Here is a 71,830-nt window from a genome sequence, read left to right on the forward strand (position 1 = left end):
GAGCTCTTTCATTTGATATGTAACACGATATAGTTTGACAAACTTTATTTTTTAATTTTCTCATTTACCCCCAAAAGTGGCTCCCGTGTTTAAAATTAATTTGTTTACGTTACATGTCCATCTTTGGGTCACAAACTTACATATGTGTACCAAATTTCAACTTAATTGGTCCAGTAGTTTCGGAGAAAATAGGCTGTGACAGACGGACAGACAGACAGAGACGCACGAGTGATCCTATAAGGGTTCCGTTTTTTCCTTTTGAGGTACGGAACCCTAAAAATCTATTAAGTGTTATAAACTAAAATAAATGTCATATATTAAAGAAAAATCGGCCAAGTGCGAGTCGGACTCGCGCACGAAGGGAGAGGCACGACAGACAGACAGCGGAGTCTTAGTAATAGGGTCCCGTTTTTACCCTTTGGGTGCGGAACCCTAAAAAAGTGGCCGAATCACTACAAAACAAAGTCGCTTCCTGCTGTCTGTCTGTCCCTATGTACGCTTAGATCTTTAAAACTACGCAACGGATTTTGATGCGGTTTTTTTTAATAGATAGTGATTCAAGAGGAAGGTTTATATGCATAATACATTAGCATTGCACCAGTGCGAAGTCGGGGCAGGTAGCTAGTATTGAATAAAATAATTTGATTAGTTCCCAAAGTTGTGTCTATTGAGTGTCATTCTATATATTTCTTTTAAAGGTTTTTGAATAAGATTTCAACTAGGAAACCCGCGGTGTGGCACCGTCCGTGCCGATCACTGGTTATTAATATTACTCATAATTTCCAATTTATATATTTGAGAATCCTCTCTTCCTTTTCTTATTTGTCCTGGTTCGTATTTGTCGGGGTCCACACAAAGAACATTACAACCCCACCGCCGGCACTGCCCGCTGGCCGTGAGCGGCTGCACACGTGTACATGAATACACCACTTCATACTCAACACATAAAGTTCCCTGTTCTAACTTTCATATCTTTAAAAAAAACTGACAGAAATGTTGGTTTGTCGGGTAAGTATAAATTAACAGTTTTGAATGATTCACTTTTAGTTTCACTAGGCTTGTATTGACCGGGATATGGACCCTAAACAAGATACATGTAACTGTGTCGAAAAATCGGGAGCTCAAAAACAATACAAAAGGTAATCACGGTCCATATCCTGGTCAATATACTTAAGTCTAAGGATAAATTAATTTGAGATTTTACAGACATTAATGAATAACGTATGTCGATGACAATCTTATGTAATTGTTGTAGAAGGAAACTGTGTGTTTAATATAGGTTAGTATTTTTTGCGGGGTAAATCAACTTTGTACTCGTAGGCATGGTTATGTTAGTATAACGTAGTACAATTTTATTAAAACAAACTCTCCTACTACAACTTTTACTATGACACCAACCACGAAATCGCGAAAAATAATTTTACCCTCCCATAGAAAATGGACCAGCCAAAATGTATGAAAGAGCCAAATTTTTTTTGCGATGCGATTTCGGGGTTGGTCCCATAGTAAACGTTGTTGCTCAGTATAATCCCAAAACTTCCTTGGCAACGGGAATGCACTTATATTTTAGCCACCGTGTATATTTTTCTAAAGGCCACTTGGACCTACCTACACTATTGATTAATAATTTTATTCAAACATTAAAAAGCCGTGTTAATTTTTTCCTTCCTTAATGAAATCCTTAACTCAACTAACCCTGAGCGACGTGATCGAATTAGCGGCGTTACAGTCCGAGCGAACATTTACAAAATAAAGATTCTCAGTGTGAAAAGAGAAAACTTATGAAAAGATATAATAATGATGTGTCCTCGTGGACGTGGGTGTAGAGAGTTTCAGCGCGGACACTTCACTACATAAGTAGTATAAAACAGTCTCTTGCCGCTGTCTGACCGTTTGTCCCTATGTATGCATCTTTAAAACTACGCAACGGATTTTGATGCGGTTTTTTTAATAGATAGCCGCCGGGCCGGGTCGCTAGTAAGGTAATAAATGTCAGTATGCATATAATTTGTAATTTCTTTCCCTTTTTATATCTGAACTTCCATTTTGACTTTTCGAGACAGGTCATTGGGTATATTTATTTATTTAAGCAAAGATAGATATAACTCCGTAATAGATGGATACAGTCTAAGGAAAAAACGTGCCTCGAAAATCACGAAAATTTGATTCTCGATCAGATGGCGCCACTAGTTTTGGCCTACTCTCGTATAGAGGGCGTTGACGGTTTCGTTGGTTTTTATAATTTTAACGCATATCAGTGCAAGAACATGGGTCAAAATCATATAAAAATAATGTATGCAAATAAAAAAATCATTTATCCATATTTAAATACATGTTAACGTATTTTTATGAATCTTCATTTTTAGTTTTAAAGTATGTCGATAGATGGCAGTGAATTTTCAGTGGTTACAAAATTTACTATGGCAGTACCGCTCTATCTTATTATATCCTTTTTGATTTAAGCTTTATTGCACTAAACATAAAAATAATGGCATTCTCTACCAGTCAACCTGGTACCGGTACACGACATAACATACATGTCTTAGGATAAAGTAAAAATGAAGTACCTAGTTATATATTTGTATTTAGGTAGCTTAACGTTAAAATGAATTTTGAATTAATTTCATTCATTTCCATTTTTCTTTGAGAACTGGTATGCCTGCTTCTTTTCTAAGATATGCCTTTCTGATAAACTTTACATACAAAATAAATTTAATTTAAATATAAAACAGATACTAATGCGACTAAAATGCAGATTAAACAACAAGCTCAATAATCACAAAATAGATAAAAGGTATTACAAGATTTCTATGAATTTAATTTTCTCTTTTTTGCCCAAGTTTTTCTCTCGCCCCACTAAAATTGCCTAATGTTCCGCTAAATATACTTACTACGCTGTGGCGCGACGACCCGAAGTGGATCTTGGCCCCCGACACCAAAGACCGCCATGCTACTCTGTCCAAAGCCGTTTCTGTCTAGTCGACGGCGCCGAGTTCGCTGAGGTCTTCTGCACTTCGTCTCTCCAGCTTCGTCTTCGCTAAATATAGGGCATAACACTGTTTTGCGGTCAGTAAACCACAGTGACTACTCTTTTCCTACTTTATCTATTACCCGGGGCCGTTGACAAATAGTGACCATTTGCGCGCATTGTACACGTAGTCACGTACAGAACCTTATTAAATATAAAAAAAATATATTATTAAATCAAACGACTCCCCAATCTACGTTTATTATTACAAGCTTTTATTTAACTTGCCCTGTTAGTATGTATGTTAGTGTGGGTCAAATTTTGGAAGCTAAATTTAATCCACTGCCCGATTACCGATTGAGTTAAAATTTTGCATACATATGTAAATCGGATGACCATGCAATGTTATGATGATATGGAGCTAATCTGATGATGGAGACAGGAGGTGGCCATGGGAACTCTGTGATAAAGCAACGGAAACTAATTGTGTTTGGGGTTGTTAGAATTGTCTCGATGAGTATTAGTAGTCTGTAGAAAAAAGTTAAGTCAGCGATAAAAGCTTGTACCAAGAATGATTTTTTTGCCATAAACATATTTATTTACAATTATTAATTATAATAAATAAATAAAATAAAATATAAATAAATGTGATGTTTTAAAATATGATAGGACTTAATGTCCAAACCGGTTACCGATCTTGACAACATTCTTCACTACCGTAAAGTTTTCAGTTTTCATGATAAAAAAAAAACTAATAAAATAACCGAAGTGAAGTGAGTGAAACGATGAGAAGTATTAAACTATGAAGTGTGTTTTTTTTTGTAAAATATGAGTTTGAGCCGAAATAACAAACACGTGTCCATTTTTTCATGTTCTCCAACATATAATCAAACCAGTAATTAACTAGCAATTTGCTTGAACTTCTATTTATATTTAATACAGGCCCTAATTTTGTTTTTAAATTACGTCTTTGAATGGCTGAGTCCTTGACGACATCCCTAGATCCCTACCTATTTTGTCGTGTAACCACTACCCCAACAAATATTTAAAACGAAAACCTGCATGTTTAATATTTTCTTCGTTCCAAGATAAATTCGGCTATTCATTAGCGATTCTCCGATCGGCGACCTATAATAAGTCCATTCAAGTGTGCTCATAACAAAAACATCCATCTGATTGCAAGGCCTTCTGAACTTAAAAGGGCGTAATGTCATTGTTTGTTTCGTTTCAGATAAGTATTGGTATCAATAGGTAACGTTAGCAATAAGCTTGAATAAGGTGATGTTTAAAAATTCATTTTAGATGAAGGCTGAATGTAAAAAAATATTGTATATCTATTTCTAGAATCAACGTGATGTTGAACTTTGCAATAATGATCGGAGTGTTTCATGGTCCCTCCCGAAAGAATGTAATCTAGAACATCATCCGGAACTAGAGAGGCTTGAATTTTATGATATTAACGTCTTTTAATTTAACACAAATATTATTTCAAAGGATATTTTTTCAAACTCCCGTCAGTTTACTCCTTCTGATTCTGGATAGGTACAGGTAACTACACAAAACCTTTACAAATTATACATATAAATCTTCCTCTTGAATCACTCTATCTATTTAAAAAAACCACGTCAAAATCCGTTGCGTAGTTTTAAAGATACATAGGGACAGACGGACAGACAGCGGAAAGCGACTTTGTTTTATACTATTTAGTGATGTGCATTTCACATAGTTTCGCTGACCTGATATCGACTCAGTCCAAAGGCGCGCTGTACGAATTGTCGACGATCCCAAACTCACAAGCGGTAACCTTTAAGTCTAAGGAGAGACTTCGCCTCCTTGTGTGTGTTCTACCGCTTGTAAAATGGGCTGTGCTCTGAAGAATTGTTTGACATGATGCCGCTTTCTATCACCGCACCGCTCGCCATCGGCAGGGTGTTCATCCTCACACCCTAGCACCTAAATGGTCGCGTACTGTGCGGTTTAAGAGGAATTTCCTCCCGCGTACGCTTCGGCTGTGAAATGAGCTCCCTGCCGAGGTTTTCCCGAGGGGCTACAGTATGGGGTTCTTCAAAAAAGGAGTGTACGGGTTTTTAAAGGGTCGGCGATGCGCGTGTAATATCTCCGGTGTTGCAGGCGTCCATAGGCTACGGTAACTGCTTACCATCAGGCGGACCGTATGTTTGATTGCCACCGACGTGGTATATTTTTTTAAATTATGATTTAAATAAATGAGAAATAACGCTCGTATTGCATGCAGGCAATAAGCGGCAACATTAGTACCAAAACAACGCCACATAGCAAAAGTAACACACGGAAAGTTAATACCTGCAATCAGTTGATTGCGTACGGCTTTATTGGCCCTTCCTTCCGAATTACCGCAGTTAGGAGCTTATGATAATGCCTCATTTGACAATACGTAAGCTGGCACAATGCGATGGACAGGATGAGACACACTCTCCTAAATGCACTGTATTGTTGGTTAAAATAGCTGTAAATAAAATAGAAAATACACATTCCACCATAAGAAGCTAAGAATCATATCGACAGACAACAAAAGAACATAAATAAACAAAACCGCATTGAAATCGGTTCGTCTGTTTGGGAGCTGCGATGACACAAATAAAAACATGTTTCTTTGTTTTATAGCAAACTTAAAACAACCCTATTTTTTAAGTAAACACACACAAAACAAAAAGGTCTAACAGAAAAGTAGGTTAGGTTAAGTTGGAACTGCGACCCTTTGTGAAAAAAAAAAATATTTTCTATGAAATATTGCCCAAGACACAATACCGCTGCATTTCGTGGCAGTTTTCGTTATGCTGCCACGAAATGCTGGAACAACCTTCCACCTCCTATTTGGGAGAGCATGACTGTTAGTAGGTTCAAGTCTAAACTGAAAACACACCTAATAGCTCAACAAGGTATTGCTGCCCTAAGGGCATCATTCTACATAGCTCCAGTTCCTAAATATTATTAACCCCCAAGTCGATTTCTAGTTACCGCAATATAATGAATTTATATGTATAATACCTTTGCTGTAATATACAAGTATTTATATTTCATATTTACTATTGACAAATGTTTATTTATTTATTATTACCTGACACACAAGTCGCGCAGTATGCCGTTCCGCACACCTCCACCTCCTCCTGGCTCCACAGAAAACCAGCGCCGTTGACAACGCTTAGTCGTGCCAACTGCATTGCTGAGTGGAGACCATTATCACATCCTTATCTGTTAGTTTTGTATTTTTCACTTTTGTTTTTTTTCTTTCTTGTTGTTGTTAATGTATCTTTGTAATGTAATAATGATGTGTTGCCTGAATAAATATTATTCTATTCTATTCTATAAATCAAAATTCTGCGAAACATTACATTCTATGAAACAATTTTCTGCAAAACAAGGTACTCATATGCGCGTTCGGGGGCCGTCCACATCGCATTGTCATAGATTATATAATGTGCATGGTGGTATCGTTTGCAACGTTTTTGCTCAATAAATAAAAATCATTTCTTTTAGAAATTTCCATAGATAAGAAGAAGATATTAGGAGCAATATAACATATTGCTCCAAATAGCACCTATTATGACCTAATCTCTCCGTATATAATATTGAAATAACAAGTGTTTTGATTGCACATTGTTTTCGAGAGTGCTGCCGACAAGATTGCTCCGATAACGCTGATATGATGAAATTATATGAAGCGTATGTAAACAACTACTGTTTAATAATAAATTATTGCACCCTTAATATTAAGTTTTTGGATTTTTATAATTGCATAAATTATCGTCATTGACAGTGCCAACTGCCAACTTAGGAGGATATAACCAAACGGAGCCGCCACGTCTGTTATTTGCTGTACAAAAAAGTCTGCCAATTTTTGCGGGGGAGGGGAACGTCAAATGTATACGTAACGTAAAAATAGCCATGTCAGATAAACGTCAGTTTATACATTGTGTATGAGTTGTATGACTATTGGCCGCCTATTTTCGACAGAGGGCAATGCCTGTTAATGGCTACTCCGTTTGTTTATATACTCTAAGTCATTGACAGTGCCAACATTTAATATTTATTTTAATTAAGCAGTTTTTCGGATAGGTATACATACTGTTTGATCCAGAAGTTAGTCTGATTAGCTACTTAGTCTCAATTTTGGGACTAACTCACTAAATTAAAATGGATGGGAAGCATTAAAATGGGTTATACACATTTTAATGTATGCTTGTCTCGTTCGCGTCTTTTCTGTAGAAATCGCAAACTTAAGTGAATCGAAAGCTAATTTTTGGACTGTACGCTTACAGGCGGGATACATTTTTGTACTTGAGACTCAAATAAGTAAAACGTGATATAGTATAGCCGGTCAAACAAGTTTGTCAGTAGAAAAAGGCCGAAATTCAAATTTTCTATGGGAAGATATCCCTTCGCGCCTACATTTTTTAAATTTGCCGCCTTTTTCTACTGACAATATTTGCTTGACCAACTATAAAATACTTTTTATTGCGTGTTATTTAAGCGCAAGTGTTTTTTTTTTTCTTTTATAATAGCGTACAGTCGCCATCAGATATATCGGAGCGGCCGAGGTGCTCACAAATATCTGAACACGCCTCTATTGTCAAGGCGTTAAGTGCGTGCTGAGATATTTTTGAGAACCTCGGCCGCTCCGATATATCTGATGGCGACTGTACAAACAACTTGGAAATTTAAAATTGTATATTTTATCTTGTCATTACACTACGTCTTGGCGAAACTGAAATTTTGCATACAACCGCCCAACAGAGAACACCTCAAGTATTCCTCCAACAAAGTTAAAGTAAACTTCGAAAACTTTTAAAGTTCAGCGAGAAAGAGACAGTTGGGCGGCGCTATAGCCGTCCCAGTCTAAGCGGCAATCCGTGCCGCCACTGGCCTGCGAGCGTAGGGCGGGAACGTAGACTTATGAATGGGTAGATTTGTCATGAATAATGTATTGATGTTATAGACTTTGTAATGTAATTCTGGGTCCATTGATGAATTGCTGTTTTAAAAATTGGAATTTTTTAGACAGTATTAACCAAATTATTTTCCATAACGTGTGGCAGTCTGAGGAATACTCTCAACTCTTTAATAACAGTACCATAGCTAGCACGAATGTCATTATTGTTTTTATTACAAGCTTTTTATTAACTTGTAATAAATAGTTGCGATATTTATTTTTAGATTTAGTTTTTTAGTTTTAATAAGGTTAGTTATTTAATTCTGTTTTATTTATAGGTATATTAAGTTTGGAAGTAATTTTGTGTCTGAATATTAAATAATTTCAGTATTCTTGCAAATAAATGATTGCTTAAACTTAAAAAAAAAAACGCAATGTACTTACTATGTATGTATGTTTGTACGGTACGGGTCAAATCTTGCAAGTTAAATTTGACCCATTTCCAGACTTCCAATGAAGCTGAAAATTTGCATACATACGTAAGCCGGGTGACAATGAAATATTATGGTACCAGCGAGCTGATCTGATGATGGAGACAGGAGGTGGCCATAGGAACTCTGTGACAAAACAACGAAACCCAATTGTGTTTGGGGTTTCTAGAATTGTCTTGATGAGTATTAGTTGCCTGTGGAAAGAAAAATACAAGCCATAAAAGCTTGTACCAAAAATGAAATTATTGCCAAACACTTTTAATTCTTCACTACTCTTTTCTAATATTAACACATGTGTAATAATTAAACAGTAAAAATAATTTGTTTCAAATACACGTGGATCGACTTTATAGATTCCTAGAATGCTAATTGTTTGCCCGAAAAGCGTAAAACTGTTGATACTCATCAAAAATTTACCTAGTTATACTTCTTGTACCTATACAGTTTACACAATAAATATTTCTGATTTCTGATTTCTGAAAGGTAGATATTTGATAATTTCAGTCCTGAACAAAATGTATCCCTCAGTTTCAAACTTTCTGTTATTTTAAAGTGTGAAGGGATAGTTTATGCGTAGTACGATTGGAACTATCGGAGTTATCAGTGATATTAAATCAATATTTACCTTGTTAGTAAAGTTTATTGTCAAAAGCTTTCTTCAGATATCCAAAGTTTAGATTTATTTGGTCATATAACCTCTTTGTTACTATCGGGGTTTGGAAGAGTTGTAATGTGAGTTCCACAATTATTGTTTATTGTCTACAAATAGGGTAATACACTGTATTTAATAGTTATTTACGATACAAGTGCGGAAAAGAGGAAATTCGAAACGAGTGGCGATAAATTAAAACACGACCGCAGGGAGTGTTTTAAATCGACACGAGTTGTGAATAACCTATTCGCATGTGTATCGTACAACGTTTTACAGTACATATGGCCCTTTAAACTTTCGACATATGCACGAAAAGTGCTATTTGACGCACTAGTGCGAGAAAGTAGCACCATATGTACTGTAAAATAAATTATTTCACACCATGCATGAAATAAAGCACCAGATAATTAGAGAATATTTAGCATAGCAGTTATTTTTAAACACATTTTCTATTTAATCAATCACATTGAAATATCAAAAGTAGGTGAGTTGATAAGGATGAAAAGTCACTTGATTATTACCGTAAATTAGGTACTTTTTTATTTATACTACGTCGGTGGCAAACAAGCATACGGCCCGCTTAATGTTAAGCAGTCTCCGTAGCCTATGTACGCCTGCAACTCCAGAGGAGTTACATGCGCGTTGCCGACCCTAACACTCCGCACCCTCGTTGAGCTCTTACTTAAGTTGCGATTGGCGTTTTCTATCGACATCATAAACAACTATGTATCTCTAATTTTCTAATATTGTTTAAATTGCTGTATGTGAATGACTAAATAAGTAAAAAAAACTATTTACTTACCTAACACAAATGTTTTCAAATTATGCAAATTTCTAACCTAACTAGCTAAACAGAGAAACCTATGCACAAAAAGCAAGTAAATATTAAGTCTATAACACAACACAACACAAGACATTTTAACATTATATATACTTATGCTAATTCTCAATCATCCTAACCTCCCTATATATGTATGTTTAGGTAGGTATTTATAATTTATTTGATCGCTCATCAACATCAACTTTAATGTATGTATTCATTTTGAACACGCACCTGTTGTCAATACGTCAATCGCAGGCACTTAGGAAAAGTTATCACACGATGGCCATGTCACTGAATCATCAAAACAAGTCAAACCCACCCTATATACAAGTAGGCAACGTCACGCGCCCACGCGGCTGCTCTGCGCCGCCCCAACTCTATGGCGCGCTTAAAAGCGCGCCGTCCGCCCGCCTAAGCGCATTCGACATTTGCAAGGCCTAGTAACATGTGCTGAGATCACTGCACTTACTGACGTGAATATAACGAATCGGACTTTCAGTAAGTATATCTTGTGTTTCTATTTTAAACTGGGGATTGTTATTCAGTGAGTTATTTTTGTTTTTGTGATTTTAGCGACGATTTAAAAAAGTTTTAAGTTCTTAAGTAATTTGGTCTAAAATCGTAAATGAAACGGTTAAAAACAATATAAAATTTTAAATAAATCTTAAAAATGTTTTTAGTAAAAAACAATAGTTCAGTTTTACATTATATTTATTTAAAATAACTTTTACAAGGTGCTTAAACAACTATGAAGTTTCATAACTTCATAGTCAAGTTTCTCGCAACCCGCCACAAAGTGCGATTTAAGTAGGCAAAGGATGAAAGACCGCGAAACTATTTTTCAAAGTTTGTATCGCGGACGCATGGGTTGCTGTTGTTTCGTATGTTTAATTATTGTGGAAAAATATACATAGGTAACGGATAAAAACAGTTCTAGGATATAAATTCGTGGTTTGATTACTATTTGCAGGCTGGCTCAATAATACGTTTAATACAATTTTTTTTGATGTTTCTCTTAGATAATATTATTGAAAAGAAGGCGCTGTCTGTATTATTAGTTATTTGCTACAATTAAAATGTAAAATTGCCCTTTTGTTTGGAAACTTTTCAAATCAATTAAATTTAAGAGTTTTACGAATACCTGTTTTAAATGGGCTTATCAGTAGGTATCAGTTAACGCATTGGTATTACATTTAACTTTTGTCAATGAATTATTATTAAAAAAAAGATAATTCTAGCAACTGGTAATAAGTTTTTTAGTAGACTTATATTGACCGGGATTACCTTTCGTGTTGTTTATTAGCTCCCGATATTTCGACGCAGTTACATGCATCTTGTTCACGGGTGAATATAAGTCTAGTGAAACTAACCGTGAATCATTCAAAACTCTTTTTTTAAGTGTATTTCAAGGATTTTTAAAATGCCATTATTAACCTTCATGGGCTACTTGTACACATTTAACAAGATTAACTTAATGCAAAAATGTGAATTCCGCAACTTTTTGTAACAGTTCTGTAAAAACAGGCAATATATAGGCATTTATTGCGCCGCTTCGGTTTTAAACCGATTTTTATATTAAGTCCTTAAGAATAACGATATGCCTACGTGCAAAGTTTACCTAAATTAGAAATAATCAACAAACAATCTCCTTTTTCAGTGTTCTTGAGAGCCAAGAAATTTTTTTTTTCTTCACTAGCTCGGAAAGCCGTCTTTTATCCTTTAAAACAAGCGGGGAAAAACGCATTTTATCCACTAGTGGGGAAAGTAAATTGACCTTGGATGGAGCGTGTTTAAGTAGCTTGACAGATAACAAAACGTAAAACGCTCATAATAATGGTTCGTTCGATATTAATTATCATTAAATAAATGGTTTGAGAATCTAATAAAAAATACCAGATTTAGCTTTATTTAATGATTTTAAGTCATAAACCTTAAAATTCCATAATAAACGTTTGTTTTTAATAATTATGTTAAATATAATTCTGAACGCACAAGTTAAGTCGATGCAATTTAAAAATGCATCATTGACATTTCATACGTCGGAAATGTCAACAATGTCAACAAAAATGTTACTTAAAAACTTCTCACGTAAAAGTACAGAATTTCCAGAGTTTTTTGTTATAATATCGTACAAAAATGAGTGATTCCAGTTGATGAAGATGATCTAACGCCTGTGGATGTTGCACTTTCCTCGCTATAGTGAGGGGAAAAGTTTTCTGTTACACACGGGTGCAAATGTATTTTACTTCTCGTGTGTTAAAACACTCGCTACGCTCAGGATTCTATTTTAGAACCACTCGCTTCGCTCGTGGTTCAACTATAAAATCCTTTCGCTTGCTTGTGTTTCAATTCCACACTCGCGGGTAAAATACAACTTTGCACCCTTGTATAACAAATAACTATTGACCACAATAGTCCCCGCATCTAAATCATTATGAGATTCTTATTCGCTATCTCGTAAACGGTAAAAATCGCCATAATTACGTCTCGTAAATAACGTTTACTAGTAAAAGATTACATTTACCTACCACGTAAAACATTGTTATGACCGTCTTAAATTGGTATCATAATATCTTTACTTATTAGGGTTCCGTACCAGCCAGCAACGCACTTACAACTCTGGTATTGCGGGTGTCCGTGGGCGACGGGAATTGATTACTATCAGTTGATTCGTCTGCTTGTTTGCCTCCTATATTATAAATTAAATTAGAGATATATGTAACGAAAAATTAGGTGACTATTTCAATCCATTATTTAACATTTGGCTTTTCTATTTATAGGTAACGGTTATTATTTATTATTTATTATTTATTTCAGATTATAGTTTAAATAGTAGTGTGTCTACTTGAAAAACCACAAATTAAAATATTTTCATAGAAAATAATTTAATTTGTTCTTAGAGTATTAATGGCAGCGCCATCTCTCTTCGCTAGCCCGTAATCACCTGAGTTGATTCAGTTAGAAGGTCGAACCATACTGTTCTACCTTAAAGATGGCCAGGGGGCGCCACAAGCCTTCGGGAATTGTCATATACTTGGAAATTTCGACCCATACCACCGTGGCCGGATAGCCGAGCGGTTCAGGCACCTGTCCGGTAAACGGGGTACGCTGGTTCGATTCCAGCTCTGGACACTGGAGGCTTTGGTAATTTTTTCCTTCGTATATGACATTTATTTCAGTTTATAGTTTAAATAGTAGTGTGTCTACTTGAAAAACCACAAATTAAAATATTTTCATAGAAAATAATTTAATTTGTTCTTAGAGTATTATTTATTTATTTATTGGTTAAAAAAATTACACAGCATTACAGTAGGTACTAATGCACTGCGAAATTTAGGACAGAAAGTAATACATACAAACAAGGTACAGTATACAATCTGGGACTAGTATGACAATTTTTTATTTTTATTTACACAAATTCAAAGAAACGAGGTATATACACAAAATAAAACAATATACAAAGAAATATTATCACTTGGTTAGGCTTCCACTAGAATAACCTGTTGTATTAAAATGACTAAGCAACATTTAGTACACTATAAACATTCCAAAACTTTTTACTGCTTCAAAATGGAACTTTCCCAGAGCACACTAAAGCAAAGTTCAACTCACAGTATCACTGTCCAACCAGCTATTTAACGGCTAAACTTCGCAGTGTCGATGCGAGTAGAGGCAAAATAATTACTACTGTAAAACCACCCCGCTATAGCCCAAGAGCTCCCAACTATGACCTAACATGTGTAACCCGTTCCAATTAAAAAACCGCAAATCGATGTACAGGTTCAGGGTCGGGGAGCGGTAAAATATTTTTTTTTTAAACCTATCGTGTGTGGTATCACGTATATATGTTTAGAATCGCCTCAAAAAGCCCTTTCGTATGATACCACACACGAAAGGTTTTGGAAAAAAAAATTGTTTTCCATACAAAAAAATAATGTTTTATCACCCCCCCGGGAAATTTTTTTAGGAACTGAGGGTCAAAAATTTTGTTTTGACCTCTTGTATGCGTGTGCCAAACGGCTAACCTCTACATCGATTTGCGGTATTTCTTTGTAATTGGGGTCGAGCAGCTTCCGCTAAAATTATCTCGAATATCTTCGTTCAGGTACACTAAAATAAAGCTGAATTCGTGAAATATTATAGATACATACGTATACGTGAGTGACCAGCTTAAATATATGTCTGTCTCACGGCAGTTTTGTTATTAAGGAGGGATGTTTACGAAAGAACCGTAGTCGGAACGTATTTCAAACTTCTTGCTTGCAATATTAAGTATGTACATGTATACAGTTTCAGTTCAATAATGATTAAACTGATAGCAAATTGGAAACACAAACCGAGCGTGGCGACCTACTTTGATCAATTAGGAGATAAAACTGAAACCTAACTTTTGGACTAATCCCATTAAGGGATCTCTTCTAGCTTAACCTATGAAATCTTGTTTTAGGTAATATTTGGTTTGGATGAATTTCCGTAGTCTGGGACAGCGAAAAGTGTTATGTAGGTATGTGTGAAATAAGCTATAAGCCTTGGAAACAATGTATGATTTCATACCAGTGACGGTGGAGACTACAGGATCTTGGGGTGCGGAGGCTAAAGACTGTGTGGAAATTGGGTCGGCGACTAAGAAAAAGGGGTTGCGATCCTCGCTCCGGATCGTATCTGGTCCAACAGATCTCCTTGGATCTGATGAAAGCTAAGGAAATAAAAGCTAGTGAAAATTATTCAAAAATATAAATGTAAACAGTCAGGTTTTTTGTTTGTTTTAATAATAGTTGCAGTTTAATGTAACAGTAAGTTATACTTTTTTGCAACTTGATATAATTTCCTTTTTTTTAAAATATATCTGGTAAAATATTTTTTAAAATTATATAGAGGATATTCACAGTCACTGGGTATGTATTTTGGAATAATCCATTCAGTCATTTTCAATTTAGAGCAGTTCAAAGTCAACTGTGGATTGTGAAATTTTTGAACGTTTGCTAATAATTTTTTAGACCAAGTAGTGAAAATATTACAGTATGTTATATATTTCTGATCTACTCACAAAGCCCTTTCATTTGGTATCCTACATGGTATGTTTAAAAGAAACAGCAGCAACAAGTGCACTTTTACACGTCAACACGGAATTTACATACAAGCAAAAATAAAACATGAAATAAAACTATGAAAACGGATTATATCGCGTATATTGAATTTATAATACATCCCGACGTTTCGAACTCTTTACAGCGTTCGTGGTCAACGGGTGACGGGTGAGTTTGAAACGTCGGGATGTATTATAAATTCAATATACGCGATATAATCCGTTTTCATAGTTTTATTTCATGAGTAACGATCGCGGTAACCAAAGACAATATTAAAAATAAAACACATCAACAATCATGAAATACATCTAACTGCAAATATTACAATTTCTTAGAGATGTCTAAAGTCTCTTAATGACGAATAAAATAAAATAAAACTAATAGGTAATAATAGGTTTTCGCGGGCTTGGTTTCCGCAACTCGACGTCATATTATTTCGTCTGTTTTGCGTGAACTAATAATAAAAAGATTAGAGGTGTAAATGTCTCTGTCAGAACTAAAAGTTTATACCTATAGTTAGCCAAATTATCCTTTAGAGATGTATAGGGTCTCCAAAAGTCAAAATCCTGTAAAATTAAAACATTAATTAAAAGAAAACCGGCCAAAAGCGAGTCGGACTCGCACACCGAGGGTTCCGTACTTTTTAGTATTTGTTGTTATAGCGGCAACAGAAATACATCATCTGTGTCTTTGGGTACCCTAAAAAAAGAAAACATACGAGAACAGAATGAGTTTTTTTTTTTTTTTTTTTTTTTTTTTTTTTTTTTTTTTTTTTTTTTTTTTATTATGAATAGGCAGGCGTTTGACCACGATCCCACCTGATGGTAAGTGATGATGTGGTCTACGGTGGAGCACGCTTACCTATGCGATACCTATTAACTCTTGCCTTGAAGATGTCTCAATGTAATTATACTCAAAAATAAAGTTACTAAATATAATAGCTCGTGTTAGCTTAAATAGACCAGTCTCCACAAATAGCACCCGTTCACGAGTATCAGCTTATAATTATACGTACCAAAGCTGGGCACAAACATACTAAAGTTGAACAAGCGGGATTTAATACAATGAAAAAATCATGTTGAAAAAAAAAAAAAAAACAATTGAACAAAGGGGGAGAACCCCCGCTCCGAGTCGGTCCTGGTGCAAAGGCTCTCTATAGTTATACAGCGTGAAAATGATGCAAGCATCATGGGCATTTTTGCACCGAGAACAGCAGGGAGCTGATTGATACTGATATGAGCATTTATACCATCGAACCAAGCATTGTCTTAATGTCCAGATCTCCAGATAGTTCGTGTTCTTCTCTTACACTCAATGAGCGTAGCCATGAGCGAGATGGAGGCTCGGTCTCTTTAAAACAAGAGTGAATAGGCTGGACTGAACCGGTGAGCTCCGTCTTAGGCCCTGTCTTCATTTTCCATCAGGTGTGACTAGGGCCAATCACCGATCGGTTTATAATTTAAAAAAAAGGCCCGGGGGAGCGCGGATATCATGTTTTTTTATTTTAATATTTTGTACATTTGAATAAAAAGTAATCGATACGTTGTCTCAAGCACGATATTGCCGATTTTTAGCTGTTTTCATATATACCTTTTGTGCATAATTAGTTACACAGCATAATTAGTTTATATCGAGCGAAAGTCAAAAACTCAGGATTCGAATCGATACAGTCCCTCGAGAAAGGCCTCAAGATAGCTAATTAACTTTATGGTGGCCGTATTGTGATCCAAACTTTGTCTTTGTCTACACAACTTTGACACCCACCCGCTATCTTCAGTCACCCGTGAACATGATGTATGTAACTGCGTCGAAATATCGGGAGCTCACAAATAATACAAAAGGTAATCACGGTCTATATCCCGGTCAATATAAGTCTAGTTTTAGTATATTTGTTGTTTTAGCGGCAACAGAAATACATCATCTGTGAAAATTTTAACTGTAACTATCGCGGTTTATGAGACACAGCCTGGTGACAGACAGACGGACAGTGGAATCTTAGTAATAGGGCCCTTTTTTTCCTTTATGTACGGAACCTTAAAAAGCGCTACTATTTTTAAAAAACTCCGTTTTCTGAACCTACTACTGCACCAACTCTCGACAAAAATAGAAAGCACGTGGAAAATGATATTGAATTGAAACAATCGAATGGAGAAAATACCTCCAAGTCGGCTGGCAACAATTTTAATATCATAACTCCCACGAAACTTTTCCACTTAGCACCTTTCCATTGTAATTTATCGTATGAATTAATTTCGTAGCCCAAACCTTATAATAGCTACAAGGTGCTAAACTGAAGGGGCAAGTAAGCCCCAAAATAGATCTAAAGGACGGCCCTTTACACAAGTAACAGGTGTCAGAAAAGGTTCTATCCAATTATACTTTTTTGTAAACTTTCTTAAGACTATTATGCTTTTGGCTCCAACCTTACCTAAGAAATTAAAGTAAAACATGTACTTATTTAGAATTGTGTTAAGACTGAGTCAACGAACCTATAAAAATAATAATGAAAACTACTTACATTAAATTAAACTAATTTTACGGTTTAAGAGTCCCCGGCAAGCTCGGTTCTCCATAAAAACGTAGTTCCGCTCTCATTTTAAGGCGGTTCCCTGAGCCAGAAGGCGAAAAATCTCCTTACATGATCATGTTTTTCTAAGAGGCGTTGATATTCGTAGACGTGAAAAAAATATATGTAGTTCTTGACTATATTATCCTTAATATCATAGCTTCCGATACACGAATTATGACACTTCGCTCGATACAATTAATTCCCAAAGTAACCTCTAACTCTGACTTTTATTCCAACTTTACTCGGTTATTTATTATGTGATAATAAACAAAAAAGAAAAAAAAAAAACAATCTTACCTTAAATAGTAATTTCATTTCTTTTGAAATGTGACAGTGACAGCGGCAAACCTATGGAACGGCCTTAAATCGACTAGCTAGATTGCTCTGAAACTTTGTACTTACAATAGGATAAGGTATATCTATGTCTATAATTAGTTTATGTAGCTTTATAGTAGCTGTAGCTTAATAGAGCAAAAACAGGTTTTGTATGAAAAACTTAAATTCGCTGTATTTTTTTAACTATGGTATCTGAAGCTACATAAACTGATTACAGACATAGATAAACCTTATCCTACTCTAAGTACCTACAAAGTTTCAGAACAGTCTAGCGTGTCGTTTTAAAATGAGAGCGGAACTACGTTTGTATGGAGAACCGAACTTGCCGGAGACCCTTAACCGTCAGTGTCAAATTGTACTGGTAACCATGGTAACTCCAGGTTTAACCGGTTAACCCCGGGTTAGTGTAATGATGGGTTAGTGTAGTGGCGCCCTTTGTGTAACTATAAACAACAAAATCTAAACGTACACACCGCACCGCTTAGGTTTTCTTTTACTTCGTTTGGTATTTTGTAGCATTGAACATGTAAAAGCAGATAAGTAGAAATCGTGGGAATTGCATCATTACATGCCACTATGCATTTTTTCATTCAGACAGCAAAGTGTACCTAATATAAATATAATGCAAGACGCTAAAGAAAATACACTATATTTAAGGGAAAACAGTTTTGCTTTTGTTTCTTTGTACTATGTTATTTACAGTCTGTTATATATTTATTTATTTATTTATTTAATCTTTATTGCACAAAAGAAAATACAATCGTACAAAAGGCGGACTTAATGCTATGAGGCATTCTCTACCAGTCAACCTTCGATAAGTGGTATGAAAGCTTTAAAGTTTTTCAACGTTCTATGAATCAGTTTATGGTTTTTATAAATAGGGAGGTAAGGCAGATCCATGCAATTTCGAACCTCACTAACTAACTATTTTGGCTCAGTGATCCAAAGAGAATCTTGGCCTCCGAAACGAGAGCATGCCACCTGTCCCGATCCTGCGCAACTTCCTGCCAATTACCAAAGATAGATATAACTCCGTAATAGATGGATACAGTCTAAGGAAAAAACGTGCCTCGAAAATCAAGAAAATTTGATTCTCGTTCAGAGCGCGCTACTAGTTTTGGCCTACAGTCGTATAGATGGCGTTGACGGTTTCGTTTGTTATTTAACAATTTTAACGCATATCAGTGAAAGAACATGGGTCAAAATCATAAAAATAATTAATGCAAATAAAAAAATCATTTATCTATATTTAAATACATTCTATCGTACATGTGTTAGCACATTTGCTGCGTCCCATCTAAGACACACGGTAAAAGCGGCAGGTTCAGCGGCAGAAATTGCCGCCAAAAATAAGCATGCCAAATACTCCGGGTTACAGGGGGCGTACGATTTTGTGCCCGTTGCTGTCGAAACAGCCGGACCATGGTGCAGCGAGGCGTCCGAATTGTTCAGAGAACTGGGTCGGCGGCTGAGAGAGAGGGGGAGCGATCCCCGATCTGGGTCTTGGCTTGTCCAACAAGTCTCCATTGCCATACAGCGCGGCAACGCTGCGAGTGTGATGGGGACTTTTGGACCAGGCATGCCACGGAACGGGTCTTAGGTTAGTTGATAGTTTTAAATTTGGGTTTATAATAATTATTTATTTAACTTATATGACGAATATAACAACATCATTGGTTTTATTACGCAGTATTTAGGCAAAATGGTTAGGTATATTGGTTCTATCGTATTTTTATAAATCTTCATTTTTAGTTTTAAAGTGTGTCGACAGATGGCAGTGAATTTACTGGGGTTACAAAATTTACTATGACAGTACCGCTCTAGTATAAGTTACTCGACGCAATTACTGAAGCAGATCCGCCGTCACACTTTGTAGATCTGAGTCAATAACCTTTTAGGTCCCAGTAGCAATTTCAGATTGTTTGTATATATCGTCGCTGCGCGTACAAAAGTCGCTATGTGATTTTTAACGATTTTTCGGTTTTAATGCCATTTTGAACCTTATTTCTATACGCATATGCTCCAAAAACAGCGTGGCGCTTATTTCAATATTTAAGGATTTATCAAATGTAGGTATGTGACGCCTATACAATGAATGCTCTTCCTATAATCGCTAACTGGAATAAATCACATAACTACATTAGCTTATTTGAACAGCAATTTCAGACGTGTGCTCGCTATGTAATGCTTGACACATAGCGATATTTTCTACAAGTTTATTTAAAAATGATTAGATGCGCTTGCTCCCGATATGTAGTTTCTCGCACATAGCGATATTTTTATACTAGTTGCAGTCGATGTTATGTTTCTAGACTGTGCATTTTACTATACATAGCGGGATTTTCTTATAACAATCGAGTTTACCGTATATTAAACTATTATCTACCCTCAAGTTGTATACAGGTCCCTACTAAACATGATTATTTCATGTGAAGCGCTAGTGGCCTAGCTGTAAGAGCGTGCGACTTTCAATCCGGAGGTCGCGGGTTCAAACCCACGCTCGTACCAATGAGTTTTTCGGAACTTATGTACGAAATATCATTTGATATGTACCAGTCGCTTTTCGGTGAAGGAAAACATAGTGAGGAAACCGGACTAATCCCAATAAGGCCTAGTTTCCCCTCTGGGTTGGAAGGTCAGATGGCAGTCGCTTTCGTAAAAACTAGGGATTAGTTCTGTTGTCAAGCAGACCCCAGGGTCCCATGAACCGTGGCAAAATGCCTAGATAACGCGACTAAGAAGAGTTAATATTTTTTGCCTATATTTTCAAAAGCCCGACTTTTAATTGATTGCAGGTTTATTTCGGAAATTATTTAAAACTCAACTCTGAAATTCCTTAATAATCTTTTTTTTTTGTTGACAAAGGCCCTCCGGCTTGGGGAGGCATTTGGATATGTGGGACTCCCTCCTGCAACCATCTTCTCCTAGTAAGAGGAGAAAAGGAGATATACCCACTAAAAGCCACTCCGGCGCTCACCCTTCTGGCCGTTTTCAAGGAGGTGCGGGATGCCTGAGATTCTACTCCTTCCAGCGGCAATGGTTTATCTTACTCCGGAGTACCCACATCGCTGGAAAGGAGAGTCATTGACGCTTGACCCACTGCCAATCGTGTAGCGCCGTGTAGTGCGGACCCCCACAGCCCGCTGGCCCTGCTAGGGGTTTAGGCGGACAGCAAATTGTGCCCATCTTCTTCACCGCCGTCTGCGCCGGTTCAGGTGCGCGTCTTCAGCCCCTACTCTCACGCTCTGTTTCCGCGGCCTCCTTCCTTGAAATGACGGTGTAGCAGAAGAAGGCAACTGCGTTCCATTTCCTTTCGCTGCCCAACATAGTCATTAATACGTTGCGCAGCGAAACGTTCCCTAATCCAAGAGCCGCCGTCATGGTGCGACTCTCTACGGCCCAACGATTGCTTTCGTGACTGCAGTGTGCCTCTATGGTATGAGATCCATAGCGAAAGTCCTCCAGGTCGTCCTTCTAGCTTTGCTGCATCCGTTCGTGCCCTTGTTGACGCGTCCTCGGCTGTTCTTCGGGTGCAGGGAATTCATTTAGGGCCCTGCACCTGACCCTCTCCCTGTGTGCATCGGCGAGTACCAGAGCCTCTAATTATCACCCATTTTTTGACAACTTGAATCATGAAAACAACCTAACTTCACTGTGATTACTTACTTAATAATGCAATGCAGGAGAAAACCAATGACAGTCCATTATAAGACTGTCATCTGATATTTGACTGTTGAATAAGTATATAAGGGGAAGTTTGAAAGTAGCACCGGTAACGGAGAAGATGAGGAGTAGTATATAGGTTCGCGCCGTGGTATGGGCATGTAATGAGGAAAGATGAATATCACATAGGCAAAACAATGTTAGGGATGAATGCTGATGGACGGAGAGCGGATGGTAGACCCAAAAAACGATGGATGGATTGTGTGAAAGAGCCGACACCACATAACGTGGGATAAGGGCAGGAAGAAGAGAGTCCTTAAAGAGATGAGACTTTTTACATTTCAAGATTTTAAAGGCAACATTTTGATTACAAAACTAGAAAAAATTGTTTTTTATCGTTTTTCTAATTGCTTCGTATATATGTATATTATTTGATTACTTATTGGGCTGGCAAATAATTATCAAACCAATTTAAATGAATTACCTAGGTAAACATATTTAGTAAAGTAAAAAAAAAAGTAGGTAAAGATATTGACTGAAACAAATTGATCATAAAGTAATAGTTATAATAAAAAAGTACGTAGATTATTAATTCACGATTAAAATTCAATTATATTGACTTACATAGCATTTTTTTCTGTTTTATTGAACGCTCACATCATATTATTAAATAGCCATGTGACGATAAAGAACAAAAAATGTATAGGGTCCTTAACAATTAAATCTAACCATGTAATGGTAAGACACTTAGAGGTTATTTATGACCCAAACAAAACTCGCTATGTGACATATTTATGAAAAAGTTTTTTTTTTCATATTATTAAAACTGAAATATTTTTGCATGTAATTCCTTAATGTATGTTAAAGTGCAAATACTTTTGTCACAAAAATATTGATTCATTTATGTCCAATAATTATCGAAATAAACAGTTTTTTGTGTCTCCTGTAAAGTAGGTTAAAAACACATGGCGACTTTTGTACGCGCAGCGACGAATTATACTGATTTAAACTAACACGATTTTCACTCATAATTTTAAAACTAACACGGGACTTAATCGCGTACAAACTTACGTTTATTTATGGCCTGACGTTTCGAACGTGACGTTACGTTCGTGATCACAGGCAGACTGGCGAGGAATTGCATCAACATCTTCTTGCCGCGCGGGTTTTGCGAACTACCCGCACTTGATCTTGATTATTAACTTGTACGCGAGGGTTGTCACTTTGTCAAAATTATGTTTGTATATAATTGGCGAGACAAAATCAATGTAAAATTTTACACAAATTTTATAAGTTTTTACACTGACATTTTAATAAAAACAAATTTTTAAATTAGCTAGAGCAGTGGTTCCTATTCTAAGTTTTCTTTTTAACCTATCATATGTGTGTGCTGGTCCAAAATCATGGGTTCAAATCTCGGTTGTGCTGTCTCTATACAATTGCATTTATCTTGACAAGGTTTGATGTCTTATTATACGGGTAGAGGATATGCCAAATATTTATTTTAAACTGTTTAAAATTGATTGAAAAGAATTTTATTCAACAAAGTTTTCTTAAATTTTCTTTCCATTCTTACTATAAGCGTAGAAGTGAATGGCTTTCCACTCCCCCGAGGACGCCTGAAAGTGCCTTATGGAGTTATGGCAATATACTTCGCACGTCATATTATGTACACTATATAAATTGACACCGCGAACGCAAAATAGAAGTTCTATTTCTGTCTTTACGGAATTTGCAAGAGTGACAAAGAGGCAAATAGAGGAAATGTAACAATTCGTGGTAGCCCCCTGACCGAAACAATGTCCGGTATATTGGGATCATTTGCGAATGAAGTTTGAATTGTTTGCTAATGGGATTGGCGCGAAAAACAGTTCACTCATTCATTTCAATCACATTCTATTACACAGGTACAGTTGCCATCAGATATATCGGAGCGACCGAGGTGCTCAAAATTAAATGAACACGCATTAACGCCATGACAATAGAGGCGTGTTCAGATATTTGTGAGCACCTTGGCCGCTCCGATATATTTGATGGCAACTCTGTATTATTCGGGAGTATCAGGATTTTGTTAAAAATAAAACAACACTGAAATATTATTACGTATTTAGATACTTAAAATAAGATTTTTATCTTGACTTGAATCGCAACTATTAGGTAATGTAGAGCTATGAAGTAATAATAACAGAACGGAACGGAAACTATTAAGGTTTGGCTTTCATGTTTTTCCTTCTTTATAACAAAGCAGTTACAAGACTTTTTCCGTACGAAAAATTGTCTGATCTATTGTTAGCTATATACCACTTTAAACTCTCGCGTTTTGTACACGTAATTAATGTCATTACTAGATCTAACGCGATTGAATTTCATTATTTTACCGTCGGAAAAAAGGTAAAATAATGAAATTTTAACGCGTTAGACCCGGTAATGACATTAATTATATCGTTACCTATTCTCCAAAGAAAGAATTCTCCAAAGAGAGGAAAACATATAATCGGTAATTTTATGTTTTTCTCTAAAATAACGACGGTTAGTTCATTTTAGAAAAAATAAAGAAAAATACAAAAAATATCTTAGGACATTTTATCTTCATTGACGGTTATTATTATAATTGTAATTATTTAATCACTGTTCGTTGAACAAAGTGTAAGTAGGTACTTAAATGAAATGTTGATCGAATCGTTCGAATTTAATTCGTTTTACCAAAAGATTTCTTGATCATACAGCGTGTATTTTTTATACGACCATAATCAAAGGGTAGTTAGTTTAGGCTTCAATGAGCACACTCAAAGGTTTTATAAAAAATGCACGAATTTTATTTTTCCATATAAAATAATTCAGCAAGCAATGTATCACTACTTACTTTGTTTTAACTCAAAAGCTCTTATTTATGGACGCGACGTCACAACCGTCACAAGTGACTATAATGTACAACATAGGTGCATTGCCGCTCGAATATTTTTTGAAAATTAATTATTAAAAACTAAATTAAAAAATCTTCAAAAATGGTTTTATAGCACTATAACCTAATACCGCGTCAGGACCGTAGAAGTAATGTCGTAACAGTAATGCCATCAACATCAAATGACATCAAAATGTCATCTTAACCGTCAAATTTGAAGCACTTTAGAAGCATTATCGTAGTTTTTTTTACAAATATATATTCAATGAATCTTTACTTTCCATTGCTCGTGTAGATTTAAAAAAGGGTCGATCACTCTTCCAAGTAGTAATAAAGTAAAATATACTCGATGAACTCTAATCTAGTATCTTAAAAAAAAACTCCCAACACAAACGCAGGAACCGATTTGGATAAAATATGTCTAAGAACCACCGCTAAAAAACCTGCTTTCAAATAAAATAAACCACATCCAAATTAGTACACCCGTACACTATGATGCCAAGAACAGACACACGCATATAACACACCTCTTTTTGCGTCGGGGTAAAATAGCACGTTGAACTGAACTCATTACACACACACAACATATATTATAACGCACTTATACATATATTTAAAAGAAACCCGTACCGTACCAATGGAAATATTATGCATACATATATGATAATGTATGATTACAATACAACGCATACATGGGCTACTTTGCGAAATTGTCTTTCCTTTAATCCTGTGGCACACTGAGCAAACTGTGTTCCTCAATTTTACCAGCCATGAGAAAACAACTCAAAACGGCAGGTTCAATAGGAGTAGCGAACAATATACTTATTAATAAAAATAGCCTCATATTATTAAATCACATTTAGAAACGGGTCTATCGCGAATTTATTTTGTTACCTTTATTTACCGACGTTTCGACACAGGTTTCACTGGTCGTGATCGCGGCTAACTGACGTCCCAGCAAAATGTCAAAACAGAGATTTGTGTGACTACCCCACGAAAAGTGCATTTAAAGTTCGAGGTAGACATCACATTTTCAAACCACCCACTACACATAAAAGTTAATTATTGTCAATAGTCCGACACACAACACTCACAACATCCGCGCACACATCCGAAGATAGATCCCTTGGCTTTAACTTCTGGATCACTGGTCCCCAAGTTGCCGATAAGTTAAAACCATCTTCCCTATTAAAATTTCTGGGGTGCTTCTTGATTTCAATCGCTTCTCGCACAACTCGAGGATAATAATGGCGTTCAGTGGAGACAACTTTTGGTTTATGAAGCTCAATCCAGTGATTTGCGCCGCATGTAAGTAGATGTTCGGCGATCGCGGACTTGTCATAAAGAGGCATCCTCTCATCATCACCCAAGGCACCTACAATCCGTGATCACGTCCTTGGTGAACAGGGCACATGACTTATGTGACCCTGAGCACCTGGACGGTGAATTAGCGCATGTCAAAGCTGTACTGGAAAAGAATGGATACCGAGGGGGGATGAAACGCAAGCCGAAGAGAACGGAAAGACATCCAGAGGTCAACAGACAACCAGCGTTCTTACCATATGTGAAAGGGATAACGGACAAAGTAGGAGCAGTACTTAAGAAATTCTCCATCAAGGCTGTATACAAGCCGTTATTCAAAGTAGCAGATCTTTTACGCAGTCCAAAATATGTCATTCCGTACCAAAATCCGGGCGTTTACAAAATAGAGTGTAGTTGCGGAAGTGTGTACATTGGTCAAACCAAACGAAGTGTGCAAGAGAGAGTGAAAGAACACATAGCGGCAGTAAAAAATCGCCAAGTAAACAAGTCCGCGATCGCCGAACATCTACTTACATGCGGCGCAAATCACTGGATTGAGCTTCATAAACCAAAAGTTGTCTCCACTGAACGCCATTATTATCCTCGAGTTGTGCGAGAAGCGATTGAAATCAAGAAGCACCCCAGAAATTTTAATAGGGAAGATGGTTTTAACTTATCGGCAACTTGGGGACCAGTGATCCAGAAGTTAAAGCCAAGGGATCTATCTTCGGATGTGTGCGCGGATGTTGTGAGTGTTGTGTGTCGGACTATTGACAATAATTAACTTTTATGTGTAGTGGGTGGTTTGAAAATGTGATGTCTACCTCGAACTTTAAATGCACTTTTCGTGGGGTAGTCACACAAATCTCTGTTTTGACATTTTGCTGGGACGTCAGTTAGCCGCGACCACGACCAGTGAAACCTGTGTCGAAACGTCGGTAAATAAAGGTAACAAAATAAATTCGCGATAGACCCGTTTCTAAATGTGATTTAATATGTGTTTAAACCGCGAAAGTTTTAAATGTTATAGCCTCATATTAGGTTTTAAATAATTTCCTCAAAAAAATAGATTAAATTTAAATTAAGTAATATTGTCTTCGGTTACCGCGATAGTTACTCATGAAATAAAACTATGAAAACGGATTATATCGCGTATATTGAATTTATAATACATCCCGACGTTTCGAACTCTTTACAGCGTTCGTGGTCAGCGTTGGTGGTGGTGTAAAGAGTTCGAAACGTCGGGATGTATTATAAATTCAATATACGCGACATAATCCGTTTTCATACTTTTATTTCTTGAAATTAAGTGTTTATATTTTATAACTTTACAATATCTTGAACAACTTTGGATACAAATCAAATTATATTAAACACTGCACTGCTTGTGCCCTTAGAGTTGGTCAAAGACGCCTAGTCTTACTAAGATGGCATATAGTCGAGAACTTGGGACGGATAACGCCGTGGTGAGGTGGCCTAGGGGTTCATGGCGTTAGCGGCGATAAGCTGCCGGTTCGAATCCGGCCTTCACCACTGGAGGGCTTCGTCACTTTTTCTTTAATATATGACATCTATTATAGTTTATAATTTACAATATCTTAATAAAGTCTTTCACGACTGTGCTCCTTTAACAGAGTATAACTCAAATAACAAGATTGTTATGTCTATTGGTTTTGCCATGCCGTCAGTGCCCTTGTAATTTCATCACACGGATTTTCATATGGAAATAGATATGCAAAGGACTTGGACGACCGGCCCGGGTGTTTGCCTTTGCCTTGCTTATGAATAAAAGGTGTATTTTGTATACACTTTCCGTTGGATGTACGCTCTTTTTGAATAGTGATGTTGTATAAATCATATTGTCGATTATTAGGGCGGGTCAATAGAAGCTTATGTTGTGAATGTGAACTCTATGTTTTAGTAATTTTTATGGTTCCGTAACTTAAAAGGAAAAAACGGAACCCTTATAGGATCAGTCGTGCGTCTGGCTGTCCGTCTGTCATAGTTCATTGTCTCCGAAACTACTGAACTAGTTAATTTGAAATTTGGTACACATTTGTAAGTCTGTGACCCAAAGACGGGCATGTAACGTCAACAAATAAATTTTAAATATTGGGGCCACTTTTGGGGGGTAAATGAGAAAAATAAATAACAAAGTTTTGCAAACTATGTCGAGTTATATATCAAATGAAAGGGCTCATTGTGAGAAACTCAGGTATATGTATTTTTAAATTTTTTGATAAATAGTTTAGAAGCAATTTACGAAAATAGGCAAACAATGACACCCCCCCCCTTTATCTCCGAAACTACTAGGTCGAGAATAAAAAAAATACACAATATAGTTCTTTACCTAAAGATGATAGCAAAATCTCACGACACGATTCACGTCTGATTTAAGAACAAACATGCGGTTAGGCTGTTTTAAGGACACAGCCGCAATGTATTACGTGAAACGTGGTGTAGACAAGTATTGCTAAGCCCGAAGGCCGAGATCCGCGTAGGGCCGAAGGTCCGAAACGTCCCGAAGAGGCGTGCCTAACCACGGCTAAGGCCGAAGGTCGAGCTTTGGGAGGTTACTGCTCAGACAAAGAACAATAGTAGAGTCTGAATTCGATGACTGAAGGCCGAGTCCCGCGTAGAGCTGAAAGCCCGGAGCGTCCGACCTGTAGGTACACGCTTCCTAAAATTCCACAAGTATCTTGAATGTGAAGGCCTAAGGCCATAAGTGTTCAGGAGAGGCACGCCTACACGCGAGCTGCGAGAGATTAGTGATTAAACACAGAATAATGGTCAAAGTATGTTAATTCGGAAGGCCGAAGGCTGAGCACCACGTAGGGCCGAAGGCCAGAAGCGCCCGAGAGATGCGCGCCTTAAGGTTCGAGCGTGAGTCGGATTGATTGAAAAAGATTCTGTTTAAATTCACACAATCCAAGTCAATTTTCAGAACGAATGAATTGAATAAAATATATATGATCTTAGCTAACTTAGCGGTTTCACTCACGTATTTGAAAATATGAAAATATTTGGAAATATATAGGATGCTTAATTTAGCTATCTTAGGATAAGGTATCCCGTTATTGGAAGGTGGCCAGTAATAGACGATTTATCCTATTCTGCTTAGAGGAAATTTGAAGTCTAGTTGAATTTTAGTTTAATGTTATGTTCATAAATCGAAGATTTCAAAAATAAAATGTAAAATTTAAATAAATAGCTAGCGCCGAGAATAGTTAAATACTCGAAATTATTTGCCATTCTATTAAAAAATAAGTTTTTACTCCATCCATCTCCGTAATTTCCGTAAACTGCATTAGAAACTCAGTCACTGCGAAAGAAGTTTTACCGAGATTGAAGTAAAAGAAAGCAGACTAAAAAAAGCTTAAGTACTATCAAAGATAGATATAACTCCGTAATAGATAGATACAGTCTAAGGAAAAAACGTGCCTCGAAAATCACGAAAATTTGATTCTCGATCAGATGGCGCCACTAGTTTTGGCCTACACTCGTATAGAGGGCGTTGACTGTTTCGTTTGTTATTTATAATTTTAACGCATACCAGTGAAAGAACATGGGTCAAAATCATATAAAAATAATTAATGCGAATAAAAAAATCATTTATCCATAGTTAAATACATTTTATCGTATTTTTATAAATATTTATTTTTAGTTTTAAAGTGTGTCGACAGATGGCAGTGAATTTACTGGGGTTACAAAATTTACTATGACAGTACCGCTCTAGTATAATTTACTCTATGGTACTATGAAGTTTTTGTAATATAAGCGTAAAATTGTTCAAACATAATGCGTCTCTCACGTTTTTAACCGACTTGAAATCTTGTTCAAAGGAGGAGGTTCTCAATTCGTTTTGATGCTTTCAATGCTTTGATGATTCAAATGTGACCTATATTTCAATTATTGGGACTAGAGGTTTTTTAAATTATTACATGTTGTGTAGCGTTACTTACCTTAATATTATTTTTACAATTAGCAGTGTATTTCCATTTTCATTTTTAACCGACTTCAAGATTTCAAAGGAGGTTCTCAATTCGGTTGTTTTTTTTTTGTTTTTTTTTTTTTTTTTAATGTTTGTTACTCCATAACTCCGTCATTTCTGGACCGATTTTGAAAATTCTTTTTTTGATTGTAAGTATATACATACAGATTGGTCCCGTTTTCGTCAAAAAGCAGTTATGATGATGGGATCCATGAGGAATCGAGGGAACTCCTCAAATGTTAAAGGCATACATATAGTGATTTTAGTATTTTCATCAACAAATCAAGCACTTACATTTAAAAAAGTGACATTTTATGAAGTGGAACTGCTGATGATGATCAGAACGGAACTCTTCAATGATGCATAGTTCACGTTTGGCGATTTGTCCTCTTCGTTATGTTTGTTAAGCAAGTTAGGTTTTCAAGAAACATTTTTGTCAAGCTCGAGTTCTGATGATGGGATCCATGAGGAATCGAGGGAACTCCTCAAATGTGAAAGGCATACATATAGTGATTTTTGAAATTTTATAAACAAATCCAGCACATCCATTTTAAAAAGTGACATTTGATGAAGTGGAACTGCTGATGATGATCAGAACGGAACTCTTCAATGACGCATAGTTCACGTTTGGCGATTTGTCCTCTTTGTTATGTTTGTTAAGCAAGTTAGGTTTTCAAGAAACATTTTTGTCAAGCTCGAGTTCTGATGATGGTATCCGTGAGGAATCGAGGGAACTCCTCAAATGTGAAAGGCATACATATAGTGATTTTTGTAATTTTATAAACAAATCCAGCACTTCCATTTTCGAAAGTGACATTTGATGAAGTGGAACTGCTGCTGATGATCAGAATGGAACTCTTTAATGACGCATAGTGTACGTTTTGCGATTTGTCCTCTTCTTTATGTTTGTTAAGCAACTTAAGTTTTTAAGACATATTTTTGTCAAGCTCGAGTTCTGATGATGAGACCCACGAGGAACCGAGGGAACTCCTCAAATGTGAAAGGCATACATATAGTGATTTTTGTTTTTTTATCAACAAATCCAGCATTTACATTTTAAAAAGTGACATTTGATGAAATGGAAACTGCTGATAATGATCAGAATGGAACTCTTCAATGACACATAGTTCACGTTTGGCGATTTGTTCTCTTCCTTATGGACCCAGACCTAAACTTGGACCCGGACTCGGACCCGGACCCGGGTCTGAACATGGACCCCAACTCGGACCCGGACCCGGACCGAACTCTGACCCAATCATGGACCCGGACAGCCGGACACGGACCCGGACTCTGATCCGGACCCGGAAATGCTACTAGAAAAGTGGGTTAGGTGGGTGGTTGGGTTTTGAACTGCGATTCTCACAGAACAGAACTGCTATGAGAAAAGTAGGTTAGGTTAGAGCTTACAAAAACGAAATGCTATCAGAAAAGTAGGTTAGGTTAGGTTAGAACTGCGACCCCTACAGAAACGAAATGCTACTAGAAAAGTGGGTGGTTTTACCTCCTTTTCTACATTATTAGGCAAAAATTGCTGTCTTTTTCATTTCATTGTCTGGAATCTAAGAGTGCACCATTAACAATAAGTGAACGTTCAGCGGCATCCCCAACTGAAGTCGGTTTTTTTTTCTTAAAAATTATTAAGTTGACTTATTGAAATCCTGAGGGATCCGTTAAATATATCAAGTATTTAAAATGTATGTTTCTCGTACCTATGTTTTGTAAAATGTTGTGTCTATTTATCTGTTGTTGTAGATTTCGATGAATGCTTTGAAGCAATTTTTTTTGTAAAGAAAACTTATGAAACGCTTGTGTAAGTACAAGTCTAGAGGGCTAAAACTTTATTAAAGATCCCATAGTTATTTGGGGATAGAAAAGCATTTTAACAATGGTAGCATACAATTGTATGGCCTGCCAGGTGGACAGAGACCGTTATTTATGACCAATTTGGTACGCCATAGGCTTTATATCTACTAATATACGCAGATTCAATTCTTCGATGTTCATAAATAACCGTCAAGATAGGATTAAATTCTGTCAGTACGTGTAGGCACTTAAAAAGAAAGTGGACGACCGTAACCGTCTTTCCATACAAACGGTAGTCCCCATTATCCTCTCTGCAATTTGATGTACATCAACCAAAATTTACAGGGAATTTGATTGTTTACTTTACGTGTCTGTGTTTGGGTTACAAATTTACATATGTTTATTGTATACCAAATTTCAACTTAATCGGTAAAGTAGTTTCGGAGAAAATAGGCTGTGACAGACGTACAGACAGACGCACGAGTAATCCTATAAGGGTTCCGTCTTTTGCTTTTGAGGTACGGAACCGTAAAAATCGAAAAAAGTCAAACGAAGGGGCATAATATACATCTCTTCTTGTTCCTCACTGCTAAGGATCGTGACTCCGCTTGCAAATTTTCCCTATGGCAGCTCTCCACTTCTCGCTGTCGGTTGCTTTGTGGAAACCATTGCTTAGTGTGATGTCCATCTGCATGGGCGGATATTTAATATACATCAAATAATATAAAAAAAACATGTTAACATCCAGACAGAAAAATGGGGCATTTTCTATGAAAACGGACCGTATTGTCGATGGCGCTTACGCCGCACAGCGTCGCGCGGCATTGTATTTATATCGGAGCATCGTTTATAATGGCGTAAGCGCCATCGACAATAAGGTCCACTTTTATAGAAAATACCACAAATCGCAGCCCCAATATTACAGGGTTCTGTTTCACTTTTATCGAACTGAAATTTGAACTTTATCATAGTGACATTAAGTCGAATTTCAACTATCTTGAAAATGTAACATAGAACCCTGTAATATTGGGCAGCGAAATGAGGACTGCGTTTGTATGGTGAAGCGGTCGTCCCCTTTCCTCTAGCTTTTGAACCGAGATTACAATGTTACATCCAACGACAAACATCCAAACTTTATCGTTTATAATATTAGTGAGGCACAAATCATGATTAATGTTTGATTAATTACGCCGCAACATTTATAACCACGTGTCATTTGATAGATCTTACGTACTTAGTAATACAATGTAATGTGGGACTAAAACGAGTTGTTAAAAAAAAACGCTTTACAGCACTTTCCCACTGACGTCCAGTTTTTTGCGGGCACGGTTTTTTTATACCACATACAACAAGCAGTCACCGTAGTCTATAGAGGCCTGCAACACCAGAGATAATACATGCGCGTTGCCGACCCTAAAAACCTGTACACTCCTTTTTTGAAGAACCCCATACTGTAGCCCCTCGGGAACCCCTCGGTAGGGAGCTCATTCCACAGCCGAAGCTTCCGCGGGAGGAAAGGTTTTCTGCAGTATCCCTTTTTAGTAGTATGCGTGCATAATCCCGCAAACAAAATGCTCGTGTAAACGTTACCATATTAGCACGTATAAGTACTACTAAAACGGGATCCAGCAGAAAACCGTACCCGCAAAAAACTGGTCGTCGGTGGAAAAGAGCTCTCGAATTGCCTTTACCAAAATAATTTTAAACGTAAGAAACCATAAAAATTACTGTTGTTCTAAGAGTCTTTGAACACCATAAAATACCTTTGAAGTTATTTATTAAACGGTGCTAATTGTTATGGCTTTGTAATTGATTTCAGTGAGTAATTAACTGTGTACGTGTAATTTGATGTTAGGCTGTTTTTTTATTAATTAACCAGAAACATATATTTTAATTTGAGTCATGTACAGGATGGCCCTAAAAAACGATGTTTTTTTTTGTATTGTAACTTTAACAAACGTTTGCGTTTCTGTATCTAACCTACGAACCCATGTGCATGCATATATTTTCGTTTAGTCAGACCATTTGTTTAACGTTCTTCCGTTATGTACAAAAATAATGTTTTAGTTTAAAAATCACTAATGTTTAATGCCAATACTAATAAAATTTTACTTTTATATGGAAATATTCTACAAAAACTAAATGAAAATTTATACAAGACATTTGTACCATTGATAGAAACAAATACCGATTTTTTATTTTCTCGGTCAGGAATATGACAGATGTAGGTAGAAAGGGCTATTACCAAAAACAGTCACACGGCTCTGCCAATGTACTGATAATTTTGCTTCGAGCCTATATGCGTGTAGAAGAGGATAACATATTTTAGACAACGCTTTTTAAAAGTAATTTTTTAAATTTTATGCAATTTTATTATACGATCAAAATAAACTAGATTAAACATTAATAATATTCTCATCCCATCCCATTACGCCCTATCACTGGTTCCCATCACTGAGTCGTTTAATCTACGTGTGTAAAATTTATTAGAATAAATAAACAACATATTTGTGTATAACGAGACTAACTCCACTGCACGAGCCCCGGCTCGTACAGGTACGTTTTATTTTAGTTTAATTATTTAATTTAATTTTTTAATTAGGTACATTTTGTATGTTTTCATCATTTTGTACATACAAAAAATTATTTGTTAAAAATATTTTGTGCCACCCTGTAAGCGTTGTTATTTGAAGTTCACGACTTAGTAAATTGCCGTGTAGGTAGTGCCATAAGTATAGGCTTTTAATTGTTACTCTTTTAATTCTAGTTGTTACATTTTCTAACTTTAATTCCTACAAACTTATAAACTGTAATACCTATAGATATCATACACTAAAGAAAAAGTGACCAAGTTCACTGTGGCCGAGGCGGGAATCGAACCCGCGTCTGAAGTTTACGCAAAAAATATTTCATACAATAATTTGATTTGTTCCCTAGTTGTTACAAACTTACTACACAAGCTATCTTAAGCTAAGCTATAAGCTATCAATCAATCAATCAAATATTTATATGCTATAAGCACAGTTGCATGCATGCAAATACAGTTCAATTCACTTAAATTACAAAATAACACAGATAAAAACAAACAGAACACAAATTACAGTAGACATAAAATTTAAATATGGATGGAGACATGTCAAATTAATTAAATGCAGTTTAGTTCTTCAGTTACCCGTGAACATGATGCATGTAACTGCGTCGAAATATCGGGAGCTCATAAATATTACAAAAGGTAATCACGGTCTATATCCCGGTAAATATAAGTCTAGTGTTTACTACACAAGGTTTTTTTCTAGAATAGAGACTTCTAGACACTCGATTTTCCAGTATGAAATAGTACTTAGGAAATCATGTCTGAAAATAGCTCAAGTGCATTATAGGATTAAGGTCCGTCGTGCTGAATCCCGTTTACGATTGACTTGTCAGCTGCACCTACCACTAATCTGATAGTCACTATTCATCGACCACTGCACCATGGTCTCACCTCCTATGAACTTTACGAGATAACTATATATCTTTTTGAACTGGTCGTAGTCCTTGTTGACCAGTTTATCTAGAGCTAAAGCGTACTAGAAGATCCGCGGTTATAGGTCAGGGTAGACTGGGGAAGGGGTCGCAGGACGTCCGGTGTAAGTGAGTTGTTTCATCGCTTCTGGTTACCTGGTTGAGCGGAAAACCACGCTCAAATTCTATGATTTAGTTCTACGTTCGCTACCTCTATTTTAGATCAGATTTACCCGCAAGAATTACTCTTGGCACACATTTTTCAGACGAGTCCCAAATTATTACAATAAGCACCTACATGATATTGATCCTTTTCACACTTCCCACTTTTCTCTTCTTGTCTAGTCTAGAATGAATTTAAACCTAATATGTTTTAAATAGTTTTAATAGTTTCAAGTATTGAAAATAATTATAAATAACTAAATGTATAAATGTAACTTTCCGGTTGTCCTACCTACCTAGGTAGTGTTGTTTATTGTTTTATTAACAATAGCATCTAAACTATCATCTAACAAAGTATCAAACGGGAGGCGATGACGCCGATGACTGAAAATAATTTTCTTTTTTACATGTTTATGTGACCAGCTGACGGTCTTTCCACAGCGATACAATCGGCTGACGATATTGTTTATTTACAATAGCATCTGAACTATCATCTGACGAAGTATCAAGCGGGAGGCGATGACAAAAAAAATTTTATACAGTTTATTTGCTGCCATTCCTCAACCCACCAACGGAGCGGCAGCTGACGTTCACGAGGGTTCATCATACATAGCCGTTAACCACTATACAAGTTTTCGCCCGGGAGGCGATTGGTCATGAAATCTGTTCGTGGCCCGCGGTCTATAGGTACTTTTGTAATTAGGTATGGCTCATGATTTCTTTGATTTCTTTTTATTTCTGCTTTTATTATGTATGTTAACATTATGTACTTAATAATGAACCTCCAGGTCTGTTTCTTAAGTATGTTAAGTACATTGTACTTCAAATCCATTTGTGTCAATCCATATGTGACTGTTTGTGTTCCAAATAGTATAAAAAATAAAAAATGACGTTCTTATACTACAAAAGTTTGGTTAGTTTTCGAAGTAAACACGTCTAAGTGTAAGGCCTGAGTGGACGCTCGAAGCGGAGCGGCTCACAAGTGATTTGGCAGCGTGCACTAAGGCCGCTCCTATACGTTTGCATTTGTTTAACATGCACGCCGCACGCCCCGCCCCGCTGCACGCCCAACTCGAGCGTCCACTCAGGCCTTACACTAAATTGTTAGCAGGAAAAGCGTCTAAACCTCGGAACGTATCTATTCTACCTATATACGCTGCGTCTTACGTAAGCGAACAACTCGCGGCGCGGCGGGCCCACGGCGTTCGCGTTCGTAACGAGATCGCCCACGTAGGACACTTCTATAGGTATCAAAGGATTGATTCATCCCGCGCCGCATCGCTTCGCTTTGCGTTCGCGTGTTGTTCGCCTGCGTAAGGCTGGATTTTCAGGAGGGAGGAGGATCTTGGGTTACCGCTTAGTTAACTCCCACAGCAAACGGTACAAAAGAGCGACTCCATCCGCGGTGTCTAGTAACACAGTAAATGTACTTAGGTAGGTACGTTCATTTATTTATACTCGTAGGTTTAAAATTTCACGATTGGCACATATTGGTTGTTCCGTTCGTGGTCTTGTCACTCTCAAAAAAACCAGCCAAGTGCGAGTCGGACTCGCGCACGAAGAGTTCCGTATCATTACGCAAAAAACGGCAAAAAAGTCACGTTTGTTGTAAGGGAGCTTATTTTATTCTGTTTTTAGTATTTGTTGTTGTAGCGGCAACAGAAATACATCATCTGTGAAAATTTCAAATGTCTAACTATCACCGTTCATGAGATACAGCCTGGTGACAGACAGACGGACAGACGGACAGACGGACAGCGGAGTGTTAGTAAATGGTCCCGTTTTTGCCCTTTGGGTACGAAACCCTAAAAATATGTCTGCGGTCTAATTACCGCGACTCATTAAAAAATTATGACAAGAGTCTTGGCAATTAGACGCAACCGCAGACATATTCTCAGAGAATGCCCCGGTTAAAGTGGTACTTTCATTAAAGTTATTTTTCAAAAATTGGATTTTTTAGGGTTCCGTACCCAAAAAGGTAAAAATGGGACCCTATTAAATACTAAGACTGCTGTCCGTCTGTCTGTCACCAAACTCACGAACCGTGATAGCTTGACAGTTAAAATTTTCACATATGATGTATTTCTTCATATGATTAATTTCAAACGACAGGGTCGAGTGGAGGAAACGAGGGGAGGCCTTTGCCCAGCAGTGGGATACTAAACCAGGCTAAAAAAAAAAGATGCATTTCTGTTGCCGCTATAACAACAAATACTAAAAAGTACGGAACCCTCGGTGGGCGAGTCTGACTTGCACGTCCGGTTTTTTTCATGTTATTTCTTCTCGGGATCACGAGCTCCTTCGACCTTAATAGGAGGAAAAAATGTTCCAAAATTTACATGTTTCGTTCCTTCTATTCCGTTACTATCATACAAAGTCTATAAAAAATGGTACAGTCGTCAGCTGATGACACAACGCTCCAAAACTATCTGCCACCCTTGAATAAATAAATATTATAGGGACATTCCCACACAAATTGACTAAGTCTCACGGTAAGCTCAAGAAGGCTTGTTACTGCTAACCAAATTGTCATATTTGTAAGTGAAACCGATTTGTTTTATCCTATATTTCATCTATGCCTGGTAACGAAATAAATTTTTGTTTTTGTATTTGTATCGCCGCCGCCGTCGCCAGTCGCGCAAAGTCGTGGCCGAGCCGTAGGTGGTTCACCGGCAAGGGGACATTCCCGGTGAACCTACAAAGAGAAGTTTGGACCTGTAAAACAATAACGGTAATAAAATTATATGCTTGTTTCAGATAAAATGGCCCAGATAACTATCACCCTCACACTGCTCGCCGCTCTCCTAATGCTGCAGGGTGTCAGCGCTAAACGTAAGTTTAAATGTAGTTTTAGGGGCAAGGGTAACTTTTGAACAAAATCCAATCAAGGGAATGGGCAGATTTGTATGGACACTGGCCCATGAACCAATAAGAATAAGCGACATACCATCGGAAAAGTTTTTTTATATACATACTCCATTTTTTGTACGGCAAGACTTGTCAAATCTCTGTTTAAAAAAAATATGACACAAAAAAAAAACATACGTAAACGAATAAAAATTAAAATACCGTGACACAAAATCATCGACAATAACAAAACTCTCATGATCTGCGACACAGGAACTTAGTATCGAAAAAAAAATAGCTACGTTTCATCACACTATTTTTTGCGGTGATAAGTTTTTTCACACAAAGATTTGAGACTACCTGCCATAGTAAAAGTTTTACAACTTAGAATACCCTATCCGGTGACATACCGCTTGCCCTTATTGGTCAAATGGGTCAATTAGCCCATCCTCCTTTCAATTTGAAAATCCCCAGTTTGCTTTTCCAATGTTCGTGCCAACCAAATTTTTGTAGAGTATACTTATTTGTAACTGTGCGAATCCAAACGAACAATTGGAAAAGCAAATAATCAAGCATCTTGATTCTATAGCATACGAGACTAACAAGGACTTCGTTAAATCAAATAAGGTAATTCTGATTGCTCTTACTATTGCTATTACTGAGCCAATTAATATCATGTTCAATATTTACATGAAAAATAATTATGCTAACTAATTGATCCCAGCAAGATCAACTAAGCGCTTGATATTAAATTGATTGAATCAACATCAACCAACGTTACATAATTATTCCAACAAGTTAATAATAGATGCAAGATATACAAATTGTTAGGATTAATCAATACCTACTTTATTAGTTTAATCACAGATACTCTTATAGTTTTAAGTAATTAGCTTTCTTCACTATCATTACATAGTATAAAACAAAGTCGCTTCCTGCTGTCTGGATGGATGTCTGTCCCTATGTATGCATAGATCTTTAAAACTACACAACGGATTTTGATGCGGTATTTTTTAATAGATAGAGTGATTCAAGAGGAACATTTATATGTATAACACATCAGCATTGTACCCGTGCGAAGCCGGGGCGGGTCGCTAGTGTAATATAAGATGGAAAATGTTGTAATTAACTTAACGTCAACTAAGAGAGAACTGCTCTGTTGGTCTTAATTTTTTAGAGTATACAGCGGCAATAGTTGCTAAGCGGGCGAAGTGTTTAAAATGATCTTGACGCGACTCCGTTTCATCGGTTTGCCGCTATCACTGTAACATTTCACAAGAAAGAACGGGATTTTTATTTATTTTAAAAACGTTGCCTTACAGTATCGAAATTCGAAAGCTGTCAAAATTACTATTTAAGTTAAAATTGTTTTTTCCCCTTTTCTATAGTGTCACATAATAAATAACCGACTAAAGTCTGATTAAAAGTCCGCGTTAGAGGTTACTTTGGGAATTAAGTGCATCGAGCGAAGTGTCATAATTCAAATTTAAACTATCGTGAGACATATTAACTTAGCTAAATTACAAAAATACGTGAGTGAAACCGCTAATTTAGCTAAGTGTCATAATTCGTGTATCGGAAGCTGTTTTATTAAAGATAATATAATCAAGTACTACATATATTTTTTTCACGTCTACGAATATCAACGTCTCTTAGAAAAATATGATCATATAAGGAGATTTTTCGCCTTCTGGCTCAGGGAACGGCCTTAAGAGAATGAGAGCGCGTCAATCGCTTAGCAACTTCTGCTGCCTACTGTACCAAACCACATTTCCATAATAAATTACGTCCCTATATTGCTAATTAATTCTTTTACCTCGGGGACACTGTTCAGGGTGTAATTTAATTAAATTGTTTGTAAATTCGACGCGTGTAAACATAATTGCAAATAAATCCGTTCATTCGTTTATAGAAGGTTTATATCAGAGCACAAGTTTTAAGTATAAGCCCTAGCGTCCAACCAGTGTAGGAATACACTAGATATTATATTTCGTTACTTAATTTTTCGGATATAATACATTCAAAAATAATGTCTATCCGTCGTAGCAGTTGCATAATATTTTAAGACATTGACAAATTTTAACTGAAATAAAACTATGAAAACGGATTACCGGAAACGAAACGGATTTTATTTAATGAGTAACTATCGCGGTAACCGAAGACAATATTAAATTTTAATTGACATTCTTTTAAAACCAATTTCCGTTCCATTGCTATTCGACGCCCACCATGATACCTCATTCTTATTTGTGTGTAGAGACTAGAGTCCTTACCTCGGTCTAGTTGCCGAAACGTTCCGTACAAGACCACATGGATTTTTTACAATGATTTTCGTCTACTAAAGTGTTAGCTGTATTTGTTGCTTTTATTTTGGTTCGTTCAATAAAATAGAAAAATACAAATTAAATTTTATTTTCTAAATAACAATGATTCAAATTTGACTGCCAATTGTTCCAGTATGATGGGCCGCTATCTATAGGACCCAACGGCCAAAATACCTAAGTTTTTTAGGTCTTGAGTTATTTATTCTGATTATAGCGATATTGTTTTGGTGTTTTTCACGCATATGATAATATAAAATGAGTACGTGATGTATTAAAGGCCTGAAATATAATGAAAAATACACAAGCATTATTCTCTAGTCTAAAAATATATTTATAATTTGAACCTCCATACACAGACAATAAATAGGGTATGTATTTATATTTATTGTTACACGTGAGTAACACTGAAGAAATCTGAATTATTAATCAACATGCTCCTCAAAATGCTCCCTCGGGTCTGATTAGACCCTCACATAGAAGTACTTATTAAGTTATTTCCCGAACCTCACACTACCTTTTACAATGCACACAAATATATACTCTATAGAACCTAACATAAGGTTTATTTTATCATTAAAGTCAAGTGAGATCGTAGGTTTTAAAAGGGAGCAGTAGCTAAATATACTCGCTATCCTTTAAATGAGAGTTTGACCGTTGTTCGAAACTCGGCCTCAGAATTATTGCAATTTTACCGAATTTATTGTGAACATTATCGCGAATTGGTACATTTGAAACGTGTTTCGTAATTGTTTTACTGATTCGTGTTTAATTTTAGAGATTTGTTTGGAATTTTGGCGACGGAAACTTGAAATTGTTGACGAAATGGAAATGATTTCACGCTCCGTTAGGTGAACATTGTGAAAACTTGAAGCTATTTTGAAAACAGTTGTGTCTTAGGATACCTATTTAGTAGGCATTGGCTGAACTAATTATGGTACCTAACTTTATGTTATTAATTTTAGTTATTAAGCCCCCCCAAGTCATCAAAAATTTGCCAAGTTAGTAAGTTAAGTTAGTAAAATAGAATGAAAAGGGAGACCTTTTTATAGGTCTCTGGTCGGTTAGAAATAATTAGATTTGTTCCCTAGTATTAATGATTATATTGTAAAATCTGAAATGTGAATAATGAAATATGAAAAACGTAAAATATCTTAGATAATTAAATAAACAAAGGTTGTAATGTATGTAAAATATTTTAGGTATTTATGCAAACAACTTGAAACAAACTTAAGCACAAAAATAAGTTTTGTTAACATTCAGATTGTGGCCAAAACTAACAACAAATAATACAAACTTAATGTACACAACGAAAAGCCAGAGAATAAATACCATTGTCAAAGGAATAACATCGTAAGTTACATGAAGCTTGGAACATCTTTATGTCCTTTTGTTTCTAGTATATATTCAAACCAGTCATAGTTTAAACGTAGAGCAGATGCTCGGTTCGACTTGGGTGTAACTTTGGCATTACCGCAAACTTGAGGTACGTAGGGGATTGTCGTGTGGGATGTTGGCACAGTAAATGTAATTACCAGTACCTTAGTTTGTAGTGTATGAAACATAAGTGTATACTCCTAATGACCGTTTGTTCTATATTTATTTATTAAACAAAATAGAGAAACTGAACATAATTTGAAACCTGCAAAATTTGGCAGTTCCGTTTATAACAATTTATTATTGCATGTGGAAATCGCTATAAATTATGTATTAACTGACTAGTCACGATCACGAGACGCCCGCCAAGTTTTGAGTGAAGTATGACGCCACCATACATTTTCACTGCTAAGAATGCCACATTAGCGTGCTCTAGAAACATGACAGAGCATCTTTTTAAAACACTAAGTATGTTTCACTTTTTATTTATTTATTATAAACTGGTCGGCGATTGGCCCTAGTCACACCTGATGGAAAGTGAAGACAGGGCCTAAGATGGAGCTCACCGGTTCAGTGACAGCCTATTCACTTGCATAAGGTTTGCGTATTTACCAACTTAAGTAAATTTCTTTAGTAGATATTCGACACAAACCAGTCAATGATACGGTAAAGCGGCTTATAACACGTAAAGACATGTCTTAGCAGTGTGATTTTAATCATTAATATCCACCAGACGCATTAAGTAGATTGTCTCTTTAAGTATCAACGCGAACATTTGTCATATTAACCCATCCGAAAACAAAACTGCGTAAAACAAACTTTATTCCCACGTATCAACATCAAATTTCCCACTCAATGTTATGAAGAGTATTTAATTTCAACAGAATTATACAATAATATACGTTAATGGTGTATGAAAGCTTGTATGTTGGGCTCACGTGAAAGTCGTAAAAGTTATAGGCAGTGTTATGGCCGTGAGTGGCTTCCTTTACGTCCGTTTTATTTTACCGTGCTACGTAATTAGGATTTCATTGACAGCTTGGGTAATGCGGTTTCAATTGCTTTTAAAACAGTTGTTTTTAATTGGATATTTTGAACTGTAGGTACCTGTACCAATTAACAAAATAAATTTCTTAATTCGTTTTGTAAGGCATCTATGCGATAGGTTGGACTTAGAAAACATCCATAACTCAGGAACAAATATTTGTGACAAATACACAAATAAATGCTAGGCTAGGCTAGGAGGCCGTATCTTCAAACATCAAATGTTGTTTGGATATGAAGACAGACTTATAGTTAGCACATAAATCACATGAATTTCCTCAAGATTTGCACCGTTCTTGTATTGTAATGTTAAAAAATCTATATTCCAATATTAAATAGCATTTTTATTAAAATCTCCGACTGACTCAACGCACGCTCCATTAAAAATAACACCTGATCAGGAAAAATAATATCATTTCATTTGATTCAGACTTTTTTATAGTGGTTGGTTTTGTAAAATTTATAAATAAAGTTAAAAGTATATTTGAATTCTGCCAACGCTGCATTGTCTTAAATTCTGCAAAGTTACTGTCCCGTAAAATTTCTTATTTGCGGTAAAGTATTTGTTTTATTTCCACGTACTATCGTAGTGTCGCGAATGCTACCGATCCCTTTTTCTTATTTATACTATTGCAGATTACCCTGCAGTTTTCTTTTCTCTCAGTATTCCAATATTTTCGTATCTATCTATTTTATTAGGGGTCGAGCGTGAAGTAGCTTTGTTGATCAATTGCCTGCCATACTGTCTACATTGGAAACGGTTATTTCTGCAAGTTTTTCATCAGTGACATATCTGTTTGCTGAAAATATATGCGGGTTTTTTGATATATGCCGTTAGGGATATGATCATTGACTGTCTATCTTGTCATGCGTCAAACAAAACAAAATTAAAAATATAAATCACTGTTACCTAGTTAGTGTTCCGTGCAAAACGTTGTTTTGACAAACGGAACACTTATGGGATCACTTCGGTCTTGCAAATCAGTTAAATGCGTTTTTCTCAGAGACCGTTTGACATAGATACCTAAAATTTGAAACAGTTATAGCAATTACCACCACTAATATTGTAAATAAGTCAAAACCGCTTATTTCTTATTTTAGGTGGTAATTTAGGGGGTTGAGAGGGGTAACCTGATTTTTTATTTTTTCTTATTTTCCGGTAATATAAATACCTAACCGTACTAAATTAATATTTGGCTACAGTCCGGTAGTAACAATATTTTATTACCGGGCTGTAAACGATCTTTTATTATTCACAATGAAGGTACCCGGAAAATAAAGTAGATAAAAATCATAAAATCCCAAAAGAAATGTTCTCCTAACAGTATAAGCGTGAAACGCGCGTTATCTCCATCTTCCACAGGTGTTTGTCCCGTCACGTTATCAATACGTTACATTATAATATGTTATGAAAGAACATCATAATGAGAGCGTGCCAAATGCCTACTTTGGAGAAACTTTTAATAATGGCCGAGAAATAGATATTATTAGGACACGTAAGATTAACAAGGAATAATAGAGAATAGAATCGGAGATATAAAGAGTTGGTATTAAAATGTGTTTAATAATTTATCACCGTGTTACATATAATTAAATACAACTTGAGGCACTATAGTCTCTCTAGAATCTATAAACTAAATCATACCTATACCCATACCAAACAAAAAAAAAAACAACTATAAAATTCCGGAAGTCTACCATATAAAAATTTTAATCATAAATAATCGTATTTCAAGCTATAATTACTAAAATTACGTAAGTAAACCTTAACATAATTTTAATAAAAATGAAACCGATTAAAAATTAACCGGAACAGGTAACATAAATTACGTTGCTCTTTAGCATTAAGATGACGTTCGGACGTCGCAACAGTAATGCTATTGCAGTTGATATCTGAACATTACCTTTAAATTATCGAGCTGCAAAACCAAAACATTACCTCTGTCAATGCATTGTTACCAAAACCTCAGTTACTGCTATTGTATACGTTGCATTACATAAGAAGATTATTGTTCGTTTGTTAGTAGTGATCCGTGCAACAGCTAGGGCATGTGGGGTCATGGTGTATTTGATCTAGATTCCTATGATTAGGTAACATGGTAAACCAAGACTACGTGGATAACTGGGCGAATCGACTCAAAAACAGCATTTCGGTCAATAGGGAATATTACACGAAACTCTGCGTAGGGGGCGCCAGGGCGCCACTACCACAATCTGAGGGTCTATCGTGAAACAAGAAAATTTCTTTATCTAAAATCTCTGTCACTCTTTCATATTCGAGCGATAAAGAGGCAGATAGCGAATTCTCGGACTCTCGTTTCCTGGTAGGTCCTCTGTAAGCAAACCGCCTTGATGCATGAATGTCATATTTTATTATCTCTGAAAACTTGTCAAAAACCTGTTAAAGGTACAGTATATGTATAAGTTACTCTATGGTTTACTAAAAAGGCTAGTCCTGCACTCTGGTGGCAGAACATTGCAGTAATATCCCCTATTGCGTGAAAATCGAGATGTTTTTTATCTTTTATTAAAAGTACTTGACAGTCCCATTGTCATTAAGTCAAGATCTGATTATAGGATTTGAAAAAATCGAGCGTTCTTCAAATACTTTAGGAACACCCTACACCTATTCTGTATGAAATATTACTGTTTATCCTGTGAAGAAAGTATGTTCTAAAATTTTAACCCCACTCGCGGTTTGTCGACTGGGCAAAGTTAAGCAAATAACGTGATCTCACAAACGAACTGGATTCGGTTTAAACCAACGTAAGTTCGTTATCAGGTTTTTGGTTGAGTTAGCTTTGTGTATTGGTTAGAGAAGTCACTCGATTTCCCAGAATAAAAGGGTCACAATTGTGACATCCAACGAGTTTTATGTACCTGATAGTAAAGTATGAATTTTCACAGATGATTTTTTCGGCCTCGAGCCCTAATCTGTTAAACATAAGCCTTTGTTTCTTTTAAGAGCGGTCTTCAGCACGTGCCAAAGCAGCCATGTCGTTTAAAAAGCAATTATCGTGATAGTATTAAGGTTCAAATTTATGTGACAGCTCATTCAGAGAACAATCAGGGTGGGCTTATCTTTGGAGATAACAAAACGTGTTATCTCCGAATATGCTGTTTTATGGATTTGAACCATATAAATATAATGGTAAATTTGATTTTCAAACGGACTTGTTTCCGTTACTTATGCCGGGGCTATTAGCAGTAAGAAGTGTAACCACTGCATAAAGGAAACACCTACCTTTTGTTTAACAGATTAGGGCCCGAGCCCGAAAAAATCATCTGAGATAATTCATACTATAAGCGATTTTAGCAACTTCCTAACCTAGTCGGCAGTGACCCTGACTACGAAACAAGAGGTGCAGGGTTCGAATCCTGGTAAGGGCATTTTTTTGTGTGTTTATCACAAACATTTGTGTCTGAGCTATGGATGTTTTCTATCTAGGTATGTAAGTATATATATATATATATTATGTTGATCGTCATCTAGTACCCAAAACACAAGCTTTATTGATCTTACTGTAGGACTAAAATCGTATTATAATACTCGTATTTATTTATCTATTTAGACATTCATCTGTGATTTCCGTAGCCTATAAAGGCTTGCTACTTCTGAGGTATCATATGCGCTTTGCCGACGATTTTAATTTGTCTGTACGTTCCTTTTTTGCTGCGGTTGTACATGTACACTCCTTTCTTAGGGATAAATAATGTTTCACCATTTTACAATTTATTTTTCGAGATTAAGTTATTCCTTATAAGGAAATGCTAGGTTACTTTTGTACTTGTTATTTATTATTTTAAGCAATTAAATGATAATTTAATAATGAAAATGCATTTGTAACATGATATAACGGTAACAAAGTTAACAAACAGCCGAATAAAAAATATTTCGTTCAAATATAAACTTCATGCTAATTTTAGTGCAAGCGAAATGAAGTGGAAGTCGTGCGAGAGATATGCGCCAGTCACGACGATTGTCAATGTAATATCAAAACCAGTTTATAACCATAACAAATTGTTAAATTAGAATTAACCTCTAGGTAGGTAGCAACGCTCTTAACTCACCGTGGATGGACCTTATGCCATTGCAACAAGGTTCAAATTGTTAATTATCAGTTTGGAATGTAAGACTGTTATCACACTGGATGCGATTCTTGACGTCGCTGTAATACGCGCATAGCGTTGTCTCGCTAAAACATCGCAGCGACGTGCAAATCACATCCAGTGTGATAACCGCCTAATACCTAGACATGCCTGTTATTTCACACAAACATTTGCTTTAGTAATCAACGCGATTGAAGGCTATTCACTTTTGTGTGCTTTTATTAAAACTGCCCTACATTCATTTCAAAGGAACTTAAATATCAAAGTTTTGATGCTTTCAATGCTTTGATGATTCAAATGTGACCTATATTTCAATTATTGGGACTAGAGGTATTTTAAATTATTACATGTTGTGTAGCGTTACTTGCCTTAATATTATTTTTACAATTAGCAGTGTATTTCCATTTTCATTTTGTAATATTTTTTGGTATGTGACATATAAATATAATCAAACTTCAAAAACTTCAATTTTTTTTTATTGTAGGTACCTACACAAAAATATATTCAAGGTTGTCAAGATTAACCTAATTAAATACAGTTGACAAAATGTACCTGGCATGGAAACATACTAGTCGGGTTGCTCTGGTTCCTACACTAGGCTTAGCCTGTCTCGTAGGTAACCCAGACTCGAATGAGTTTATACAATTAATTAACATAACTTAAAGCCTATAAGAAGAGGAGATACAAAACAGAATTAAATTATTAAGAAACAAGCATTCTAAAACTATTTTAAATTATATTGACTTTAAGGGGGCGTTCAAATATTTTTCCCCCACCCCGCCGGGTAAAGCGCCGTAACGTTTTCGTGTACCCCCCCCTCCCTCTACCTAAAAGTTACGTAACACCCAAGTGGCCATTTTTACCTAAAAGTCATAATTATGTTCAGCAAAGTATAATCATAAAATTGAAGAAATGAGCGAGCGTGTATGAGGAATGTTAGTATGAAAGTGAAGAAAGTGATAGAGGTATGTCAGGATCGTAGCAAGTGGAAATCCGGGGTCTCTGCCTACCTCTCTGGGAAATAAGCGTGATTATATGTAGATATTTATTTTATTTAATAAAAGAAAACATTTTTACGTAACGCCTTCTTCCAACACCCCCTCCCGCCCCTGTAACGCATCGTAACGTTTGACAAGACCCCCCCTCCCCCCCAAATTGCGTTACGTAATATTTGAACGCCCCCTAAATCAAGGTTGATAAATATTCGTGTTTCGTGAAAATTTCTATGAAAATTAACGTAGGTACCTAACTTAATAATTATTATAAGTGCATTAAATTTTGTACCTACCCGGTAATCTTAATGATTACACGCACTCAAACGTCAAATTAGGTACTCTGTCTAAATGTCGGAAATCTTCGTACTGATACGAGGACAAAATCGTGGGGAGACATATTTAATATGTCATGATATCCTGATTTCATATGCGTTATGTTAATTTATTTACAGGTATAGTCAGGCGCTGTGGTGCATGCATACACGTGTACTACGGTCATGAATCCACAATACATTTCCATGGGTCGGCATAATTTTGAGAGACATGTTTGCAGTCATAATGTTGATACAATTAAACAGCCCAATATAAAATACATTTAGTAGTAGTTTAACTAGGGAACAAATCAAATTATTTTATGAAATATTTTTTGATTTGTATTTTTTAAGTAGTCACTCTACTATATATAAATTATAAACTGAAATAGATAACATACACCAAAGAAAAAGTGGCCAAGTCCACTGGTGGCCGAGGTGGGAACCGAACCCGCGTCGGACATGTAATTTTCTATGACGGCTGATCGGTGATCACGTGGTGTTTTCCATAGAAAACGAAGCGCCGGAAGCTCCGGCCCGGCCCCGGCCCCGGCCCGGTCTAGCGTGAGTCATTCTTAAAACAGAAGGGAGAAGGGGGCAGCTATCACTGGAGGCAGCTTAAAACAAATGCGTTAAAAATGTATTTTTGATGCTATAATGATCCAAATCCGTATATTTTGGGCTTGCAACATCGACCCACACAATCGGCGTTATAAATAATGATTTGTATGTATTTGTATTTGGATACAATAATATTACACTATCTTAAGATATCGAGCGGATATATTATTGTATTTTAACCGTGTGTGACTTTAAGATACTATAATATTTTATATCCTGGCATCTTAAGATAAAATTTGATGTTATAGTAACTTCGCCGTGTGTGACGCCCTTTAATGAGCGCCTTTGTTTCAGGTGGCTGTTCTGCTTTCGGCCACTCCTGCTTTGGCGGCCACGGCAAAAGATCCGGGGACACTAACAATATAGATGTAAGTGGGTCAAAACTTTTTAAGTCTCTTCTGTGGATAAACAATTGGAATAAACAAACATGAATATCCACCTTAAGTTGACTTTAAGATCCCGTTCACAATAATGATGATTTAAACTAACACGGTTTTAACTCATAACTTTAAAACTGAAAACAAATAAAAACAAAACAGTTTTAATATTGAAGTAAAACTTCTTTAGGCGCGACTATGAGGGTAACTCAGTTTTTTTTCTGACGAAAGTCGCTCAGGAGTGACGCACGCGCAATAGGACACACGTCAAAGTGCAAACATGGCGATAAACGTCATCGTCAAAAAAGTTTTACTTCAATCGCGCGTAAAGATTACACGCACACACTTTTTTATTTATTTTAAGATCCCGTTTCGCAGATCTCACTTCATTCAGTAATTATTAAATACACTGCCACATATTCTCTACTGTGGAAATCCGAAAATCTAAAGCCGATTAGATTTTCTTCGAAATCTCAACATACCTTTACGAGAAATGTCACGCTTGAGTTCGAATGTATGTAATTTACTTAATGGGAATGGTAAAACTATTAGGTAAATTCGCCTACAAACTCAAGACTACTAGCTAGGTGTAATTGTATTATAATAGGTTTAGTTTAAGTTTGTTGTGTACGTTGTGTACGTTTTGTTGCGTTGGCTTAGAAGTACTTGTAGACAAAGGTGATTTCAAAACGTGTTGAAATTATGTTGCTAATTTAAATATAGGAATATGTCACAATTTTAAACCGACTCCAAAAAATTAAGTGTTTCCTAGATCGAAACGATAACTTTCAGAATTTTCTCATATTTGTCAAAAACTTAGCGCCAGCTCTTTTATATTATTTGTACTTAAAATTCATTTTATCATTTGGCTAGTTGCCGGCGAACTTTGCCCGCTTAAAATTATAACTTATAAAATTAAACTTACTTCATAAAATTAAAATAATGTTTTTTTTTTTTTACTAAAAGTTCCGTTGTTTCTTGACAGTCCTCTAACCCCGAACTGATGATGCAACGGCAAATGGGCCAAGAAGAAATCCCACCACACCCTGGCTACCCTCGTTCTGGCTTTAGCGGCCTGCTGCCGGCCGGAGATGATATCATTCCTGTAAGGGATGGAGGTATGAAATAACGACTTTCAGTTATGTATTTGTGTTACTTGACAGACCTCTTACCCCACGCTGACTATAGAGGTAAACAACGAACCTTTAGAATTGAAACTTGAGCATGAGCATGCCTCAAAACTCATGTACACAGTCAGCTGCAGAGAAAAGGCACCCCTCCTGCATACAAAGTTCTGTAAATTAGTATGGACGTGGGGTACCTTTTCTCTACGTACGTTCAGGACTTGGTTTACGCATAATAATATACAGCCTGAAATTTTTATAAGGGGCACTGAGGGCAGCTACCTAATCCCGTGCTCCTTTCCGATAATGGTCTTAGGTTTCCTGACTTTTTAATTAAGGACGATTGGCATACTGAGCTTCTTGGTGGGTAACTCAGGCTAGGAAATCATAAAGTTAAGGTTTGCAATAATTGTGTGTAAGTAGTTAATGATCGACAGCCAGCTCTAATGTGGGTCTAAAGTCTACGACAACCATCAGACAGTCTTCACAGTCTGCATTTCTTTCTTTTGGACCATAAAATAATTTTCCTCCAATATGCTCGGAAATGTTTAAAAATAGTACGGGAAGGTCTTCGTTACGGTCAAATTCAAATTAAAAAAAATTCAAACCGTTATTGTCTTGTTTTAGCGGACGGGAAGTGTTCATTGCTGTATTGTTTTTTGCTTTTTTTTACACATGTATTCGCTAAGAAAAATCCAAATAGCCAATTATTATTTTAGCCGCGGGCCGGTCAGCTGTCATTTCAGGCTATAGGATAGATTATGGATGGTAAAGAAAAGGATGCCAATCCCTTATGGCAGAATTGTTGCAAAAGTGACAGCTTTCAGCTTTAAATAATAGTTCCTAATCTCTCCGGTGGCGCTAGTTAGTGTCTGGGACATGAGTATAACATGAACCAACAAATAACCCGACCAATTTACGTAGGTTGTTTTTGGTAGTATTTCGGTGTATGGTGGCGCCGCCTAATTACTGTTTTTTGATGGACACTTTTCATACATAGAGATTTGGCTCCTTTATATAGTCTCCATGGGATAGATTATGGACGGTATAGAAAGGACGACAATCTCTTATGGCAGAACTATTGCAAAAGTAACCAGATTTCAGCTGTAAATAATAGTTCCTAATCTCTCCGGTGGCGCTAGTTAGGCTCTGGGACATGAGTAAATATAACATGAACCATATAAGGCAACAAATAACCCGACCAAATTACATAGGTTGTTTTTGGTAGTATTTCGGTGTATGGTGGCGCCGCCTAATTACTGTTTTTTGATGGACACTTTTCATACATAGAGATTTGGCTCATTTATATAGCCTCCATGGGATAGATCTAAACGACCTTACATAGTCTCTTGTCTCGTTCTTACAATACCGTCGTGTATGACCGTGCGAATACGTACTGCTTTATATTTTTGTAAGGATCTCATGCGTGCATATACAGCTTATATTGCACAATTATATTTTTTACTGCACAATTATATTGAATAAACAAATATTGAACGGCAGAATAAGTTGTGCCTTTTAACTTTTACAAAATAATTAAAGAGGTTCGATTTGAGTGATGCTTGATGCTTAAATAATGATTAATTTACATTATTTCCTCGCATATTTGGAGAAAAGCACAATATAGCGATGCCTCGGCAGGAATAGCAATTCGTGAGTTCGCCTTCTTTATCGGACTCCGCTTTGCGTCGTATAACGTAATAAATAGTATTAATATTATAATAAATTCAAAGGTCATCCCTGAATTTTCCTTTCCCGGCCTCTGCAATAATGTACTATTGATGACACAAAAAGAAAAAAAAAAGAAAAAAAATGGGTTGAAATATTTTACGATTGAAATCATTTTCCGGTACAAATAATTTCCATATGTGGGTCGTTAACAAAATTTTGCCAGTTGTTTACCGGCGTGAGTAAATTATTTTGCATTTATGATGAAAACAATTCGAGCCAGTGCCTGTTTTTAACGGAAACATTATGAATATATATATTTTTTATATGGCTTTTCCCTCTTGTAGGTTTTGTCCGGAGGGATTTTGCCAAATATTATGAATATGCTTTTTAGTGTTGTGATTTAATTTAAATTAAAATTCGGAATGTGTGTTATACTGCTTGTAAAATAAAGTTTGGAGTACTTTTAAAGTTATTATATGTAAAATGTAAGTGAGTTTTGATGTCAGACGAAAAGTTAGGCCATTACGTATATAATAATACAGGTATGGTGTATGGTATACATGTAAGTTGCCGTGAAAGGAGTAAACTTAACAAAATTTGTTCAGTTTACTGTGTGTGGATGTAGTATCTGTTTTATCCTGCGGTTTTATGGAAGAGAAGATGCATCTTTTATTGCCAATAAAGACAATAGAAAACCCCTTTTTAATGATTATTTTAGTATCTATATCAGCCTACTCTTAGATTAGATTAGATGATTTATTTCATGAAATACAATTACATTATAAGTTTGCATTAATGTCAAAAATATTAGAATTTCTATCATGATCGTAAATATAAAAATGAAAATAACAACAATACTAACAACAAACAATCTATCATAAACGTGCTACAAGCCTCAATTAGTTTTTAATCGTTCGTCTTAATCTGTACCACAGATTTATAAAACATGCACGTCATTTTAGGTAAAAAAGGCGTTCCAAGGGTTCCGTACATTACACAATTTAAACAATGTTTTTTTCATGTGAAACGTGAGTGAAATATTTTTAAAAAACCCGTAGGGTTCAAATCAACAAGTGCGAGTCGGACTCGCGCACGAAGGGTTCCGTACCATTACGAAAAAAAAACAGCAAAAATCACGTTTGTTGTATGGGAGCCCCATTTAAATATTTATATTATTCTGTTTTTAGTATTTGTTGTTATAGTGGCAACAGAAATACATCATCTGTGAAAATTTCAACTGTCTAGCTATCACGGTTCATGAGATACAGCCTGGTGACGGACAGACAGACGGACAGACGGACAGCGGAGTCTTAGTAATAGGTTTTTACCCTTTGGGTACGGAACCCTAAAAACTAATTAATTAAGTCCGACTCACGCAAGACTGCATATTTCTAATAGGTTTTCCTGTCATCTATAGGTAAAGAACTATTTTGTGTATTTTTCTCAAAATTTTAGACCTAGTAGTTTCGGAGATAAAGGGGGGAATGTAATTTTATGCCTATTTTCTTGAATGACTTCTCCTAAAATTATCCTAAAATTATGAAAACAATATTTGAGATCCTCATAATGAGCTCTTTAATTTGATATGTAAAACGATATAGTTTGAAAAACTTTATTTTTTAATTTTCTCATTTACCCCCGCAACCCCCAAAAATGGCCCCCATGTTTAAAATTCATTTGTTTACGATACATGTACGTCTTTAGGTCACATATGTATACCAAATTTCAACTTAATTGGTCCAGTAGTTTCAGAGAAAATAGGCTGTGACAGACGGTAAGACAGACGCACGAGTGATCCTATAAGGGTTCCGTTTTTTCCTTTTAAGCTACGCAACCCTAAAAATAGGAAAAATATACATAATATAAGTTAAAAAAACAAAGTGTCCATAACTGTTATTCAAGCACTATCGTTATTATCCTTATAGGGTTGTCAAACATAACTAAACAATAACTAATTACACAGGTATCTACGATCCGGAGAACAGCGCCGCGGCCCGCGAGGTAATGAAGTTTAAACTTCGAAACATCGTCAAGCACTGGGTGAGATGTTTGTTTGTGCGTAACTTCGTTAGCTGACAACCCTGGCGTTGTTGCTGTGAGCGCTTAGCGAGTCCATTTTTGGGCGAAACCAGGGGCCAAAATGACAATCGGTGGAAAACGTCAATAGAAATAGTCACGTGAATCTTCGTAGCATCTGCCATCCCGATACAGTTTTTCTTTTAGTGGGTAAATGATTTTTTTATTTGTATTTATTATTTTTATCTAATTTTGACCCATGTTCTTTCACTGATATGTGTTAAAATTTTTAAATAAACGAAACCGTCTACGCCATCTAGCCGAGAATAGGTCAAAGGTTGATTGATGGTAGCGCCATCTGTGCGAGATTCAAAATTTCTTGATTTTAGACTTTGTTTGTTCATCTTATGCGGAATTATATAGATATTTGCTCAAATTCTGTTTACCAAATCCTTTGACTCGCTCGTGCTAGTTTAGCATTTGTAAGAAGTGTAACAACCTAACAACGCCCCCGGTTATTCTGTGGAAACATTATGGAATTGAAATTAGAACAGTCACGTAAGTCCTCTGGTGATGGTTTAATAAGAGGCCGTGGATGCGTAATGATTATGAAGTTGGATTTTGCGGAATTTCAAATAGACTTCTTGGTCTTGGGCTGCTATGGTGAAGTTGGTAGTTAATTACTGTTTAAGCTTTGGCTTTTAAACTGTTATATGAAAATGCAGAGTAAGTGAAATTCGGTTCAGGATTTTAATTTCATTCTGTTGACTCGAATACACTTTACGTCATGAAGATTGATTCCAATTTAAAAAAATGTTATGGTTTTGAACTGGTTTTCATACATTGACGATCGTCTTGGTGAGTAGGGTGGTTCAAAAAAACTTTTTTTTTTCCGACGGGGCACCCCCGTATTTTATTGCACTTATTATGTTGATAAATTACACCAAGTTTTGTAACTATCTCAACCACAAGTGGGCGCTCAGCCACTTGTTTTATTTTATGTTGTATGAAATAAAATAAAAAATCTTTATATTTTTATTTAAGTATCTGTTTTCACACTGTTTTAACATGTGAATACGGTCAAGATCAGTTTTTAAGTAGACAAACATTTTTACTTCTATTATTTATAATTTTTCTAGTATTTTTTTTAATTTTACCTAAAAATTTAGAAAAAATAGAAATAAAAATATTTTTGTACTTAATAACTTATAAACCACATTTTCAAATAATGTAAAAACAACTATAAAATCTAAAAAAAAAAATTTTTTTTGGGTTTCATACAACGTTGAAAAATTTCAGTGGTTGAGCACACTCTCTTGTAGTTGATATAAAGCTACAAAACTCGGGGTATTTTATCAACATAATAAATGTAACAAAATAAGGGAGCTAGCTAGTGTTTGAATTTTTCCCATGAAAACGTGAACCATCCTATTGGTCACTTTCACTTCATATTGCATATCACCAATCAGCGTAAGCAATCTTCAAGCGTATCAAAATAATATCGAAACAGTAACAGTCGGGCTCCTGATTTCTGTAATTTTTAGTTCAAAATTAAGATTTGATGGTTACTTACAGATGGACAACTACAGGCGGGCGCAGCCGAACAACGACGAAGGCTACTTCGCGGAGACATTGTAAATTATGCAACTGCAACACTATGTGCAATTATAACACTGTCATATAAAAGCTTGGTTTTCATACTTGGTTTTAAAATACGAATGAAAGCAATACTTACCTAATAACTTACTATTGTGACGCGACGACCTGAAATAAATCTTGGTCTCCGACACCAAAGACTGCCAATGGTTATCTGTCCAAAGCCGTTTATGTCCAATCGACAAAAAAATAATTGAATGAAATCAGAAATAAAAATAATAATAAAGAGAAACGATAATAAAGAGAATAATAACTCCACGGCCGATTCGGCCACGGCGACTGCTATCAAAATCGTTGCTCTGTGCAAAAAAATCAAAAATGACTTAAATGAAAGCAATACTTAATTTAAATGATTTCTAAAGTGCGTTTTAGGTTGAAGTGTAATGCTACTTTCTTTTTTAAGGGAATATAATCTCAAATCCTGTTTAAATTGTTATTGCCATAATGTAAAAGATTGGTTTAAAGACGCGCTTAGAAGTTCGTTTTAAGATGTGGATTAAAATAAATGAACTGCTTAAAAAAGCCTGTGTAAGGTACTTTTGAGTGTTTCGATATTTTTTTGCAAACTGAAATTGAAAAGACTTAGAATAAGCTCATGTGCACTTTTAAATCGAAGTTATTCTTTAAAAATATGTGAAAAAAGAGAACGAGAGGTATCTACTGTTTGTATTTATGCTATGTTAACCAAGCTTTTAAGTCTCAAAACATAAAAATATGGATGTCACTGGAATCTGAGCTCTCTTCCGTAAAATATCTTAGATGACACAGTTAACCGGCATTCTAGTGAAATTATTTGTGGAATAACTCTTGCAAAGTCGTATGAAACAGAAATTGTGTTTAAATCAAATAGCTGTTTCGTTTTAAATATACTTTCCCTCTGTTGATTTGGCTTTGCAAAAATTGTTCTTCGGCTGATTTGAGGTAAAAACTGCCAATTGTTCATTGTAAAGGGCGCTTAGGGAAAAAGTATATTTCACAGGTTTGTTTATTGTTTATATTTTCCGCCTTCCGTCGTTATAAAAACATCCGTCATTTAATTAAAGGCTTGGAATTTGAACAATTTGCTTCTATCATTAGTAGCAGTACCACGAGTTGACACTTTATGTTTACGCTAGCGACTGCGTAATCTCGATCGCAGTCCATCTCGCTCGCACTGTATTGGCGCGATACAGAGGGAATGCTATCAAGTTCACGCAGCCGCTAACGTAAATGTCAAATGCCAGCTCGTGGTAGCCGTATATGTAGATCATTCAGATTTTTTCCGAGAGCGTATTTTGTGTTGAACTTTTATCGCGTTATTCATAAACGCGTTACAAGCTTTAATTAACTATTAATCGTTTTATAAAACATCAATTAACTAATTAAGGCTTGTAAAGGTTTATGAATACGGGGCCGGTGGTTAGTTTTTATCTAGTTGACCTGACTTAAAAAAAAAATTGATCGGCTGAAATACCAGTACCCGTACCATGAGTCACTGACAGTGTCAAAACTGACATAAACGCTATCGAGAACGTAATTTACTTTCTATACGTCTCGCTCGCACTAATATGCGAGTACCCGCGAGATGAAAGTAAGTTACGATAGCGTTTATGTCAATGTCAAACTGGCTGTCAACTTTCAAATTTAACAATAACTGTAGAATGGCGTCTAACCGACAAAATAACTGAGAAGGAATGTATCTAGATATAAAATAAAATAAAAATATTACCGGTGGAACCGGTGATTTAGAAATATATCTATATATGAACGAAATTTGTTTCAGCTTGAATTATTGTTTTATATCCGGTAATAGGCAAGATAAGAAAATAACAGCAAGTTATTAGTTTGGTAGTGAAGTCAAAATGTTAAAAGAAAATTAAGTGTATAAAGTCTAGTCCTTCCTGGTAACAAAATAAATTTATTCTATCCTCGTAAGACCCACCAATCCCACCATATAAAGTTTTTCAATTTTTAATTTGAACCTTATTCTATTAGTAAATTGGAACGAATTTCGTTTGTTTTACAACGCAGTGAAACAACAGAAATGTTACTTTATTTGTTTCATCAAAAGGTTCAATTTAGATTGCAATGAATATGTACATTTTAATGTACATTTAGACTCACGAGGCTGATATAGTATCAATTATCTCAAATAATTTTTTCGGGCTCGGGCCCGACATAAGTAACGGGAACAAGCCCGTTTAAAAAGCAAATTTACCATCTTATTTATATGGTTAAAATTCACGAAACAACCCATTCGGAGATAACACGTTTTAAAGAAAATGCCACCCTGATTGTTCTCTGAATGAGCTGTCACATAAATTTGAACCTTAATACTATCACAATAGTTGCTTTTTAAACGACATGGTTGTTTTGGCACGTGCTGTAGACCGCTTTTAAAAGAAACAAAGGCTTTTGTTTTACAGCTTAGGGCCCGAGTCCGAAAAAATGATCTGAGATAACTCATACCAAAGTTCTCTTTTGACCCTTTTGCATCCACTAGATTGCGAAGGGTCCTAAGGAACATGAAAAGTCCTCAATAACCAAAAGTTTGACATTTTTCATATTTTAACCTCGTAAGGTTCACGGTCCTACCTACCTAGTACTAAATTTAAATAATTTCCAATTGAAATAAAATTGCATTTGTTTTGTTTCGTTCAATTTTCAAACAAAGCAAAATCAACTCGTTTTCCTTCATTGTAAGCTCAAGTTTCATTGGAAAATTTTGGACTTCTTTCTTGTATACTGATCCTCAGAGGACCCAGTTTATCAAACACGGTAAATTACACTTTTTGTCGTGTACTCGTATAGGCGCCATTGTATCGCCAGTTTCAAGCTGAAACTATCTCGTTTTGATAAGGCTATGACTTCTGTATCTACTTAGTGGATATATATTTGTTCGTCAATTATGAAATTAAATATACCTACTTAGGTAAAACTTATGTTAATTTATTTAAATTAAAGGCTGGACATAAGATTAATTATTTGATTATGAAATGTTTGTTATATTCTGCTTGTATGTACGCTATTTTAACTGAGTTTATAATATAATTATAATATGTAAATTCAACAATCGTTACAAAACTTTAGTGTTTTTAAGTGTAATGTTTAAACATAAGTTTGCCATCAAATACTATGACGTAGTGCATACATGACTCTGTGTTAAGGATGTTTTTGTGTATTTTAATAAATCGTTAGAAACACTAAATATGGGGCATTTGTGTTTTGATAGCTTTTATTTAAAATTTAACCTTTCCCTTGCGGCTTATACTTATTTATTTATTGAATCTTTATTGCTTTCTTGCTATCTTTATAAACGACAAATTTCTATGAACATATTTCATTTATAATGACCTGGACCTTACTTTGTCCTTTTTAAGTCGGTGCAAAGTTAGCTTAAAGCCGGACTCTAGGTATAGACAATTTACAAGACATGGAGTATTAATCAGTAAGTAATATCGTATTTTTTCCAAAACAAGGCATTGAGTTAATTTTTTTCGTCGAGTACCTCTTTGACGATAGTGATATCAACAAATGTCAAAAAACCGGCCAAGTGCGAGTCGGACTCGCGCAAGAAGGGTTTCGTACCATTACGCAAAAAACTGCAAAAAAATCACGTTGTACTTAAATATTTATTCGACGACCGGTCTGGCCTAGTGGGTAGTGACCCTGCCTGTGAAGCCGATGGTCCTGGGTTCGAATCCCGGTAAGGGCATTAATTTGTGTGATGAGCACAGATATTTGTTCCTGAGTCATGGGTGTTTTCTATGTATTTAAGTATTTATATATTATATATATATCGTTGTCTGAGTACCCATAACACAAGCCTCCTTGGGCTTACCGTGGGACTTAGTCAATCTGTGTAAGAATGTCCTGTAATATTTATTTATTTATTTATTATTATTATTATTTATTTTATTCTGTTTTTAGTATTTATTGTTATAGCGGCATCAGAAATACATCATCTGTGAAAATTTCAACTGTCTAGCTGATGACAGACGGACAGAGAGACAGCGGAGTCTTAGTAATAGGGTCCCGTTTTTACCCTTCGGCTACGTTACCCTTAATACATCAATTTTATTAAACACACAATCTCAAAAAAAATTATGATAACGCTAAAGAAAACGAAATAATATCGTTCCGACAACGAGATGCAATAAAGACTGACTGATGAGTAACGAAATGTAGCAGTTTCAGAATAAAGGAACGCCTGTGTATGTTATGAGAACCGTTTTATGAAATAGCATAGACAATATAATGCTGTACGGTGGGTGTACAAATTATTTGCACCTGTTTATTTTGAAACTTGAAGAATAGAGCCGGAGCAAACTGCGTGGCATTTCCAATGTCAAATTGCCCATAATATATTGTTAGATGTATACAGACATACAATATTAGGTTTTTTTAAACTTATTTGGGGTCTTGGTACACAGGACGATGAGCAGACTCCCAGTGACTAAAAAACGGACAATACCATCTCTCTGCTATAGCAAGCTTTTGGCGCTACCCCGCAGGCGACACATTTGAGTGGCCATTCTTTTCCTCATTATGGCATGAAAATCGTCCATTCGTGCTTCCGCAAACATGCCCGATGCACTGCAAAAGCGTGGTAGCCCTGACAGCATCCTGAAGCCGTTATTGAACTGGACACGCAGAGCACTGTAAGCGCGCTTAGTATTTGATCCACAGGCTGTACGTATAGAATGATTGGCAATACGACATGAACAATATTTTCTTTACCTCCACCACATATTTAATATATACGCTAGATGACGCAAATACCACGATTTAATTTGTATTGAAACCAAGCGTGCCAACTTTTTCATACAAAATTTACGTATTATATAATTTTAAAATTATTTATCTGTGATAGAAAATATGTTCTTGCCTTTGGGTGCTCGCAATTTTTGGTCTGTTGCAATTAATTATTTCAATTCAATTCAATACATTTATTTCATGTAACCAAGACACATTTTATTAGTAACACTTACAAGACTAAGGGGTTAGTAGGTAGGTACAGCTAGACTTTAAAACAAAATAACACTAACGGGAGAATGCAATCCCTCGCAGTGTGACAAGTAGGGACAGTCAACCCTGTCCGCTATCAATCGCAGAATGCTGTTGGGACTGCCGCGCACCCGGCGCACCAGGGATGCCGCGCGTGCACGCATGGTAGTGTAGAAACAGTCCACGCGCGCCGCCGCGAACATCCCCGATGCGCTACAGAAACGAGGCAGCCCCATCAACACCCGAAACGCATTGTTGTACTGGACCCTAAGAGCCCCATATGCCTGTTGCGAATACTGAGCCCACAGATTGCAGGTGTAGAGGGAAGTGCAAAACGCCCTGAACAATGTAACTTTCACCTCTTTGGAGCACCTTGCAAATCTGCGAGCGATCATATTCGCCCGGACCGACGGGGCCCTTCGTTCCCTTTCTATGTCCCTGTCGTCTTTGAGGTCGGTCGCGATCACATGGCCTAAGTACTTAAAATGGTCCACTCTATCTATAGGGGTACCATTGAGGCAAACCCCAGGGACTTCCGTTGTGTTCTTGCGACCGCACTCAAACACCATGAGCTGGCTTTTGGCCACATTATATTTAAGGCCATGCTCAGTAACATACGTTTCGCAAATTTTCAAGAGTTTGCGTATTCCACACACTGACGCGCTCAACAGAACCATGTAAGAATAAGAATAAGAATAAGAAATATTTATTAGCACAAAAAAAACAACTAAAAACAACATAAAATAACATTCATTTAGAATATAAACTAACAGAATTGTGCTAAAAGGTCCTCACTCAGCTTAATGTCCCGAAGTGAATCATAGGACTCACTACGTGACGCTGATTTTCAGTGAGGCCTGATAAAACTAAAACTAAAACTAGAACTAAAACTAACTAGGTGGCAGAAATAAGTATAAAATTAAGTATGTAACAAATTAATGAATTGCCTGTTAATTGGTGTTAGCAATTAAGCATATTCTAAAAATTATTGTCATTACATTTTATCCAGCCGCTATACATAGTCTAACTGTTGGAACTTATTTCCACGCAGACGAAGTCGCGGGAAAAAGCTAGTCAATTAATAAAAGTTAGAAAAAAGAAATCTAAAGAACACGTCGAACACGAACGGGTGTGTATGTGTTTGTGTGTGTGCGAGTGTGACTGAGTGTGTGAGAGTGTGAGTTGTGTGTGAGTGTGCACGGTTGCATAAGTGCTACAATTTTTGTTTGTTTAGTAGAAAATTCCGGAGTTTAACTTGAAAAGAGGTGACCGATAAACAATTTCGTACTGGTGGTGGCAAGTCGTTCCAGCACTTTGTGGCAGCAAAACGGAAGCTGCCACGAAAGGCAGCCGTGCAATGTGTTGTGCGGTGTATAAGGCGTGTTGCATCTCTCATAGGACGCTGAGAAAAATTTATTTTGTCATAAAGATAAGAGGGTTGTCTATTTTTTATAATACCAAAAAGTAAGGTCGCAAAATGGAGAGATCTACGGGAGGCCATATTCATCAGATTGTATCGATTTAAAAAAGGAGTGATGTGAGCACGTCGAGGAATGGGAAAACAGAAACGGGCACAAGCATTTTGAATTCGTTGCAGCATTTTCTTAGTCCGACCCAGTAAGCGTCCACTGAGGACTACATCTGCGTAATTAAGTTTTGACAGTATGAGTGCCTCACTCAACTTAATGCGCATGTCAACAGAGAGACACTCACGGATTTTGTACAGCACCTTGAGACGGTAAAAACAGTTGCGCATTGTTTGCGAGATATGTTTCTCAAATCTCAAAGACTCATCCATTAATACACCTAAATTACGGCCTCAACAACTCTCTCTAAAAGCGATCCATTTATTGCAACCTGTGGGTTATGTCCTGCAACTAATTCAATCTGTTTGTTTGTACCTAACAACATGAATTTAGATTTAGAAGAGTTTAATTGCAAATTATTCTGGAGACACCAGTTGACAATATTGGATAAATCATCGTTAAGTTTATTTACAGCTATACTTGTGTCATTAGTTTTGAAAGATATATATAACTGAGTGTCATCCGCGTATATGTGATACTTACAATTTTGTATGTTACTAATTACATCTGCACTATACAAACTAAATAGGATGGGTCCTAGAATCGAACCCTGTGGAACACCTCTAGTAACAGGTAATGTGTTTGAAACTAACTCAGTGCCATCCTCATGACAAATTTTGACATACTGCGTGCGATCGCTAAGGTAACTATGAAACCATCTCAGAGCCAAGGTGTCAAAACCATAGAAGGCTAGTTTAGATAAAAGTAGAGTCGTGTCAATCGTATCAAATGCGCGAGAGAAGTCAAGTAACACCAGTATTGTTGCCTCACCAGCGTCTTGTGCAACTAGAACATCATCAACCACATCAATAAGCGCAGTGGTAGTGCTGCGGAGCTTTCTGAATCCTGATTGTTTTTTTGGCAGGATGTTATTTGCCTCAAGAAACGCCGTCATTTGAACGCAAACAATTTTTTCTAATACTTTTGATATCACGGGAAGTATGCTGATAGGACGAAGTTCTTTGAATTCACTAGGATTTGAGGTTTTAGGAATGGGTTTAACCACCGCGACTTTCCACTCGTCAGGGAATATACCAGTCTCTAGAGATTTGTTGACTATAGCAGTTATTGTAGAAAGTGTTGTTGGAAGAGTCATTGAAACCATATTTATATTGAGTCCATCGTTGCCCTGTGCATGGGTTGTAATGGATTTTATTATATTAAATACTGTTAATTCATTAACGGGCTCTAATTTAAAAATATTATTGCTAAATTTGTGAAATTCAAAGTATGTCAGAATAGATATGCTAATGCAGTTAGTAATAGGGAGCTTCAAGAAGTATTCGTTTATTTTATCAGCATTACACAGGGATTTAGGTAATTGAAAATCAGATTTTTTAAAGTTAGCCACGTTTCGTTTAATGTTTTTCCATAGATTGCGGGGATTTTTTATAAGATTGATGTTACGATTGAAATAGGCGGTTTTTTCATGTTGCAATGCTGTGTTGACTATATTTTTCAGATCCTTATAGTACGTTTTATGAGAGTCAAGTTTGGTCAGTCTATATCTGGAATAAGCTTCATCGCGTATTTTCATCATTTCCTTAATGGTGTAAGTGATCCATGGGTACGAGCAGTCTTTTACGTAAGTCTGTCTGACAGGTGCATGAATGTTGAATAACATGATTAAGCCATGGTTAAATTGCTTAACCATGTCATTCACATTTCCGGTCAAGAAATTATGTAACGCCAAGGAATGTATGTCGCTATTTAAATTATCCTGTACTATATCCTTGAGTGGCCTGTAAGTCAGAAGTTTGCGAGGAATTCGTTGTTTCTTTACGTGTATTTCACACGTGAGGAACGCGTGACTACTTAGAGTCGGGATATGATTTACTTTAATATTGCTTACGGGCATGTTGGAACAGATAACATCAATTAATGTTTCACTGTGATCAGTGAAGTGAGTTGGCTGAGCTACATGTTGTGTAAGATTCATATAGTTTAAGAACTCTAACATTTTCTTAGAGCTAGCATTATGGACGTCCAAAATATTGATATTAAAATCGCCAAGTAGTATCAAGTTGTCAATCTCACCAATGGAAGCAATACTTTCGGTCAGGGTATCAAAAAATAAGTCAGGGTTGAGCCACGGTGGTCGGTAGGCGGTGCCAATAGCGAACTTAGTACCATTGATGCTAAAGCTTAACCACATTTGTTCTACTGAATGTGCTGGCGGGTGAGAAATGACTCGCGTAGTAACTCGGTTGCGGATATAGAATCCAACTCCCCCTCCACGCGTTCGTACGTCCGCAGGGCGCGGGATGTGGCGCAGGCGGTAGCCGGGGGGCGCTGGCGCGCGGCCTTCCTCGCCCGTGCGCAGCCATGTCTCGTTAATCGCCATTATATCGACATTATACCTCGACATAGCAATAAGAAACTCATCATGACGCGTGCCAAGAGAACCTGGGTTAAGCAGTCCAATAATCATGTTTTTGTTTTTAACGAATTGAATTTTGAAAGAAAAAGTAATATGGATGTGCTTGCTATTATTTAGCAGCTTACAGAGTAATGTCACGTGGCGCCTGCCTAAGGTAATTATCGTGTTGTGCGAGTAAGATATTGTGAAATGAGATGCAAGTTTATAAATTAGTTTTGAGTAGTAAGTTTCACATGAGCGGTCGTTTGGTATGAGTTTGTCGTACCATAACATATTTTGGTATACGAGTACTAGAAAGAGTAAACTGTTTTTACACACATTGAGATAAAATATGTAAATAGGAGTAGCTGAAGAACTGATTGGCTTATAAAACAATATAGAAAGAATTTTAAAATTTGCATAATACACTACATCATGAATTTTTAAAATAGCTAAGTGAACAAACAATATCAGTAACCAAAAAATTTCGAGATATCCGCCTCAATGCGCAACCGCCGCCGTGGGGCTCCTTCTTCCTTGCGCACGTAAATACACCCATCGCGCGTCCATACGAACTTCCAGTGGCAACGCGAGGCCTCGGCGCGTGCTTTATAAAAAAGCTGGCGATTGTGACGCGTCAATCTTTCGTTGACATAAAAGGTCTTTACAGATGACAACAAACCCATGTCAGCCGTGGTGACGCCTCGCCGGGTCCGTGCCGCAGCCAATAACTGGTCACGCAGCGAGCGGCGTGCCAGCCGCACGACGATCGGACGGGGCCGAGGAGTTCTGCCGTCCTGCGTTTCGCTGCGGTGCGCTACTCCGGCGCGCTCTGCATTTACAATATCACGCTCTTCCAGTTGTACACCTAATTTTTTAGACACGATGTGAGCAAGATGTAACGTACTCTCGTTGTCTTCCTCCGGGATGCCGACTACTTCGACGTCGTTACACAGCATTTCCTGATCACGGTCATTGAGATCCATCTTCAGACTGGCGATCGTTTCTTCAAGGTGGTTGTTTTTAATGCTTATATTATCCCGCTGGACGGGCTCAACAGCGTCCATACGGGCTGAAAGCTCTTCAACTCTTTTATTGCTCATTGCAAGGTCAGCTGAAAGCTCGTCAACTCTTTTATTGCTCATTGCAAGGTCAGCTGAAAGCTCTTCAACTCTTTTATTGCTCATTGCTAGGTCAGCAGTAAGCCTCGATACGGAAGTTCTAAATTCCTGCATTTCCGTTCGCGAAGCTTTGATTTCTTCTCGAAGTAGTCGGATTTCTATAATTAGTTCGGAGGACATTACCGCCGCTTCACCAGTGTGCTCAGGCGGTGAAGATACTTGCGGTGATAGTTGAGATTTAGGTAAAGCCTTGTTTCGTAAGGTCACATTTGAACTCCTCAGATCGTCAACTAAATCTGTTTTGACCGGGGTCTCAGTGTTGTCAGACTTGTGTTTTTTGGTTACACAATCATAACATTTCCAGTTCTTTTTGCTTTGAGCCGACATTATATTGTACCATTTTTCAGCATTAGTGCAAGCAAGGTCATAGCACTTCGAACACATGCTGCATTTCAGATAATGCCTCGAATTTATTCTTTCCAAACATTTTCCACAGTGTAAATATATTGGTGTCGCCATCTTTTAAAGAAGTAAATGCACTTTTAATTTATATTTATTATCCTTTGATTTAATTTTAATTATCTACGCTGATTCCGAGTCAAAAATATAGTCTAGAAATCACCAACTCGTTATGTTTGATATCTACACTTTTTCGCACACATTTTACGTAGATAGCATTTATACAACGTTATTGAAAATTCCGAAACTGATCCATGATAAAATTAGCACTAAAACTGTAATATTACATTGATTTTTATCAAAATATTATGTGATAGAAAATAAATATGTTTGACGTTGACGGCTGACATTGACCATATGTCGTCTGCATAACTTATGTTATTAACACAGACTCCATCCACATGACAGCCGACATGGGTTCTACTGAGCGCCTCGATTAGTCCGTTGATGTACAGGTTAAAGAGCGTAGGTGAGGTCAACCCCCCCTGTCTCACCCCGCACTCCAACCTGTACTCATCGGACAACGCGTCTGCCCATCTAACACTGTTGACCTGGTTTCCATACCAATACTTAAAAATGCGAATGGTTTCCTGCGGTAAACTTGTATTTTCCAGCTTTTTCCACAGTAGGTCATAGGAAACCAGGTCAAAAGCCTTAGATAGATCGAGGAAACAGGCCACCACCGGGGTTTTACTTTTGGCATAATACCTGACAGTGTGCTTAAGACACAGGATCGCCGACTCTGTAGATAACTGTGGTCGAAAACCTAGTTGGTTATCATGCAGTTTAACATGGCTATTTAACTGGGAATTAAGCACACTATCAAGTATTTTTGCCATGACTGTTGCCAACGAAATGGGTCTGTAGTTACTCCTATCCGCCAGGTCTCCGGTCCTGTTTTTGGCAATAGGTACGACGATCGTCCGCATTAGATTATCTGGCAGATAAGAATGCCTAATACACAAGGTATAAAACATTTCCAACACTCTCGATATGTGGGGACCTGCATGTTGGAGGTGCTCAATAGAGAGACCGTCGTATTTATCATACAACGAAGCATTTTTTAAGATTTCACGTACGTCCGGCTGCAACAACCGGCGGCGTGGACTGTAAAGAGCGACGGTCAACCTCGACGCTTGGTCGGGGTTCGGACACGCGAAGTAGATGCATTTGCGTCTTCTATGGTATATTTATTTCTGTGACCTCCACTGTACAACGTGCAAACCTGCGAAAGTGTAGCAATGACAATTAAAATATGACGTTTATTATGTGACACTCTTTCACTTTGTTCTGTTCAATTCGGTGGAAAGTTTGCTTAGGCGGGCTGTATGTTAATTCAGTAGTCAGTCTTTTTGTGCATTGATAAAAACGCAATTTATCGTTATCCGAATGTCACCCTTAAATATAACGCCAAAAAACGGTAAAAAACGGTATCCCTATATAGTCAGTGTATGTAGTGTACACTTCAAAGGTTTATTTATTTATTTTATTTATTTATTACAAAGGGAAACAAACAGCATATAATCACAATCACACATACAGTTTAACAAGTTAACACAACAGCCAGAACAGTTTCCACTTATATAGGTAGGTAACACAATTATTGCTCTTAGAGAAACAACATGCAGTACATGCACATTAGTAAATTAACAAGGCAATTACAAACTAAAACTGAAATTAAGATTATACAATTAATGATAAAATTTATGAACAAGTAAATTAATGACAACATTTAAGAAAGAGAAAGAAGAAGAAGAAGAATTTAGAGGTCATAGGTATAAGGGGATTTTTTAGTAACTAGGTTTAAGGTGCAATAATTTGGTTTCTAAATGGTTTTCACCATTTTAGTATTTCGCTCAATCAAAATCTCAAAGCCTTCGCGGTGTTTGCGGAACTCGTACTAATTTCTATTAGCTGATCAAATCTTAAAGAGGTTATAATTTTGACTTGTTAGCCAGTCGCTTCATCTCGCATTAAACTAATTAATGGCCATTATTTTTGCCGTAAATGTGTTATTTTCTGAGCAATACTGCCATTTACGGGTTTGAATTTTGAAAGGTAGTAATTAAGCCGCCCACAGTGTATTAAGAAATCCGAATTTCACCTTAATCTAGCTAAGCGCTGGTAGCTTAGCGGTATGGCATGGAGTTTTTAAATTAGAAGTCGTAGGGTCGAACCCCGGCAAGTATCAATAAGGCTAATGTTTCTCGGTAAGAGGTATAGTTTGATATTTAGTATATTTACCAGTCGCTTTTTGGTTCAAAGCGTGAGAAAAACGGTATAATCAAAGTCAAAGATGCTAGCCCTTTTTAGATTAAAACAAAAATATTGCTTTGCTAATACTTTGCGAAATAATAACGTGTAGTCAATTAGTGCTCTAACACGTTATACTTACTTGCGCATTTTTTGCATACCCCATAATGTACCTACTCCATGTATGCGATGTGTACGAGTATTGTACGTGTTTCTTTTGTACCCCATAATGTAGTCTCAGTCTGTTGAGTTCTCGGCAGAAAGTACATTAGTCATAACATTTAACTTTACGGCGCGATTCGGAAAATGAATTAGAGATTCTCTAGATATGAAATGGCGGCTGGCGCTTACGTCGCATAGCGCCGCAATAATTTGCGATCCAATATTAATTGGAACAGCGTTAATAATAGCGTAAGCTCCAACCGCCATAAGGTACCTTTACCGTGGCACGTCACATATCTTTACTATATTTCATATCTAATGAATCTCTAATTCATTTCCCGAATCGCGCTGTTAGTTGTCTTTTGTATTTTGTATTTATTGTAGTTTTGTATTTTTTGAACTTGTTTATGTGCTATATATACCAGCATAAATAGGAACATTCGCTTGCATGCGTAATTAAATAAAGTTATTCGTCGGTGTAAGGCACTTTCGATAGTAGAAATGTACACATTTCTAGGAAAAATTCTCACATTTTTATGCTTGCGTTAACATTGTAAATAACTAAATAAGCTGCTTCAGTGGTTTCTAAGTCAAGCTTTATTTTTTTATATTTCATTCGTTTTCACTTGATTTTGCATGTTTTGTTAATGAGAAAAATTTTAGGCGTTTTTGTTTGCAATAGAAATTGCTCGCTCAAGTAGGTATTTAATACTTTATTTGTAAGCAACACGGCGTATTAAATGTTTTGTGTATTATTTTTAAGTAGTATATCTTTCCCATCACGGAACAATGGTTTTTCGGACCTTTGGGAGGCGTGCGTGCGCGGATCCGAAGCCAATACGTAGAGGCCCTTTTGACATTTTAATTAAATGTAAGAGGTACACCGAGCGGATGCTGCCCTTTCCCCTGTCATGGGATGCACGCAGAGGTAGCACCCGCCAGGGTGTAAGGACTATTGAGAGTTGATGGAGTCTAAAGTGAACTAGGTTTTTGGGTGAAAGCGATGGACTGAGCTATGGGATAAAAAACCGGACGCCTGCCTAATAAAACGGTTTGCAATTTTAATTCCGGCAGACGGTGACTCGCCCTCACAAGATGGGCCCCCACAAAAAGCGACATCCAGGATGGTTTAAGGGCAACACCGGTGTGAGTGGCTCAGGGGTGTCGAGAGAGAGAGGTGTGCGTCGGTTTCTCATTAGTATTATTTTTATTTTTAGCCAAATAACTAATGGCACGTTTTTCTTTCAGCCAACCTGTTTTTAAAACTCTTTTTTTTTAAGGTGAATTATATTTTCATTCAATTTTCATAATTCTAATATTCTGCCTGTTCACGATGGTGCATCTAATTAAAATATCTTGACGCTATTTTTGCCTAGTATTTTATTATTCTTCTTTACACGTGCCAAATGAAATCGTGTATTGTACTAATAATTTATCAGCCGAATAGCACAATTACACCGTAACGGCTTTTAAACTCTCGCCATTGCAAAACTTTTTAGCTGTTAAGGTTACAATATAAGTTACTTCAACAGAAATGACCTTATTCCATATCAACGTTAATGCGTCACTCTGACATAGATCTAGTTTCTTATTAGAGTGAGTGAGTGCACGAAACAAATACGTTTTCGATATCATTTTGATGTGTCAAAACACGCATTTCAGAATAAGGCAGGTTTATTATTGCGTGGCATAAAACACATTGTTGTGAACTTACAATCGTTTATATTATTCATCCTTTTTATTACGAAAGGTTCTAAAAGCAAGGCCTTTTTCTACCAAATTATGACATTTCGTTCTAAGCGATATCAAATCCATTTTTGACTTTAATCCTTCAGTTTTATCATTATAATCTTAGCAAATGTGAACTTCAATTGTTCATTATGAAAGTTTCAATGAGTTACAGCGTTATTGTCATTGTCATTAATGTATTTAGATGCTTTGTTTTAACTTATTACTCGGAAAGAGGATTACATGTTGCGATCTTTTGTTGCTTCGTTTCATCTTTATGTTATTATTAAGTTTAAGACATATTAATGGGTTACGTTAACATTGTGACGTCAAGTAAAGTTATATACAGAATTGAATACAGTAAACTGAAAACAATTTAAAATAGTATTACATACAGCCTACATAACAGCGGTTCTTAATATTTAACTGTTAAAGAGAAAATCAATCCAGACTATATAATATTATAAATGCGAAAGTCTGTCTGTCTGTCTGTCTGTTACCTCTTCACGCTTAAACCGCTGAACCGATATAGTTGAAATTTGGTATAGAGATAGTTTGAGGCCCGGGGCAGGACATAGGGTAGTTTTTATCCCAGAATTCATTATTTAAGGGGATGAAAAGGGGGAGTGGAAGTTTGTATGGGGAATCGATAAAAAGCAGATTGGATACAAAATAAGCTACCCAAATTACTAACTGCACGCAGACGAAATCGCTGGCAAAAGCTAGTATTATATAACTATATACATATAGGTTATTCTTATACATAAGGAGCACAAAAAATACTTCCATATTAATTTCTGTACCTACGGTGACCTCTGTTATTTTTGATAAATTTTCGCATTCCCTTCATTTTTGTCATATGTTAAACAGGAACTTGTCTCTTTCTCTTTTGGTGAGCGGGAGCTCGTTAGCGCGTGCACATTTCTCGCTTGCCCAGGTGCGACTAAAGGCAACTCGTACAATTTGTCACAAGGTAAGCCCTTCAATTTTGGAATCTTGAGTTATAATAAATGATTGGACCGAATGAGTTTGTTTTATGCTCTTGTTTTATGCACTATTTAATATTATTGCATTTTATTGCCAAATTTTATTGATTATTATTTTTAAATCAGAACTTATCCAGAATGTAAACTCCTTTTGTAATGCTTCAAGCTTTTAAATCAGAACTTATCCAGAATGGTACTCCTTTTGTAATGTTTCAAGCTTTGTAATCAGAATGTAACTCCGTTTGTAATGTTTCAAGCTTTGTAATCAGAACTTATCCAGTGTAACTCCTTTTGTAATGCTCCAAGCTTTTTTGATTCTAGGTTTAAATTGAGTGGAAGCAATTTACTGCTTTTATGTGCTTCCTCAAGCATTGTGTCATAAATGAGTTGGTAATACCTACTTCGCGCGATTATCTTTTGCAACTCGTTTTGAAGTTTACGACTTCTTTAAGTGCAGTTTTCTCGACCCATTTCACAAATAAGCTAACTAGTTTTCAATTATTAACTCAACCAAACAACTGATAACCTATATAACAATGTCATTTAGAAAATTCAATG

General features: G+C 36.4%; 1 protein-coding gene across 2 annotated transcripts; it reads left to right on the forward strand.

Annotated features, from left to right (window-relative positions):
• The first annotated feature begins 10,163 nt into the window (after positions 1-10,163).
• LOC134755381 (neuropeptide CCHamide-2) lies at positions 10,164-58,824 on the forward strand. Of its 2 annotated transcripts, none has more exons than XM_063691935.1 (6): positions 10,164-10,341; positions 37,920-37,994; positions 49,083-49,156; positions 50,151-50,283; positions 53,924-54,000; positions 55,552-58,824. In XM_063691935.1, the coding sequence occupies exons 2-6, from the start codon at positions 37,925-37,927 to the stop codon at positions 55,612-55,614; spliced, it is 417 nt and encodes a 138-aa protein (XP_063548005.1). In that variant the 5' UTR covers positions 10,164-10,341; positions 37,920-37,924; the 3' UTR covers positions 55,615-58,824. The 2 variants fall into 2 exon arrangements, with proteins under 2 accessions (XP_063548005.1, XP_063548003.1); XM_063691933.1 differs by having other exon boundaries at positions 10,167-10,344; positions 37,922-37,994.
• Positions 58,825-71,830: the final 13,006 nt, after the last annotated feature.

This window comes from Cydia strobilella, chromosome 2 (genome assembly GCF_947568885.1).
Source record: "Cydia strobilella chromosome 2, ilCydStro3.1, whole genome shotgun sequence".
NCBI classification, from domain to species: Eukaryota; Metazoa; Arthropoda; class Insecta; order Lepidoptera; family Tortricidae; genus Cydia; species Cydia strobilella.

What these genes read in the sequence shown, in the direction of transcription:
- LOC134755381 (XM_063691935.1), top strand. Translation starts at nt 37,925, where the DNA reads ATGGCCCAGATAACTATCACCCTCACACTGCTCGCCGCTCTCCTAATG. An exon ending in GCAGGGTGTCAGCGCTAAAC is followed by an intron (nt 37,995 to 49,082) that starts GTAAGTTTAAAT and finishes CCTTTGTTTCAG; the next exon opens with GTGGCTGTTCTGCTTTCGGC. An exon ending in GGGACACTAACAATATAGAT is followed by an intron (nt 49,157 to 50,150) that starts GTAAGTGGGTCA and finishes GTTTCTTGACAG; the next exon opens with TCCTCTAACCCCGAACTGAT.